This window comes from Cavia porcellus, unplaced genomic scaffold, assembly GCF_034190915.1.
Source record: "Cavia porcellus strain 051 isolate PalLab524CR breed Dunkin Hartley unplaced genomic scaffold, mCavPor4.1 scaffold_16, whole genome shotgun sequence".
Lineage (NCBI taxonomy): Eukaryota > Metazoa > Chordata > Mammalia > Rodentia > Caviidae > Cavia > Cavia porcellus.
Window position 1 is genome coordinate 8,980,771 of NW_026947499.1, and position 69,514 is coordinate 9,050,284.

Sequence of the window (69,514 nt, forward strand, 5' to 3'; positions counted from 1 at the left end):
CAGAAAAATAAACAACCAGCAAATGATTTCACTTCAATAAAAATTATTTACACTTAAAAAACGCAATGAGGTGGGATTCCTTCTTCTTCTTCTTTTTTTTTTTTTTTTTTCCTTTTTCCTTCTTATCAGTACCGGGGATCGAACTCACGACAAGGCAGGCGCTTATGCCGCTGAGCTAAATCCCCAGCCCCAAGGGATTCCTTCCTTTTAAAAAAATGTTTCTAGGGCTGGGGATTTAGCTCAGTGGCATAAGTGCCTGCCTTGCAAGCAGGCAGTCCTGAGTTCGATCCCCGGTACCGATAAAAAAAAAAAAAAGAAGAAGAAAAAGAAAAAAAAAAAAAAGAAAGAAAAAAAATGTTTCTAGAGCTATTTAAAAAACTTGCATTTACAAAATCGTTGATAAAAATATTCCTCCGGATTGCACAAGAAGGGGGATGGGGACCTGAGGAACGCGGTGTGTGGTCATCAGACTCGGCTGCTTTCTCTTCTGTGTCGCCCGAGGCTGCTCTCTCCTGCTCCGTTTCTCTGCTCTCAGGTAAACCTCCCCTGGCTTTTTGCTCAGCCACTTCACCCTGTTTCCTCCGCTCCCCTTTTCCTTTTTGCTTGCACTTTTTCGTCCAAAGATTTGTCCTTCCCTGCTGCCTTTTTGGGCTTCGTTCCCACTTCTGCAGGAGCAGGCTTAGCCGACAGCCCTGCTGACCTCTTGGGTTCCTCTTTTGCTGCCCCGTTAGCCGAGCTGACCCGCCCCTTAGGCCTCTTGGTGCACAGGGCCTGCGGAAGTGGAGGGTCGTGCACACGGGAGCCTTGTGGAGCTGTGCTGCTCAGCCGCTGCCGCTCCTCCAGCCCCTGCCGCTCCTCCAGCCCCCAGAGCTGCTCAAGGATGACAATTTTTGATTACCTAAAGGATTCACAATCCAGAATTCATGAAACAAAAGCAAACTTTTCTAACTTCTTCCAATTATCTTGGTGGGATCTCCAAAGATGATATAGGACCTCCAAATGATATAGGGAATTATGTATAACTTCCATCCTGCTAGATATCTGATACACCAAGTTTGTGTTCCTCAAAAACTGAAAAATGAATTCTGAAGAATAATGTAGGTTAACAGTGGGAAATTTCCAGCCCTCAGGAGGCCGAGGTAGGAGGGTTGCCATGAGTTCAAGGCCAGCCTGGGATACATAATGAGCTCAAGGCCAGCCTGAACTACACAGTAAGATATTATGTCACACAGACACACAGACACACACACACAAAAGAAAAGAGTAAGAAACTTTGTTGAGGGAAAGACAGCTCCTGAGAGAGACAGGAACCCTGAAAATGGATTGCCAATGAACGTACTTCTCAAAGGAATTTTTATAGAGCAAAATCATGATGTGGGTATAACATGAGAAAAAACTATGGTCAACCAATAAGATTAGAAGTATAGCCACTTGCACTGGGGATTTAGCTCAGTGGCATAGCACCTGTCTTGCAAGTGCAAGGTCCTGAGTTCAATTCCTGGTACCAAAAAAAAAAAAAAAAAAAAAAAAAAAGGATAGCGCCTTACGAAATGTTTTTCCACTTTGGTAATGTTGACCCAATGGGGAGCCAAGTCATAAGGCTCAATCGGACGTGACTTTCCCAGGACCCCGTCTGCTTGCCAAGACAGACATTGTTCTCAACAGAGACTCAACTCAGCATGGAGACTGTCTTCAACAAACACAGGATGTTGTAAAAGAGATTAAGATGGGGAAGGAGTCTTGGCATCCCCAGACATCTGCAGGTACCCGAAAATTTACACTGGATGCCAAAGGACTTTGCCCCTGAGGTGCAAGGCAGTCAGAGAACCTGGCAACTGATGTCTGTTAACATCTTCCTGCCTAATGCTCCTCATCTGCTGTCAACCTTTGTGAAAAGTGCCCGCTTCTCTTTGTCCCCTACAGACGGCCTTATCACCCTCTGTCTGCCTGCACTAGGTATCAAACCTACGCTTGGTTGCTTTCAAAAAGCCTGTTGAGTGGTCTCTGTCTCATGTCATTTGTTCCTTACGTAAGTCGCGGAGCAGGTATCCATGGAAAAGGGAGAACTTTTTTTGGAAGAGCTGAGTCAGGAGGTCCTAGTCCCCTCCCTGGGTGACTGAAGCCTGTGTAGAATACTAATTATACAGTATGGTTTAGCCCTCCAGTGGGTATGTAGGTGTAGTCATTCCATAGTCATCTTGAGGCTTGGCCGTCAACGAATGCACCTCCTGCTACAGTTGTAATGTGTTCTCGTCTTCTGCACCGGCTTCTTTGAGGGCCTGGCTGCCTAAGATAGTTTTACCTAACTCAGTTGTCTATAGTGTGATTAGATCAGCTATGTGCTATCCCGGAGCAGCCAGTCTCTCAGAGAACTTACATCTTTGGTGCAGTTGTTGGCAAGAAGGATGGGTGGCAGTGACTGTGTAAGACTAATGGAGATGGAGCCTGGGTGTGGTGGGAACAGCTGCTCTGCTGGATTTGAGGGGAATGCGAGAGGGTGGTTCCTTGGAATGGGAAAGGAGGAAAAGGTGGCAGTTGCTGGAGAGGTTTAAAAGTTAGTTTGAAGTGGTGCATGCCTGTAAGCATATCACTTGGGAGGCTGAGGCAGGAGGATCACTGCACATTTGAGGCCAGCCTGAGCTACAAAGTGAGTTCAAGGTAGCCTGAACTGCTTAGTGAAATCCTGTCTCAAGCTGGGCATGGTGGTATACTCCTGTAATCACAGCATTCAGGAGGCTGAAGCAGGAGGGTTATTGCAAATTCGAGGCCAGCCTGGGGTACAAAGTGAGCCCAAGAGCAGTCTGAACTGTATAGTGAGACCTTGACTCAAAAAGACAAAGCAAAAACAAACAAAGAAAAAAAAACTCCCAGTCATTCTGAGTAATTTCAGATTGGTTCTGATCACCCCCAATCCAGCCGCTCTGCCCCCCACCCCACCCCCCGCACCACCTACTGCGCAGCTGCAGAGCCCTGCCAGGCGGTCGGTGGATGTTCCTAAACCAGCCTGTGCTTCGCAGTGTGCACCCAGAAGACAGAGGGAGCCGGTTCTTCTAAGGCCTATTTTTAACAGTCTCTGAACTGAACTCAACTTAATCATCTTTGCTTCGATGACACTTGAAATATGTGAGTCACACGCGCCAGGCTGAGGGCTGGTGCGGTGCTTTAAATATCAGGCGCGGTAGAGACCAGTGTGGCAAGAGCCCCTCAGGCCGGGGACTGTGGGCTCGCTCAGAACTGTGACAAAGTGTGGGGCTCTAGAGACAGGTTCAAATCCTGTCTGCACTCTCTCCCCCGAGCTTCAGTTCCCTCACTGGAGGAAGAACTTGACTCGGGACTGGATATAATCTATACCACTTTGTGTGTGTATGCATGTCTTCTTGCAGAAACATGTATTTGATTTAAACACCTATACCTGAAATATTGTCACACTAACTTGCCTCATGGTTACAACATGACTGCCAGCAACACTGGGGCCCCAACATGTTCCCTTGTGCACCAGATTACCATTCTAAAGTCAAAAATATAGTTAAGTTCCAAAATGCATCTTGTGGTGGGGTGTGGTGATGCACACCTGTAATCCTAGGACTAGGGAGGCTGAGGCAAGAGGATCTCCATGAGTTCAAGGCCAGCCTGGGCTACACAGTGAACTGGAGGTCAGCCTAATTACAGAGTGAGATGCTGTCTCAAAACAACAACAAATAAACAAAAGAAAAAATACAAAATATATGTCGTGACAAGAATTTTAGGGACAAGAAAGAGGAGACCCTTAGCGTGGTTGAGTTACAATTCATTCGCTATTAGTCACACTTGACTTTGATCAGACTGGGGTCCCTGTCAGGTGCCTGCATGGGAAAGGGGGATGGTTTTAAAAAATGACAGATGCACACTTATAATCCCAGCAGCACTCAGGCGGCTGAAGCAGGAGGAGCACTGCAAGTTGGAGGCCAGCCTAGGCTACAAAGAGAGCACAAGGCCAGCCCGGAGTGCATGGGGAGACACCATCCCTAAATAAATAAATAAGCTGGGGATATAGCTTAGTGGCATAAGTGCCTCCCTGTCAAGCAAGAAGTCCCAAGTTTGATTCCTCGTACAGAAAATAAAATTAAATAAATGATAGGCCTATTCCTGGACACTGGTGAAGTTATTTTTCTCATAGATGGTTTCCCTCTTTTGCATCGTGGGCTGTTAGCTGAGTGTCAAGTCTGACGCTCAGCTGTGGTGAGTGGGTGGGGAGGAAGGAGCATGGTGAGTCACAAAGTTACAGTGTCACCTGGGTCCCCCCACCCCAAGCATGGCCAGCCTGGTAGAGGTCCCAGGGTGGCGCGGGAGCACATCGCCCCGTGCCCTCCAGAGGGCGCTGACAAGGTCTTCCTTGGAGACCGCTGCCCCTGTCTGTGCGGTCACAAAGCTGCGCGTTCCGGGGTCCGAGGCCACCACGCCCGAACCGGAGCTGAGTAGCAGCAGGCGTCCTGCAGGCGTAGTGGGACCTGTGCGTGGCCCTGGGACCCGCGCAGCCGCCCGTGGGTAAGTTCCCGGCCTGCTGCTCCACAGCGCCCCCTGCTGGGCAAAAGCAAAGGTGTGGCGGCTGCCCAGAGCCTGCGAAACCCATGCTCCTCCCCTAGATGAATCACTAAGTGACAGTGTGTAAAATAGCTCCAGAGAGCCCAATAGATTTCCATTTTCCTTCCATAACGTCGTCTAATGGAAATGAGTTGTGAGCCGGGGATATAGCTCAATGGCATAAGTTCCTGCCTGGCAACCGCTAGGTCCTGAGTTCGATCCCTGGTATGGAAAAAAAAAAACAGAAAAAAACTGCGTTGTGTAAGTTTGCCCTCCTACTTGGCTGGGGCCCCAAACACATGCTCAATTCCATCAGCGAGGCCCACATAGCTACCTGATCCAGGGTCCCTGCAGAGCCTTTCAGGGACTTACAGTGCAGAAGTCTAGGAGGAACCAGCTCTCCCCTGCCCCACCCCCGCCAGCTAATTAAGTCCGAGCCGCTAGATATAACCTCAGCACTCAGGCTGAATCTGCCAAGAGCTTATCTGTACCCAGGACTGGGGCACTGGAGTGGACAGATTGGGGTGCAGGAAGTGGAATGCACTTACCAGTGTCCCCTGACTCGGACTCCGACTTCTCACCATTTTCTCTTGCCCATATTGCACCCCAAAAGTGTCTATATTCACCCCAGGAATTGCAAACCCAAATTCCTGCTCTGCTAGTTACAGGAAATGTGGGAAGCCGGAGCAGTGGTTGAACAGTAGGGTACACTAGGGCCTGCAGCCAGGAAAGAGTGCATTCCTGTTTCAAAACAGTGTAAGAAGCTGGGTGTGGTGCACACATGTAATCCCAGCACTCAGGAGGCTGAGGCAGGATAGTTGCACGTTTGAAGTCAACTGGAGCTACACAGTGAGTCCAAAGCCAGCTTGGACTATATGGTGAAATCTCTTTTTTGTTTGTTTGTTTTTGGTACTGGCGATTGAACTCACAACCTAGTGCTTGTCAGGCAAGCGCTTGTGCCACTGAGCTAAACCTCCAGCCCCGGTGAAATCTTATGCAGGATCCTATGTAGATCCTTTGTAGGATCTCAGGGGTAAAAAAAATCAAAATAAGCCTAGGGATAGGTACTTCCAGCCATGACGAATTGGCAAACAATGTCAACAAGGACCTAGTATTTCCCCCATCTTTCCTCTTTGCATTCCTCAGCATGCAATATTTCTTCTCATGGTTATGGGATGCTTACCACAGCTCCATCTTGCACAATAATCCCCAAAAGTACTAAAAGGGGAATTTGGGTAGAGGTCTCCTCTTGTCTCATTGGTAGGAGCTAGGTCACGTGGCCATTCTTTGACCAATTATTGACAAAGAGAAATGGCATTACCCTGATTAGCGGGAACCAATCACAATTCATCTTTTGTGACTGGTATGGGAACAAAATTGGAATTGAAGGAAGGAAAGAAGGAAGGAAGGAAGGAAGGAAGGAAGGAAGGAAGGAAAGAAAGAAGGAAGGAAGGAAGAAGAAAGTTAACTCTGGCCAGGAGAGGCGGGTGAGCTGTTGTAACAAATCAGTCCCCACATGTCACTAGCATAATAGAACAGAAATTGTGTTTTCACTTATATAATAGTCTGATGAGGGTGTTCACGGCTGGCAGATGACTTCTTTCACAAGTTGAGGTGGGAACCTGTTTTACGGCTGACTCCTGCAAGTGTCAGCAGGGGAAGAAGGGCTGGAAACGTCACATCCATTTTTAAATCACAACCCAGGATCACACATTTGCGCTCTGCTCCCGCTGCACCGTGAGAATTTATCTGGCGGTCCTTCCTGGATGCTGAACTGCTGGGAACTGCAGGTCCTGGCTGGGCAGCTACCTCAAGCAACAGCTCTGCCCAGGAGGAGGCGGCCGCTGGGGAGGAAATGAGCAGATCTCTTTGAGGCCCGTCTCAGAACATCTTTGCCTTTATGGTTCAGTCGTTTCCAGATCTCTTTGCCGTCCACACTAGACCACACGTCGTTTTTTGAATTCTCTCTTACTTCTTAACCTTTGCCCAACTCTCTGCTGAGAATTTTTTCTCCAGTTTTCATCTGCGTGGTGAACTCCCATTCATCCTTCAAAACCCAAACTCATCTCTTTCGAGGCGACTTTTGCACTGTATTACGGTGGGCTGCCTTGGTAAGTCCTTGAAGGCTACTCACCACCGAATTCCCTACAATATTTAGCACACACTAGAGCTCAGTTTTGGTGCTAAATTTAAGTACTCCAGGCAGGAGAGTTCATTTGGATAAAAGAGACCGGAAACTCAGATTTAATGGAATATAGTGATTCATATAATCGAATACAATCCAGAGATATCTTCAGGCTTTGCTAGATACAGGAGTTTACACGTTTTCAAGATTCAGTCTTTCAACATATAAGCTTTATTTTTGGGTCCCTGCTGAGGCAAGACTGCTTTCATTACTCCTCATTTTCCTCAGCTGGTTTATGGGGAGCAGGAAGCCAAAGCTCTCTCTCCACAGTGTCCAAGCTTGAATTCTTCTTTTCAGGCGCTGGGATTAGCTAGGGTCGTGAGGCATCCCTGAAGGGACCTCAAACCAGGGGCTGGATTACGCAGATTGGGCAGGGGTTAGGCACCCTGATTGGCCCATCCAGGATTGCATGCTCCAGTCTTGAAACTAGTGGAGTATAGTCAACTTCAGGACAGAAACAAAATGAGCTTTGGGAGGCTGAGGCAGTAGGGTTGAAATTCGAGTGCTGATTGGAGAATTTAGTCTGATGGTATCTCAAGGCAAAAAATAAAAAGTTAGGAGTGGTGGTGCATGCTTTAATCCCAGCACTTGGAAGGCTGAGGCTGAGAAAAACATAAAAGGTCAGGGAATACAGTTTCATTTAAAAGTCTTGGATTTAGTCAGGTGTGGTGGCACACATCTGTAATCCCACCCATTAGGAGACTGAGTCAGGAGGATCACATGAGTATGAGACCAGCCTGGGCTATGTAATGAGTTGGAGTGCACTCTGAACTAAACAGGGAGACCCTGTCTAGAAAAAACAAAGACAAAATCTTGGGTTCAGTCCCCACTACCGGGGAGAAAAGAGTTTATGGGGAGGGAGGACGAGCTCCCCACAAGTAATTGGGGCATTACTACCAGGAGATCAGTGCTGGAGGCCCCCAAACCCTGGGAAACATTGGTTACACTAGGCCTTGATGTTAGGAGATAATCCACATCACACCAGCCGCTGTGTGCTGAGCACTTGCTATGTGCAAGGCACAGTGCCTGCTACACAGTGAATGACCAGAAGATGGCTTCTAGAATTTCCCCCAATTAGCAGCTGAGGCCAAATGACTTGTCCAAGGTTGACAAGTGGCTCTGGAGGAATCTGAACTGAGACCTGATGATGGACACAAGCCCCTACCTGGCAGGCTCCTCCCCCAGGGACTTCTCCAGGAACCCAGACCCTGAAGTGTGGACAAGGGTGGGGCACAGTGGGTCTCAACAGCCCCAAAGGTCTTCTGCATGAGACCCTCCTCCTGCGTACCTGTCAGTTGGAGGAGGTTCAAGTTAGGACCCGACAAATTGTCTCTTAGTGCCACAGGCTCCTGCTCTACAACTAGGACCAGTGTTCCACCTGAAGCTGCAGCTGAGGTTGGGCACAGTGTACTTTAACCCATCAGAGGACACTATGCCTGGATGCCATGCTGCCCCCTCTCCTTTGGGAACACGGGAGCAGGAGGGTTAGTGACACACTGGAACCATCTGCCTAGCTCCTAATAATAAATTGTGAGAGGAACAAGTTCCAGGCAAACACTGCTTTGAGGGGGGGCTCTCCCCTTAGCCGGGCCACCATCTGCCAGGTCCTTGTCATGTGCCAAGCTGTGGGTGGAGGAAGGGACTCGACAACGGCGGGAATGGGGGAGGTGCAGCCGGGCTCACGGTCCTCTTCCTTTTGCTGCTGAGGACAGGACATTGCAAAGAGAGAGAGGCGCCCTCGCTGGCTTTGATCTCCCTGGGTCCCTGAACAGAGGACAAGCTCCATTCCTTCAAGATGCCAACAGTAAGTAATGACACTGTGTAAGTAAAGGCACTGTGCTGTCCTCCTCCCCTGTATCAGCTCATCAGACTTCTATCACATATCCGCGTGTGCCCACTTTAGAGACAGAAGGTTGAAGGCTCAGAGACGTTCATTATCTTGTACAAGAGGGCAGAGCCAGGTCTTGAACCCAGGCTCCCAGAGAACACCCTCTCCCCCATATGGCCAGGTGCCCCTTCAGATGCAACAGTGAGGCAACACACCAGCGGCTGATGTCACCCGGGTTGGGCTTTCACCTCCAGTCCCACCCAGGCTGTCCTCCACCCTCCCCCACTATGCAGCTTTTCAATGATTCCTAGCTCTGATTCCTAGCTCTCTGTTGTCTCCCCCAGTCAAAGAAGAACCGGAGGAGAGACTCCGAGACGCCCCCGGAACCTTCGGAGAAGGTCAAGGAGCAGCAGGCCGAAGCCGAGCTCTGCAAACTTAGGCAGCAGTTCCGAAAGATGGTGGAGAGCCGGAAGTCCTTCAACTTCCTCAGCCAGCGGAAGCTCGCTAGCCAGGGGTGAGGGAGAGTGGGGGTTTGCACCCAGGGGCCAAGGAGGACAGCTAAGGTTCGCTTTTATGGTCTCTACCTTCTCCCCCGGTGGTTGCTGGGGCCGTATCCCGTTCTGAGTCCAGTCAGGGGACCCGTGGTCTTTTCAACAAAGACACTGGTAAAGAGAGAACCCCACTTGCTGTGGCCACGGTGAGAGGGAGGCGTGTTTACTAGGGTGTCTGGGGCCACTGGCAGCAGGACACTCACATCTCAAGGGTAATCAATCCCTCAAGGAAGAACCATTTCTGGTTCCTTTTTCTCTTTACACATGAACTTTACCATGTCTCTAAAGTTTCAGCCCTAGCTGTCCTCAAATCTTGAGTTTGCCAGTGACCAAGGGCCAGGCAGAGACTGTTTCAATGACTTCAGCCCCAGAGTCTCAGGAGAGGTAGAATCTGATTGGCTCAGTTTGGGTTCTAGTGTCTACTGCTGGTCCAATCAGCTGCATAATGGGCGGTGCGCGATGACTCAACATGGGCGTGGCTATCCCTGCCCCAATCTAGCAGGAAGCAGCAGGGTCCTCCAGTCAGGGCTGTAATTCTCAAAAGCGTTTCCTCCTCGTGTGTCCTTACGGCAACTGCAAGATAGACTGTTTGAAACTGGGTTGCCCTAGAAACGACAATGTGTACATTTCTCTGGGCAATAGAAAGGTGTTCGTTCCCTTGAGCTGCATAAACGAACAGTAAATAACATTATTTGATTCTCCCTAGAGAATGTAATTCTTTAGCTATATCCATGATTATAATGGCAGAAAGTGTCCATCATTAAAAAGAAAATCTTACTGCCAAATGATGCATGAAGCTCAGAGAATGGAGAAGAATTCTCTAGATTTTTCATGGATTCATTTACCAGGGCCAGGACTACCCCTATGGGACATTTGTGGGAATTTTTTAAAGGAATCTTTTCTCAAGACTCTTTACTGTCATCCAGGAAAATGGTCATTATGTAGGGATTGTATCTGAACAAGGAAAAATGTGTCCTAGGAAAGACTAAGAGAGAGGCTTTGTCGATGCCCCCTAGGGCTGTGCAGGTTACAATGGGCACTTCTGGCCTGGCTACCCTGATTCTCAGGAAATCCCTCCTTTCTGGTGTGTCAGTACTTTGATCTGGTTTCACTTTGATGGCAGTGAAGGGGAAGAGTGTGAAAGAGTAGAGTTTAGGTTCTTTAAAGGTTCAGAATCAGGCGAGATGCCTGGGGCACAATATTTAAGGAAGCGTTTCTCCAGCATTGACCTGCATTACATCACCCTGAGAGTGGGCACCTCCTTAAATTCTGGGGTGTCTTACCACCCTGACCCAGTCTCAGCTCTGCCTATGAGACACACAAACCCTCTTGCTTTAACCTCCCTCTCCTGCCAGCCCCAGGTCCACCTCTGGCTAGCTGCTGGGTTTTGTAAATAAAGTTTCATTGGCACATAGCTATGCCTATTTGCCCATGCATTGCCTGTGGTTCCTTTCACACTGCACGGAGAGGTAAGGGATTGCAGTCAGCACTGTGTAGCCCCCAAAACTCCAAAACTCCAAATGCCTATACATCAGCCTTTTTTTTTTTTAAATTTTGAAAGTATACAACAGAACAAGTCAGAATAAAGCCAACTAAGATGATACAGTGAAATTGGTACAGAACTTCACAGCAGGTTACCGGGATAACAGTAATAGGTATCACAGTAGATTTTGTTATCTTTATAATAATAGTTCTTTCAATCACGTATATCAAAATGAGATGAAATATAGAACACTATAGAACTTATCAAAACAGAATATTGAATAGAGCAGTACCATTAATCAGAAAAGAGCAAAACAGTAATAAAAATATTTGCCTTCAAAGAAATGGTAGGGGCTGGGGATTTAGCTCAGCGGCATAAGCGCCTGCCTTGTAAGCTCACAGTCGTGAGTTCGATCCCTGGTACGGATTAAAAAAAAAAAAAAAGATTCTTCCTCCAAAGAAATGGTAGAAGGAAGTCCCCCTTATTTGCTATGCTCAACCTCCCAGGAGATGTTCAGATTTCTGGTTCCCATTTGCTAATGGCGGGGGGGGGGGGGGAGGCGGAGAAGGAGGATCAGGGAAATGAGATATTTGACTCTAGGCCATGTAGCAGTAGGTTCACTATTGCTAAGCAGGGAGGCAGGATGGTCATTTGTTTTCACAGCGTCCTCAATTCCAACATGGCGTGGATCTCAGGAGACACTGCTGGTTCTCCCCCTGGAAGTACTGCAGTCTGCCACCCTGCCTCCACTTACCAGGCAGGGGAGGTGCTTGCTTGGCTTCTCAGGGTCCTCAGTTCCAACATGGCGTGGATCTCAGGAGACACTGCTAGTTCTCCCCCTGGAAGGGTTGCAGTCTGCCACCCTGCCTCTGCTTACCAGGGAGGGGAGGTGCTGGCTTGGCTTCCCAAAGTCTACATCAGCCTTTTATAGAGACAGGTTTGCCAGTCTCTGTGCTAGAACATTCTAGAACAGTGCTTCCCATTTATAGCGTGCATATAGAACACTTGAGAGTCTTGTTACAAAGCAGATTCTGCCCTCCTAGGCCCAGGGCTAGGGCCTGAGATTCTGCATTTCTCCAGGCTCTCAAAGGGACACCGAAGCAGTTGGTCAGCAAACCACAGCAGCGGGTGTAGGTACCCAAGCTTTGCCAGGAAGGTGTCTACTGTGCCACTTCCCACTGTTTGGATGCGAATGCTGGACAGTCTCCTAAGCATCCTTTTCCTCTTTGCAGAACCCCGGCCCCATTCAGCCCTCCTCAGCTCTTCTCTAGTAAGGGAAGCAGAGGAGGAGACTCACCCCCTAGCACAGAAGCTGGCAGGGTTCACGGTTATCTTGCATTTCCCATTTCTGTGTTGATGCAAACTTGAAAAGTTCTGCTTGATGGTTTGTCCCTCATTACCAGAGATAATTGGCTGCAAAGTCTGGGAAGACGGTCAGGTCAGCAGTGCCAGTGAGCTGCCGTGGCAGGGAACTCTCCACTTCCAGCTAATGGGTTTGGACAGAAACAGCTGCAAATTATCCCTGGGAAGCAAACGCCCCTCAGAGCAGACAGACCGGGGGAAACCACTGCAACCTGGGGCTCCATCTGGGCTCTAGCCCTGGATCTGGGACCTGCGGCCATCCTCCCTTCACTAGCTGGGTCAAAGTCTGTCCCCCAGGCTTTCTTCAGATCATTTTGGGGTGCAGGACTAATTCTGGGCTGCTTTCCTGACAGTAAGGAAATCCAGACTCTGAAAGCAGAGCAAGACGAGATCACCCTGCTTCTGCATCTCACAAAGTCCACCAAGAACCTGAATCTGAATCAGAAGAACTATTTGGAGCTGCGCTTCCTGTTGCAGGCCAAGGAGGACTACGAGGCACTGATCAAGTCCATGCGGGCACTGCTGGCCGAGTTGGATGAGAAGGTGCGGCCTCCTCCAAGGAGCTCTGCTAAGCGTGGGCCAAGGGGTCAGCACGTACCATGGTGCCTCACAAGGACCTGACACTGTCTGCTGGGGCTTCTCCAGGGAGACCCCCAAATGTTATTGGCCATGGGGCTCTCAGGACTCCCAGCATTGGGGACTCAGATGCTTGATTCCCATGATCCCCTAAAGCTCTAGTACATCTGGAGCCCTAATATAGGGTGGAGGGGGCTGGCAGCAGTGCTACCCGGATGAGAGACCCACCATGGCCCTCTGCTTCCCCAACCTCTCTGCTCAGTGAACTCCTATTCAGCTGTTAGGAGCCAGCCCAAATGCTACTCCTGGAGGTGCCCCACATACCTTGTCAGCCCCTGAGGCTCATTGCCCTTCCATGGTTTGTTCCCAGTGCTAGATTGCAAATTCTCTCAGGCAGGTACCTCAAGGATGTCTCGGTTACCATCAAAGTCCTGCTGTCTGGCACAGAGCAGGTGTTTAATAAACATACATGGATGAGAGAATGAATAAATGGTAAAGGAGGCCATAAAAGTGGAGATGGAAACTTTAAAAAAGAGAGGGACCTGGGTCTTCAGAAGTGTTAGGAAGTCTGGGTGTGATGTGCACACCTGTAATCCCAGCACTCGGGAGGCTGAGGCAGAAGCATCACTGCGAGTTTGAGGCCAGCCTGAGCTGAATGAGCTCAAGTCCAGCTGAACTTGCATAGTGAGGGGTGGGGATTTAGCTCAGTGGCACAAGCACCTGCCTTGCAAGCACGAAGTCATGGGTTCAATCCCCAGTACCGATTTAAAAAAAAAATGTTGAACTTGCATATTGAAACCCTGTCTCAAAAAGACAAAAAAAAAAAAAAAAAAAAAAAAAAGGCCTGAGGAAAAGGCAGCCTAGTTTGGAATCCTTCAAAGGTCATCATGTCCCCTTCCTGAAAAACAGTGCCACCCACCCCAGGGTGGCAGGGTCCAGAACCCTCTGTCCTTGTGCCCACCACACATTAGCAGGTGGGGACGTCACTGGGCCCTGCCTGGCCTCAGGAAATCTTGCTTGGAGACTCCAGCTGTGGCCTGGGACAGTGGCTGCTGTCAGCATGGAGGGGCTGGACTGTGAGCCATGCAGGACCCCTGGGGACGCACTCTTCAGGGAGCAGGGGCTCCCGGGTTCCCAGAATTGCCTGCAGGGCAGGTGACATCACAGTTTCCCATGCCGGGCTTATTTATGGATATTAATGATGAATGTGGCCTCTTTTTTGAGACAGATGTCACTTATGTAGCCCAGGCTGGCCTCAAACTCATGGAAATCCTGCCTCAGCTTCCCCAGTGCTGGGATTTCAGGACTGCAACACCACACTCAGTTGAAACTTTTTTTTCAGTACTAGGATTTGAACTCAGAGCCTCCACACTGAACTACACCCCCCATTCCTTCTCATTTTTTAAAATTTTTTTTTAATTTTGAGACCAGTTTACATTAAATCATTAAACTTCCCAGGCTGGCTGAAACTTTTTTTTTAAATTTTAAAGATAGTAAAATCCAACAAAATAGAACAAAGCCAGTCAAAACAATGCAGCAAAATTGGTGCAGAACTTCAGAGCAGGATGCTAGGAAATCAACAATAGCTACCATAGTAGATCTTGTTATCTTCACAATAGTTTTCCATTCCATCAGGTACAGAAAAATCAAACCAAAAACAAAACAATAAAACCAATCAAAACAGAATGTTGAATAAAGCAAAACAGTGAGAACAATATTGGACTTCAAGCCAGAAGGAAATCCCACGTGTTTGCTATATTGCATACTGTCATCCTCCCAAGAGATGCTCAGACCACTGGCCCCAGGCCTGCAAAATCAACCAGACAACTTCGTAGCTTTATGTACCTTATTGCTACCAACTCAGCCTGTCCTCTGAACCAGTCGGTTGCTTACGGGGGCAGGGAGGAGGCATGGTGTTCGATTCTCAGCCTGCATGCTGGTAGGCTCACAGGAGATGCTGTCTGATTTTTCTCTCCCTGGAACCCCCATACCTTGTGTGGTTTACCAGAAAGGCTGGCTAGTTGATTTCATGATAGGTCCTCCCAGGCCCAGCATGCTGGCTCAAACTTTTGATCCTTCTGCCTCAGCCTCCCAAAGTGCTGGCATTATATCCTGCTATGTTGCTTTGTTTTGTATGCAAGTTAGTGAGGATTCGTGTTGAGGATGCTGTGTTTGCTTAGAACAAAGCAGAACAGGAAATCTGATTTGACTGAGGGTCAGGGCTGATGGAGCCCTGCACAACTGCTTTGAGAGATTTTTTAGAGAGAGAGAGAGAGAGAGAGAGAGAGAGAGAGAGAGAGAGAGAGAGAGATCCAGCTGAAGTGACATGTTGGTCCCTTTCCACCACCCTAACAAATACCTGTGATAATCAACTTACAAAGAGGAAAGGTTTGTTTGGGCTCAGAAGCCAAGGGCCCTCCCTCTTCAGGGTTCCACAGCCTCAGGTGGCCCAGCTCTGGGTAATGAGTCTTTAACGCCTGGGCCTTGGGAACACCCCAGACCCAAGTCACAGCATTCTGCCTTCTGCCTTGTCTTTTAGCTGCCCCACAGGCTTCTGTGTGCCACCTGCCTGGCTGTGCCTTGCAGCTACCAGCATAGATTGCCCTTTCAGTGCCCCACAGTGACAGCTAGGACTGTGCTCCCTAGACTCTGTGACCATTTGGGGACACTAACATGGGGTTCCAGGTGCAGCTGCTCCCAGAAGTCACCAGCCCAAGCTTGGCACAGGGACCCTGTGTGGCCAGCAAGTTTCACTTTACCCCAGACACTGCAGCCTTGATCAGAACCCTCAAATCTGGGACAGGCCCTGGGGTTAAAACTGTTCTCAAAGGGAGCTGGCACTGCCACTTCTCCACTGGCAGGAGTGCAGCAGGCTGCTTTTGATGGCAAGGTCACCATGATCGTCCTCTTGCCCCTGCCCACTAGCATTTCAAAAATAAGTCAATAAATAAATACTGAGTCATAGTTTAGCCTCAGCCACTCAGAGGATGTGTCCCTGATGTGTGAGGACACGGGTCTTGCCAGCCTTGAAGGACACTTTTCTGTAAGTATGTCCAAGGTCTCCCAAGATTTCAGAGAAGCCAGCTGAGTCTTGAAGGAGCTAAATATTGGGCAGAGAATACAGCTGTTTGCTGGACATGGAGTAAAGCTCACAGTTGGTTGTTGCCACGGGGGGCTTATGGGACAGTGTCTGGGGATTGTTTGGATCTGGAGAACTGACCCTGAGTTACAAGAATAGAGAGAGACACCAAAGTCCTTCCATGTCCACCGCAGCAGGACAGGTGTTATGGATTTGAAGCCAGAGCTAGTTAGCCTCTTGGGGAGATTGGAAGATGTCTGTTAGGAATGCTGCAGGTTGCAAGTAACATAATTGCCTCCAGAAAACAAAAACTCTCACTTGTTTTCTGGAGGCAATTTGAATGATATCCTGCAACAGGCAGAATTAGACCTTCCTCCTCCTCCGCGGAGCTTGTCGCAATGAACTGCCAAGAGAGGCTGGCACCAAAAGATATTTACTTATCCATTTTTAAAGTAAACATTTTATCTTGGGATCATTACGAAGATAACAGATTTCTCACAGACCCTTTATCTTGTTCCTCTACTGTGAACATTTTATGTCACCTTGGGCTGTTCATCAGAACTCAGAGACTAACTTAGAGTACGATTAAATCAAAGTGTGGTCTTTATTGATTGGGAGTTTGCTAGTTTTTCCATTCATGTCCTTTTGCTGTCCCAAGGTCCCATCCAGGGCGCCATATTACCTGTAGGTTATTTTTCACTTAACGAGAAGTTCCTGAGGCACAGGTGGTCTCAGAGTCCATTACCCTGACATAAAGACTGTAACCTCTGACTTCCCTGAGCTGAGACCCTGCCTCCCCCCCATCCTGGGCCACATCCACTTCCTCGGAGGAAGCCCTTCAACAAGGCCAGGCCCCTGCTGAGCTCAGCCCTCTGCCATTTCCTTCACGAGAACCTCACCACCTCAGTGACCGCCTCGTGGCTCTCAATGTGACCCTTTTTCTCCAATGTGTCATTTCCCAAAGGCTCCTGAAAATAACCCAAGAACCACTCACAAACCAAACCAAACCAAACCAAACCAAAACAAACTCTCCTGCAACCCCAAACCACTACCCACTTCTGCCCTTCTAGAAAATTCTGGAAGGACTTGACTATGTTTTCTGTTTCTTCCTAAGGCAAGTGCTATCTCCATTTCTACTATCAGTGTTGGGAGCAATGTCCCCACCACCAACTCTCCTTTCTCTGGGCTACCAGGACCCCTGACCTCTCTAAATCTAATGGCCCGCCTCAGCTTCCAACCAGAGATGCTGCATCTGTAACACTGTAAACACTGAGCTCCTCAGCAGGAAGTGGCCTCCAAATGCAAAGACCATTAGTAGATCCCTTGAGGATGGTGGTTCCTAAATCTATCAGTCCAATGCCCATTTCTTTTCCTTTCTTTCTTGCTTCCCTCCCTCCAACAAACATCTTACAAGTTCTCAATGAATTTTGACTTAGGTATACACTGACCAATGAGATAAGGATAGAAATAATTCTAGAACCCAAGGGCTCCCCTGGGCCCCTTTCCCATCCAGCTATCTAGCATCCTGGGTTCATTTTGCCTACATAGGGAGCTGTGTGTAATATCCTCTGCCGAATGTACTCTTCCACCTGGCTTCTTTTGTTCCACATCATCGACAAACCACCACTTTTCACCAGTAAACAAATACTCTGCTACAATCCTGAGATGCAATTCACGGATGGCACAGTCCTTTACCCTTATTCTTTCAAATTGACATGATGCTTAAATGTGAAGGGGAAATTTAAGGAAAGCCATTTACACAACAATTCAATTGATTCTGACATGTCAGTGTTCTGGTGTACAGCAGGGTCATCAAACTGTGTCTACAGAGGCCTTGATGGCCGATGGTTAGGCTTTGAGAGCCACGTGGCCTGTGAGGAAACCATAACTCTGCCAGTGTAGCCTGAAGTCCCTGGCCAGACAGTGATAAATAAAATGAGCAGGGCTGTGTTCCGATGAAACTTTATTTATAAAATAAGCACTGGGCCAGAGTCAGCCACAGATGTAGTTTGCAGACCCCCCACTAAAGACTAATTCAGGCTTGTGTGCTCCTGACTCAGAACCAGGCCCGGGTAGTGCTGATTTCCAAAATGGTGACAACTCTCGGTGAAGTTCCAAAAAATCACAGAATGATTTGCTCTTGATTTATGCCATGACGCAATCACTGGATAATTTAGTGTCTATTAGAGCTGAAAAATAAATAGTGTTCACATATGAAAAATAGTTTGGTTACAGGTACGGAAAAGGGTAACTTTTTTTTATCTCTATGCTGGGAACCGGGAAGTTACAAGGGCTGGGGACAAGTCTGGTACTGTCCCAAACTCTATAGGGTGTGTGGCGTTGGTGATCCGCCCACTAAGTGTGGGTAGCGCCCTAGTCATTGCAAGTGCCAAACGGTGCTTGTGCTTGGGTACAGAAGGCCCCTCGAGGACAATGCCGTTTCTGGCTGCTACAGAGCCGGGCCTAAGGGAGGCAGAATTTGTGTCCGCAGGTGATGAAACTCAGGGCCACAGGTGGGAGCAGAACTCAACATTGTCTCATTTTACTCTAAACTAAGATTAAGTTCACGGAACAGGCACCGGAAAGTTAAATCACACTCCTCTTTACAACATGAGGAAAAACTATCGGAGGCTTCCCTCTAGTCCACTTCAGCGGTGAACTGCAGAATCTGTAACCCTGCGGATGTTAACTCACTCACGTCTCTTCTCTCTTTCAGATTCTTCAGATAGAAAAAAAAATCCAAACCCAAAAACAGATCTTCGTAAAAATACAAGAGGCCAGTAACCCCCGGAAACTGCAAAAACAGATTCACATTTTAGAAAAGCGTTTGAATCTGGTAAGGCGTCCCGGCAGCTCCGCCCCTTGGCTCAGGACACGCCCACTCCCGCGGTTGCCCCGGGAGACTCACAGGCTCCCCGAGGCTGCTGCGTGCGCGTCCCCTCCTCCACCTCCCCCAGCGCCCGCCAAGCCTGCGGTGTCTGCTCTGAATTGCCTGCCTGAAAAAGTGGTAGAGCGCAGGCTTAGCGGGCGTGAGGCCCCGGGTTCAGTCTTCAGCACAGCACCAAACTAAACAAAAACTCTCGCTTGTTTTCTGGAGGCAATTTGAATGATATCCCGCAACAGGCAGAATTAGACCTTCCTCCTCCTCCGCGGAGCTTGTCTCAATGAACTGCCAGGCACACAACCTGCAGAACTTGATCTTGGGGAAGGTGATCTTTTCACACTGGATTTTTAGTGACTTGTCCATTAAGCCGTTGAATTCAGAGCCTCACACATGCTGTACAGGCTCTCTATCCCAGAGCTCCATTCTCCACATCTTTTTAAAATTTTATTTTGAGACTGGGTCTCCCTCAGTCGCCCAAGCTGGCGTGGACCTTGCAATCCTTCTGCCTCAGCCTCCCATAGTTGGGATTACAGGCATGCACCGCCATGCATGGCTTCAACTAGAATCTCTCAGTTGCAAGCTGGCTTAAACAAAACTAGTAACAGGGGAAAGTTCTAGGACTGAATTTTTCCTAGGACTGAAAAATTCAGAGGCAGCAGGTGTGGCTATAACCAGGTGCTCCAGGCATGGTTTTTTTGGGTGACACCTCTGTCCATCCTCCTCTGGGTAAATTTCATTTTGGGGGTCTCCCATGTAAATTAATGGAGCAGAGAGGGAGCCTGTCTTTCCAGAGTGTTCAGTTCCATGTCCCAGCGAGGGTTCCCACTGGACCAGCTCGGGTCTGTGCCCATCTTGAATCAGTTGCTGAGTGGCCCTGGACCCATGTCCCCACCCCAAGTCAGGGAGGTGAAAGCACATCTCCGTCCACACTGTGGGGACAGAGAGCTGGCCAGGGAGGGCTTCTGCAAGCAGGAAGAGCGGAGAAGGCTGCCGGGGAGGGCCATCTCACAGTCAGCCTGGCCGGCGTCCCTGCGGCTCCCCCACCGGAGCTGGAGAAGGGCGCGAAGTGGCCTGGAGCGGCCGGGCACGGCGCACTGCAGAGCTCCTCCGCAGCAGCTGCCCTCACCCTGACGCCGGCTTTGGCCAGGAGGGGCGAGCTCACTGGGTCTGCCTGGAGCAGAGCAGTGTCTTTTAACAACCCAGGCGGTGATTTGCAGCTGTGCCCAGGGTGCGTGTGAGGATTCAGGGTCTCCGTCTGTCCTCTCCAGTGTTAGTGAATCAGAAGCCCCCAGGGAAGTGGTCCAGCATCTGCTGTGCACTTAAGCAACCACAGGGAGACCCAAGGCCCCAGCGTACAAATAGAGTGAGTCCCTGACATGGTGAAGCCTACAGTGGGGCTTCTGTTGATTGACTGAATGAATTACTAAATGCATTCCTGATTGAATCACGACTTGCCTGTAGAAATTGCTTTTTTATTATAGATCTATTCAGAATATCTTTTTCTTCCTTTCTTAATTTCTTTCTTTCTTTTTTTTGAGATGAGATCTGGTTAGGTATTGCAGGCTGGCCTTGAATTTACAATGAGACCCCTGGCTGGTCTCAAACTTGTGGAGCTCTTCCTGCCTCACCCTCCTGAACACTGGGATCACATAAATTTTTTTGTCCATTCCTCAATGGACACTTAGGATGCTCCCATGATCTATAATATTGCATACCTGGGCACGGTGACACGCACCTATAATCCTAGCATTTCAAGAGGCTGAGGCAGGAGTATTGCTGTGAGTTTAAAAGCAGGCAATTTAAACTACCTTGTCTCAAAAAATCAAAATAACAACAATAACAATAATGTTTCAGAGATTACAAGAGTATGGATATCTTCACAAGGTGCTGATTTCATTTCCTTTGGGTACATACCTAGAAGATAATATGTAGCATGCTATCTTTAGTTTAAATTTCTTTAGAAACCTCCATACCATTTTTGATAGTAATTGCATCTATCTACAATCCTACACCTACAGTGTGAACAATTCCTCCTTTTTTTTTTTGACATAGAGTCTTGCTATGTGGCTCATGCTGGCCTTGAACTGTCGGAGAGGCTCCTGCCTCAGCTTCCTGAGTGCTAAAATCACAGCCATGCACCAGCACACCCAGTTCTTCCTTTTTAAAAAATACTTTTAAAGGACTAAGGCAGGGGCTAGGAGTATAGCAGCTCAGTGTGCAAGAGGCCCTGGGTTTGAGCCCAGTGATGTGGAAAAAAAAAAAAAGACAAATTTCTTAAGACACACAGAGAAAGGGAATAAAAAAAATGAACACCTGCCTCTTACTTGATTTTTTTTAAATACACTTTAGATACACGTACTGTGACGTTCATCCCAGGGGACTTGTACCTGTACATGGTAGATCTTTGCTTTTTTTTGCCTCTGCTCCCTTCGGCCCCTCTTCCCTTCCTTATTACAAAAGTTTTTTTTCCATTTTATTCCCTTTTTTTCTTGTTTCTCCCCCCTCCAACTCGTTCCACTCCTCACTTGAACATTTTCTTCCCATTCCCCAGCGTCTGTTACTGGACACTTTGGTCCTTATTTATACTGTCAGTTTCTCCCCCAGAAATACCGTGCGGTAATTTGCACGTGTACCCAATTTATTTCACCTGAGAGTACGGTCTCAAATTGCACCCATTCAGCTAGAAATGTCTCAAGCACATCCTTCTTTATGGCAGAGTAGTTTAAAAAGCCACATCCTCTCTGGCCTTCATCTGTTGATGGGCATCTGGGTTGTTTCCAAGATTCAGCCATTACAAACTGTGCCGCTGTAAACACGGGTGTGCAGGCACCGCGGTGGGGAGCTTTTAATTCTTTCAGAAAGGTAGCATGAGGGGAAGAGCTGAGTTGAATGGAAACTGTAGTTTTAGTGTTTTGAGGAATCTCCGCCGTGGTTGCACTGGTCTGTACTCCTACCAATGTGGAGAAGGGGTCTTTTTTCCCTGCAGCCCCCCAAGCATTTATTGGTTGATTTCCTGATAACCAGCCACTCTTTCTGGAGTGAGATGGAATCTCAGCATGCTTTAACTGGCATCGAGTGACAAGTGATTTTTAAATATATTTATTTGCTGTTTCTACCTCATCTGGGAAGTATCTGTTCATTTCGGATGCCCATGTTTGGATTGGGTCTTTACATTTGGGGGATGTGATTGTTTTTGAGTTCTTCGTATATTCTAGATATTAGTCCTTTATCTGAGGAATAGCTGGGAAATCCTGTGGGTGTCTATTACTCCGTTGGTGATTTGTGTTGCTCTGCAAAAGCTTTTCAGTACGATGAGATCCTAGTTGTTGATTCTTTGTGATACTTCTGTGCAGTCGGGGTTTTGTTCCTGTCTTTTCCTATGCCAGTGTCTGCAAGAGTTCTACCTGTTCTATCTTCCAACAGGTTGTTTCTGTATTAATATTTAGATCTTTGTTCTATTTCAATTTTAGTTTAGTGCGCGGTGAAAGATATGCTGGTCTGTGTGGGAACCATGTGAAAAGTCAGTATTCCCAGTGCCATGTATTAAAGAGGCTGTCTTCCTTCCACTGAAAGTGTTGGGCTCTTTTGTCAAAGATAAAGTGCTGGGGCTGGGGATTTAGCTCAGTGGCATAAGCACCTGCCTTGCCAGCGGATGGTTGTGAGTTCGATCCCCGGCACCGATTAAAAAAAAAAAAAAGATAGTGCTGAGTGTGTTTGGAGTTATTTTTGCATCCTCTAATTGGTCCTCAGGGTTTTTTCTTTTGTTGTTGTTGTTGTTGTTTTTGGCTTTTTATTTTGTTTTGTTCTTTTGTTTTTTTCCAGTACTGTGCTGCTTTAATCCAATAGCTTTGTAGTATAATTTCAAATCAGGGATTCTGAGGTCCCTTGAATTTGTCTTTGTTGCACAGAATTGCTTTTGCTATTCTAGGTCTCTTCTGGTTCTAAATTAATTTTTGGGGTTTTCTCCAATTCTGTGAGATATACTATTAGAATTTTGATTGGGATTGCACTGAATCTGTAAAACAATTTTGGAAGGATGGCCATTTTCACATATTGGTTTTCTACCCAAGAACATGGGATATCTCTCTGTTTCTTTTCTTTTCAGTTTTAAAACATATTTAATGTAATTTTATTTATTTTTATTTTAAAGGGAGTAAAACAGAATGATAAAGCAAAATGAAACAGGGATTAGACAGTAGGAAATCCACAATCATTAGCATATTGCATGTTGTTATTCTGTAAATAGTTGCTCAGACTACCAGCTTTAGGCTTGCAAAGTCAATCAAACAATACACTTCCTTCAAATCAGCCGGTTGCTTACAGGATGGGCTGGGAGTTCTTTTTCTCTCCCTGGCCTGTGTGGGAGCTCATGGTGGGGAGCGGTGTGTGTCTGTGCACGGCTTTCCTGGTCCTCCTTGGCCTGCACGCTAGCTGGCTCACAGGCAGGACATAGCTTCACTCCTGGTTCTCCCCAGTCTGCACTCTGGCTGGCTCACAGGCAGGGGTGAGGCTCCATTCCTGGTCCACATGTGGGTGGCTCACAGGTGGAGGTGTAGCTTTCTTCTTGGTCCACCCTGATCAGCATGCTGGCTGGTTCACATAGAGGGGCATAGCTTTGTGGTCCATGCTCCCTCTTTCCATTTTCTGACATCCCTTTTTTTAAAGAAAAAAAAAAACAGATAAAGGGTAGAAATTATACTAAATTCAAAAAAAATAAACGGTAAGAAATCACTAGTTGATAATTAAGTATTGTCTTCTCAGAAATAGTTGTTCAAGTTACAAAAGTGAAGCATACAAAGTGGACATTCAAACAGCGAGACTACAAATAGTTCTGTTTAACTATCCAACAAAAACTTAGTAATATGGTTATCAATCCTATACACTTAAACATACATGCAGTTATATCTTTTAGAGCGCTTTCTTTTCCTCTCTTTTTTAATAAAAGCAATTACACATTTTGGGTTTTATTACTCCTACATTTCTTATTACTTTTTATACTAGAGACACAATGTGATATTTATAAATATGATTCTTGTTTATTTCACTAATGAGGATAGCCTCAAGTTGTCTCCATTTGCCTATGAAGGCCTCAAGATCATCCTTTTTATAGCCAAGTAATATTCCATTGTATAAAAATACCACACCTTTTCCTCCAGTCTGCAGTTGATGGGCATCTTGGTTATTTCCAAGATTTAGGTATCACAGATTATGCTGCCATGAACATGGGTGCACATATATCACTGTGATATGACCTTTTCAGTTTTTCTGGGAAAATACCCAGGAGGGGAATAGCTGGATTGAATGGGACTTCCAATCCTAGTCTTCTGAGAAATTTCCATACTAATTTCCATACTTGCTGCACCAGTCTACACTCCCACCAACAGTGGAGCAGGGTTCCTTTTTCCCTGCAGCCTCGCCAACATTTCTTATCAGTTGATTTCTTGATGGCACCATTCTTTCTGGAGTGAGATGAAATCTCAATGCTGTTTTAATTTGCATTTCTCAAATGACCAGTAATGGTGAACATTTCTTTATGTATTTATTTGCCAGTTGTATATCTTCATCTGAGAACTGTATGTTCATCTCAGATGCCCATTTTTGGAGAAGGTCTTTGAATTTGGGGGGCTTGATGTTTTTCAATTCTTCATATGTTCTGGATATAAGTCCTTTGTCTGAGGGGTTGCTGGCTATATTTCTTTCCCATTCTGTGGATTTACTTTTCACTCTGTTGGTGATTTCTTTTAAAGTGCAAAAACTTTTCAATAATATGAGCTCCCAGTTGTTGATTCTTTGAAGTGTTTCCTGTGCAGTTTGCATTTTGTTCATGAATTCTCTGCCTACTCCTATGTCTCCAAGACTTCTACCTACCTTGTCTTTCAGTAGCTTTAGTGTTTCTGTTTTAATATTTAGGTCTTTGATCCATTTAGACTTTAGTTTTGTGCATGGTGATAGGTATGGATCTAGTTTCAGTCTTTGGCATGTGTGATAGGATTATATCCAGAAGATGAGAAGTATAAAACAAAAGAGGCCTTTATTCTGATAATATGGAGAGAGAAAACCCAAACCCCTGACTGCTGGAGTCCAGCTTTCTCTCTGGTGGACACGTGGCATTGGGGGTGTATAAGTAGCCTCGGTTTGAGGTGGAACCTAAGGGGGCATCAGGGATGCACGGGTAGCCCATTGGCCCTAGGTTTGGCGCCATAGGTAAGTTCCCAGGGGCGGGGAAGATGGCGTCACAGGTAAATTCCTAGGAGTGGGGGAGATAGGAGCTCTTTGGTTCCACCTTTAGGGCTTCACCAGCTACAGTGTCCTGTTAGGGCCAAAACCCTTTCATATCCTGTCTTATGATTATTATGAAAAGGGGCAAAGATTTCTCCCTTTAACTGCTTTCTGCTGGCAGGGGGTGCTGTACTGGGGTCTAGGGGAGTCGACGGGATGACGATTGATGCCCAGGTAGAAGCTGGTGCCAGGTGTTTTAGCCAGGACAACTTCACTGGTGAATGCACGTATGTTAGACTGGAAAAACAAAGAGACAAGATGTTATGAGGAGGCATGGCGATGTCATATTTAAGGTGAGGTAGAAGGAAAGGTGCCTTTGATTTAGACATCATTCTATCAGGACGACGTTGAGGTAGGATCATTGTCATGGTGAGGTAGAAATCTGAAAAGTAAGTGTGGGGTTAGGAGAAGTGAAGTTATGAGAGGTGATTACTCCCCCATCTGAAAGCATAAAAGTTAAGAGGGTAAGTGTGTAAAACTTGTCTCTGGTCCAGGAATTGAACTGGAAAAAATAGGGGGAGCAGGGAAGGCGGTGGCTGTACCAGTATAGGGAAGGTAAGGGCTTAGGCTTTCAGGGATGTCACGTTTAAACAGACAGCTGAGGGTAGAAAGAACTGTGATAGTTATCGCAGAGAACATTATGAAGATGATCTTATGCATGATGTGGGAGTCTTTAGGAAAGACTGTCAAGAGTCCTGCTGTAAAAGTGATCATTAATAGAACATAAGAAATTAGGAACCAAAGTGGATAACAAAACATGACTTAGCCTGTTAACTATGGCTGTGAGGCCTTAGTGAAATGGAGACGGGTGGGCAACAGAAGATGAGCTGACCACTCAGAATGATCAGATTTGGGCTGGGAGGGCACCTCTTAGCCTGAGTGATGTGAAACCAGGATGGGAGTCCAGCAACTTTGACCGCTGTAGGGGTAGCCATAGGGGCCACTCCACCTTGGTTGTAGTCCTGTGGATTTAGAACATTTGAGATAAATCAGATCTCCTGGAGATATGGGAGGATCTGGTTTGTTTTCTCCAGAGGGTTGTGGAAGGCAGAGATCAGCATGTTGTCGCAACAGGTGTCGGAGGAAGGAGAGGACTGGGACATAGTCAGCAAGGGGAGGGAGATTTTGGGGAGTAGGAAGATTGTGGAGTAAGAACGGCCTGCTGTACATAAGTTCAAAAGGACTTAAGAAAGTAGGAGCCTGGGGAAGTGCCCTGAGCTTGGCTAAGGCTAAGGGCAAAAGTTGAGGCCAAGGTTGGTGTAATTCTAAAGTGAGTTTTGTAAGGTGTGTCTTTATGAGGCCACTTGCCTTTTCTACTTTTCTTGAGGATTGTGGATGGTATGGGATGTGTAGGTGCCAGGAGATGTGTAAGCTCGAGGATACCTGTTGAGTGATCTGAGAAATAAAGGCGGACCATTATCTGACTGAATACTCTGAGATAGACCAAACCTTGGAATGATTTCTTGTAATATGATTTTGGTAACTACATCAGCAATTTCCCTGGTTGTGGGAAAGGCTTCTATCCATCATGAAAAGGTACAAACAAAGGTGAGAAGATATTTGGGAATTTTTGGCGGGGCATGTGTGTAAAATCTATCTGCCAGTCCTGACCAGGAGTGTGTCCTCGAAACTGATGGGTAGGAAAGGAAGGGGGTGCCATGCGTCCCTGAGGAAAGGTCCTGGCACAGAGATCACAGGTGTGAGTAATCTTAAGAATGATAGGTTTTAGAGAAGAGTGTGTGACTATTGGGGCTAAGAGTTTGTATAGGGCCTGTGGTCCTATATGAAAACAGTGTGTAGGTTAGCAATGATGTCTAAGGCCTGTTGATGTGGGAGAACAAGTTTAGATCTTGAAAAATCCATCCCAGAATGTTATGTGTGTAACCTAGTTTATGAAGTAGCTGTAACTGCTCTGGTGAATGATTAGGCTGAGGTAGACTGTTTGGGACTAACGGGAGAAGATGAGAAGGGCAGGGCGCTTGTGCAGCTAACTTGGCTTGTGAATCTGCAAAGGCATTGCCTTGAGCAATAGGATCTGTAGAGTTTTGGTGTCCTCTACAATGAATAACTGCTGCCTGCTTTGGAAGTTGGGCTGCCTCTAGAAGTTTAAGGATAAGGGGAGCATTAATGATGGGGGTTTCCTGAGTGGTAATAAAACCCTGTTCTTGACAGATAGAGGCATGAGAGTGTAAAATGCTAAATGTATATTTTGAGTCAGTGTATATATTTATAATCTTGTCTTTTGCTAGTGTAAGAGCCCTTGTAAGGGTTATAAGTTCTGCCCTCTGCGACGAGGTGCCAGGTGGCAGTAGATTGCCTCTATAACTTTTGACTGGTTAACTATTGCTTATCCTTCCTTCTTTTGGTTGTCTGTCTTTGTTGAACTGCCATCTATGAACCATGTGTCAAAGGCTAAAGTGAGAGGTGTGCTACTGATGTGAGGGAAAGGAGTGGGAGTCATCTGTAAAAACTCAATACAGTCATGGTGAGAACGGCCCTCTGAGGTGGGAATTAAGGTTGCCACATTAAGAGGACCACTAGTTGCAATAGAGATGCAAGGGTCTTGAGAGAGAGCTAAGTGTACCCGTTGAAGGTGAGAAGGGGTCATTAGGGCAGGGAGCACCTTATGTGAGATAAGCTCACGTAGGTGATGAGGTGAGTGTACTGTAATAGATTGCCCTAATGTAAACTTTTTACCTTCCTGTGTCAGGAGGGCTGCAGCTGCAAGAGCTCAGAGACAAGGACCCCATCCTTTTACTGTGTGATCTAACTGTTTTGACAAGTAAGCTACTGCTTGAAAAGAAGGTCCCTTTTTGTGTCCTAGTACACTTATAGCGTTGTGGCCCTGACAAGTAGTGTATAGGATGAAAGGTTGGATGGGTTCAGGAAGGGTAAGAGCTGAAGCTTTTAGGAGAGCCTCTTTTAATTTTTGAAAGGAGGCATGTATGGGCCTAGTAGGGTCCAGGGGTTCTGGTAAGGGACACTTAGCGGCCTTGTAGAGGGGTTGAGGTAGGGCTGCAAAGTTAGGAATCCAGAGATGAAAGAAATTAGCTAACCCTAGGAAAGATGTAACCTCTGTTTAGTTGTGGGCACCTGGAGATCATGAAGAATTGCCTTACGATCTGAGGTGATGGAGCGAGTAGTGGGGGTGAGAGCGAGACCTAGGTATTTGACTTTTGGGGTGGCTATCTGGGCTTTAGCAGGAGAGACCCTGTATCCACGACTAGCAAGGAAATTAAGAAGACTGGCCAAATGGTGTATGGCTAACATATGGGATGGAGAACATAATAGGAGGTCATCTATATATTGAAGAAGAACACTAGGTTTGAGATCAAGTTCTGTGAGGTCAGTAGTGAGAGCCTGACTAAAGAAGTGGGGACTATCTCTGAACCCTTGGGGGAGCACTGTCCAAGTAAGTTGTTGAGACCTGAGAGTGTCTGGGTCAGTCCATGTAAATGCAAAGAGGTTTTGGCACTCAGGGTGTAGAAGGATAGTACAGAAGGCATCTTTAAGATCTATAACTGTAAAGTGAGTGGTGGAGGGAGAGATATGAGAGAGCATGGCATAGGGATTAGGCACGACTGGGTGAGTCAGGGTAACAGCACTGTTAATTACCCTAAGGTCCTGTACCAGGCGATAGGACCCATCAGGCTTGAGTACCGGGAGAATGGGAGTAATGTGGGGTGAATGGGTAAGTTTAAGAAAACCGTTGTCTAAAAGGCACTTAATTATGGGTTTAAGTCCTCTTAAATGTTGGAGACCTATGAGGTATTGGGGAACGCAGGGAAAAATTGAGGGATCTCTGAGACAGATTAAAACAGGCATGGCATGTGTAGCCAGAGTGGGATTGGATGTGTCCCAAACCATGGGGTCAACCAGAGAAGGAGGAAGAGGGGTTTTTGATGCATTGTGAGGCTGTTTGGAGGATTAAGGCTGTGGGGAGAGAGAAAGTGAAGGAAAAATTAAGCTTTGGAAGAAGGTCTCTACCTAAAAGGGGTGTGGGACATGTTGGGATTACTAGGAAGCTATGGGTAAAGAAAAGAGTCTGGAATCTACATGGGACAGGCCCAGTTTGCAAAGGTTGAATAGGCTGGCCGTCAACTCCCACAACAGAAATCAAGGACTTACTACAAGGTCCTGAAAATTCAGGAAGTACACTATATGTTGCCCCCGTATCCATAAGCAGAGATATTATCTTACCTGAGACCTCCAGTGAGACTCGGGGCTCCGACAAGGTTACCGGAGTGGGGACTGTGAGCCCTGAGCCCTGACAATCTTCCGCAGCAAGTCCAAGCAGGTCAGTCAGTGACGAATCTGGCATTGACAGAGTCTCTTGTGAGGGTGAGGGATTAGAGGATGGCTTACCCGCTCGCTGGCGGCTAGGACAGTCACTCTTCCAATGCCCTTTAAGGTTGCAGTATGGACAGGGCCCTATAGTAATGACAGGGTTAGGGCAATCTTTTGCCCAGTGTCCTTGTTTGCTGCATTTGAAGCACAGTCCGGGTGGGACTCAGGCAGCCACACCTTGTTGTGGATTTCTTGTCTTGGGAGCTCTGAGTGCCACTGCTAAAAGGTAAGACTGATATTCGCAAACTTTAATTTTTGAGCTTGTTTTTCCTCTTTTTGAATTCTATCTCTGTTGTTGAAGACATGGAAAACTAATTTAAGTAGATCCCCTTGTGGAGTTTGAGGGCCATGTTCAACCTTTTGTAAGTTTGCATGAATATCAGGAGCAGACTGGGAAATAAAATAAGAGTTAACAACAATCATCCCTTCATGAGAGTCTGGGTTCACATTAGTAAACTTAATTAAAGTTTTCCAAAGCTGATTTAGGAACATAGCTGGGTTTTCATTAGCCTCCTGGACCTGTTCTAAAAGTTTGTTATAGTTAGTATGTTTGTGAGCAATCTTATTAAGGCCCACAATCTGACAATCATCTTAGTAATTTTGTTGAACCTTGTGCATTTTGATAGTTCCAGTTAGGATCTTGGTCTGGCACAGCTACAGGCCCAGGGTTGTTTTCTGTGGTGTTTGCCCTATGTCTGCGATCAGCTTCTTCTTGAGCTGCTTGCCACAGCTGAGTTCGCTCTTGTGAGCTGAGAGTGGTATTTAGAATCACGTAAACATCCTTAAAATGTAAATAATAACAATTAGTAATAAATTCAAATTGCCTGATATAATTCTGTGGGTAAACAGAGAAGCTACCTAATTTATGGGTAATCTGAGATAAATCAGAAAAGGAGAAAGGCACATGTATATTAACAAGTTCCTCGGGGCCAGCTTGCTCCCAAAGTGGTAGCAGAGCTTGAGGAGAAAATTGTGGAGTAGATGGCCATTGGGCAGCTATCTGTCCAGTAGACGCGTGTGAGCAATCATCTGTAGAGTGGCTACAGAGCTGCTGCCGGTCACCCTGGGACGAGGAAACACAGGCAGATGGCATCTCACTGTGTGCCTTGCAGCAATGAAATTGCTGTTGGCAGCACAATGAACCATCATGTGGACCACAACAGGGCAGCTGTTGCTATTCACAAGAGGAGCTACAAGGGGGCACCCATTGACTGTGAGATCCATCTCAAGATGGCAGCGCCCTGTCACGTGGTGGAAGGTTGTAACATGGTGACTGACTGTTCCCAGCACAAGCTGGAACAATCACACGGCTTGCCAGAAGGGCACAATGATCGAGACCAAGTATGGTGAGCGGGCAGCAAGAATGCTGTGGCGGACAGAGAATTATCAGGAGAATAAGAAGTCAGAGACTTTGAGGAAGCGCTAACAGAGGGATTAGAGCTGCTGGGAGAATTAGGGATCGGGGGAGGGGAGGGTGGTCCCACGGCAGGAGGTAAGGGCAAGGAATGATCTTGGGGGTAGGCAGGCGGTGGCCGAGAAAAGACTGGGGGTACATCATCAAGCAAATCCTGAGGGCAGGAGGGAACAGTTTGTGTCGTGGCAGAGTTAGCTAAAACTATCTGGGTGGGAGTACAAGACTTAATGAGAGACGGGCATGTTCTCAGAACAAGGAAAGCCTGTATGTAAGGGAGTTCCATTAACTTGTCCCAGCCTGACAGAAATTATTCAGGTTTTTGAGAATGCAGGGGTCAAACGTCCCTTCTCTGGGCCAAGGGTCGCTGATAACTGGAAAGGTTGGCCAAACCTCCTGGCAGTAAAAAGTTAATCATTTAGCTTTTATGGTACTTTTAATCTTAAGAGTACGTAGATTGGAAATTAGGCATTGTAGAGGCATCTTTTGGGAGTTACAAAACACGTTTCCCATGACTAATTCAGGCAAGAAATAAGCTGTGGTCCAGAGGGTGAGCTGTCACTTGTTCCGTGGCACCACACCGTGGCTAAGGTTCCAAAAACTCATATATTCCAGTCGTCACTGAGAGATTTATTGAGTGGAGTCCACGTGGGGTCAGTAACAGTTCTGCCCATGAGAGCGTGAAGCTCTAGCAGATGTGAGGGTCTTCCAGTGTGGGTGGTCCAGAAAACTCTGCCTTGGGCTATCTGAACCCAAAGGATGTGAGAGATTTTTGAGTGTGGATGCAGGTTTCTCAGAAAGACCCTGCCCTTAAGGACATGAGAGTGTTACAAACCCACGTGAATGGGGAGAAAACTCACCTGGGGCGGAGCCCAGTGCCAAGAATTCTCCGGAGCATGCTCACCTGAGATTAATCGGGCCGGTGTTGAGTGCAGGCGGGCGGTCACAGGTCAAGGGGATCCCAGGAGAGGAAAAGCGGATGTAATCCAGTTTGTGAATCGGCTGGGGACTCGACTGGGAACTAAGTGTGTCCCAGGAGTCAATTGCTTGCCGATCGAGTCACGGCACCAAATGATAGGATTATATCCAGAAGATGAGAAGTATAAAACAAAAGAGGCCTTTATTCTAGAACACGGAGAGAGAGAACTGACACTCCCTGACCACTGGAGTCTGGCTTTCTCTCTGGTGGACATGTGGCATCGAGGGTATGTAAGTAGCCTTGGTTTGGGGTGGAACCTAAGTGGGCATCAGGGATGCACAGGTAGCCCATTGGTTCTAGGTTTGGACCATAGGTAAGTTCCCAGGGGCGGGGAAGATGGCATCACAGGTAAATTCCTAGGAGTGGGGGAGATAGGAGCTCTCTGGTTCCGCCTTTAAGGCTTCACCAGCTACAGTGTCCTGTCTGGGCCAAAACTCTTTCAATGTGGAGAGCCAATTTTTCTAACATCATTTATTAAAGAAGCTATCCTTCTTCCAATGAACATATTTAGCCCCTTTGTCAAATATCAGGTGGCTGAGTGTCTTTGTAGTTGTGCTTGCATCTTCCAATCTGTTCCATTGATCCTAAGGTCTATTTCTTTGTCAGTACCATGCTGATTTTATTATTGTGGCTTTTTAATATAGTTTCAAGTCAGGAATTGAGATGCCACCTGCCTTGCCTTTGTTGCCCAGAATTGTGTCTGCTATTCTGGGTTTCTTCTGTTTCCAAATGAATTTTAGGAATGTTTTCTCTAGATCTGTGAGGTATGTTAACAGTATTTTGATTGGGATTACATTAAATCTGTATAACAGTTTTGGGATTATGGCCATTTTCACAATGTTGGTGCTTCCTAGCCAAGAGCAAAGAATATCCTTCCATTTTATAATATCCTCTTCAATCTCCTTTTTTAGTGTAACATAATTATCAGCATATAGATCTTTTACAGTCTTAGGTTGATTCCTAAGTATTTCATTTTTAAGATACTATTGTGAAGGGTGATATTTCCATAATTTCTCTCTCAGTGAGTTTTTTGTTTGTGTACAGGAATGCTATTGATTTTTCAGTGCTGACTTTGTATCCAGCTATGATGCTGAATTTGTTTATTAACTCTAGTAGTCTTTTAATGGAGTTTTTTTATCTCTATAGAGTATTATGTCATCTGCAAATAGTGATAATTTAACTTCTTCCTTTCCTATGTTTATTCCTTTTATTTCTCTCTTGTCTGATTGCTCTGGGTAGTGTTTCCAGAGCTATATTGAATAGGAGTGGTGATAGTGGACATCCTTGTCCTGTTCTTGATTTTAAAGTAAAAGTTTTCAGTTTTTGTCCAATTAGTATAATGTTGGCTGTTGGTTTGTTATAGATGGCCTTTATAAGATTGAGGTAAACACTATGTATTCCAAGTTTCTGAAGGTTTTTTTTTTTTATCATGAACGTGTGTTGGACTTTATCAAAAGCTTTTTTCTGCATCTATTGAGATAACCATGTAGTTTTGTTTTTTGCTCTCTTGATGTGATGTATTACATTTATTGATTTGCATATGTTAAACCATCCTTGCATTCCTGGGATGAATCCCACGTGGTCATGATATATAATCTTCTTGATGATTTGCTGCATTCTATTTGCTAGTATTTTATTGAGAATCTTTGCATCAGTGTTCATTAGTGAAACTGGCCTATAGTTCTTTTTGGTTGGGTCTTTCTCTGGTTTTGGCATCAGAGTAATACTTGCCTCCAGGAATGATTTAGAGAGGATTGATCCCTTTTCAATTTTATTGAAAAGTTTAAGAAGTATTGGCATCAAATCTTTTCTAAATTTCTTGTAGAATTCAGCCATGAATCCATCAGGACCTGGGCTTTTCTTTGTAAGTTTTAAATTATGTTTTCAATTTCAATAGCTGATATTGGGTTATTCAAAATTGCTATATCTTCTTGATTGAGCTTTGGTAGTTCATATGTTTCTAGAAATCTGTCCATTTCCTCTGTGTTTTCTACTCTATGTGAGTAGAGATTTTCAAAGTAGGTATTTATGATCTTTTGAATTTCCATGGGATCTGTAGTAATTTTCCCCTTTTCAGTCCTTATTGTGTGAATTTGGGTTTTTTCCTTTCTTTTTCTTTATAAAGTTAGGTAGAGGTTTGTTAATGTTGTTTATCCTCTCAAAAAAACTAACTTTTTGATTCATTAATTCTTTGTATTTTTTTTTAATTTCAATTGCATTGATTTCTGCTCTACTCTTTACAATTTCCTCTCTTCTATGAGCTTTGGGTTTAACTTGCTCTTCTTTTTCTAGAAGCTTGAGATGAAGCATTAGGTTATTTGTGCTTGTTCTGTTTTCCTGATATGACAGTTTATTGCTATGTATTTCCCTCTTAAGATCACTTTCATTGCATCCCACAGATTGCAGTATGTCGTTTCCTCATTTTCATTGAATTGTAAGTATTGTTTTACTTCTTCTTTAATTTCATCTGTAGCCACTCGTTGTTCAAAAGACTGCTATTCAATTTCCATGTGCTTATACAGGTTTTGCAATTTCTCTTGCCATTAATTTCCAATTTCAGTGTGCTATGATCAGATATTACGCATGGGATAAGTTCAGTACCTTTGCACTTACTTAAGAATGCTTTATGGAATAATGTATGGTCTGTTTTGGAGAATGTCCCATGCACAGCTGAGCAGAATGTGTATTCCGATGTGGGTGGGTGGAACACTCTGTAAACATCTACCTAGTCCAATTGCTCGCAGGTATGATTCAGTTCTATTATTTCTTTGCTGACTTTTTGTCTAGTTGATCTATCTCTTTGTGACAGTGGGCTGTAAATGTCCCCTGTTATAATTGTGTTCTTGTGTATTTGGTTTTTCATGTCCATTAGTATCTGTCTTATATAGTTGGGTGCTCCTGTATTTAGTGCATACATATTTATAATTGTTAGTTCTTCCTCTTGAACTTTTCCACTAATGAGTATGTAGTGACCTTCTTTATTTCTTTTAACCATTTTAGGTTTGAAGTTCACATAGTCTGAAAATAGAATAGTTACCCCTGATTTTTTCCTGGGTTCCTGTTGCATGGAATACTGTTTTCCATCCTTTGACTTTTAATCTGTGAGTTTCCTTTTGGGTCAGATGTGTTTATTGTATATAGCACATTGTGGGATCCTGTTGCTTGTTCCATTCTGTCAACCTATTTCTTTTGATAGGTGAATTGAGGCCATTTACATTTATGGACATCACTGATATGTACTGGCTCAAGTTTGCCATGTTATGTTCCAATTGTTTGCTTTCTGCTTTTCCCCCCTGTTTAATTGCTTGTCCTGCCTGGTGGTTTCATTCTGTTGTTTTTTCTGGGGATTGTTGTCATTTTTATCTCTATCTAGTATGTCTTTCAATATTCTTTCTAGGGTTGGTTTGGTGGATGTGAATTTATTGTTCTTTGTCTGACATCCTTTTGATCTCCTTTTTCAGAGTACTATAGGTTTCAATGTAAAGGCCTTTTATTTACTTTGTTAGATTGACTCCTAGGTATTTAATATTTTTGGATGCTATTGTGAAAGATGTTGTTTCCCTAATTTCTCCCAGTGAGTTTGTTATGTGTGTACAGGAAGGCTATTGATTTTTGAGTGTCTACTTTGTATCCAGCTATGCTACTGAATTTTGTTATTAAATCTAGAAGTCTTTAGGTAGAGTTTTATATGTAGAGTATCATCCATAAATAATGATAATATAATTTCTTCCTTACCTATCCTTACTATTTTTATTTCTTTCTCTTATCTAATTACTTTGGTTAATATTTCCAAAACTATATCGAATACAAGTGGTGATGATGGACACTCTTCCCTTTATCTTGATTTTAGAGAGAAAGCTTTCAGTTTTTGTTCAGTAAGTGTGATTTTGGCTCTTGGTTTGTCATAGATGGCTTTTATCAGATTGAGATAAAGACCATCTATTCCAATTTTATGTAGACTCCATACCATGAATGGGTATTGGACTTTGTCAAATGCTGTTTATGCATCTGTTGAGATGATCGTATGGTTTTTGTCCTTAGCTCTGTTATTGTGCTGTATTACATTAACTGTTTTGTGTATGTTGAACCATCCTTGAACCTTGGGATAAGTCTCACTTTGTCATGGTATATAATCTTGATGATTTGCTGCAGTATGTTTGCCAGTGTGTTATTGAGGATTTTTGTATCTGTGTTCTTTAGGGAGATTGGCACATAGTTATCTTGTTTGATTGGCTTCCTATCTGGCTTTGGTATCAGGGAAATGCTTGCTTCCAGGAGTGAATTTTGGAGTATTGCTTCCTTTACAATTCTATTAAAGACTTCATGATTTGGGGTGGAGGGCAAGGGAGTTCCTGTTGCTTGGAGGATTGTTTTCCATCCTTTGCCTTTCAATCTATGAATTTCTCTTTGAATTAAATGTGTTTCTTGTGTACAGCATATTTTTGGGTCTTGCTTCTTGATCCATTCTGCTTGTCTGTTTCTTTTGATTGGTGAATTGAAACCATTTACATGGCTGGCTATAACTGGTATGTATCCACTTATCCTCATCATGTTATTTTCCTGGTTTTTTTCCATGTTATCCCCCCCCCACCTCTGTTTGATTACTTGCTTGAGTGGTGGGTTGATTCTGCCGGGGTTCATGGAGTTGTAGCCCTCATCATCTCTTTCTAGAATGTCCTACAGCATATTTTGGAGAGCTGCTTTGATGATCATGAACTTCCTCAGGTGTTCTGTGTCATGCAAGTACCTTATTTTTCCATCAATTTTGAAAGATTGTTGTGTGGGCTATATCCATTGAACTGGAGGTTTGTTTCTTTTAGGGCTTGAAATACTTCACTCCAAGCTCTGCCTAACTTGAGAGACTGTGTGGAAAAGTCTGTTTTGATTGTGGTGAGCTTTACTTTATAAGTGATTTGTTTCTTTTCTCTAACAGCTTTTAATATTCTGTTCCTGTGTTAAATTTCCAAAATCTTATTATATGGCTTGGTGTAGTTTTTTGGCTAACTGGAGTTCTTATGCCTCACTCATATCAAATGATTTTTCCATGCTTGGGGAGTTTTCCTCCATAATTCCTGTGAACAGGTTTTTTAAAGTTGTTTGTGTTGTCTCCTGTTTTCTGTTAATTCCAGCAAATCTTACATTATTCTTCTTTATATCACTTAGCAGCTGTTGGGTTGATTTTTTGTGGTCCCTTGGTACTTTTAAGAAATCTTTACTCAGGGCTGGGGATTTAGCTCAGTGGCATAAGCACCTGCCTTGCAAGCGTACAGTTGTGAGTTTGATCCCCGGTACCAAAAAAAAAAAAAAAAAATCTTTATTTTCATGATTACAAATTGCAGTGGTTGTCTGTACCTGATATTCTCTCCTCAGGTTCATTGATTCTACAGCATATACTTTCAATGGAATTTTTAATATCCCTCGAGATCTATTTAAATGTTTTGTGGATTCTATTTCTTTCCTATGTTAGGTGTTCATGGTTTCCACTATTTTCCTAAGTTCCTCTGTTTTTTAAATGTGTATCTGCTCTAAGAGTTACTAACCATTTCTTTCATTATGATCACCATCTCTGAGAGATTATTTATGGTTTGACTTTTTTTCATCTGCTTTGTTACTTACACTGTTATCATGTCAGAAAGTCCAGGCTTTGAAATTGTTCCAATTTGTTGCCTTAGGTGAGCTGGCAGTATGGGGTTGCATCTTTCTTAAGTGTCTTCTTATTTCCTATTTTCATTGTAGTTTAATTCCTAAGTCAATGTTTGTAAATTGCTTATGGCAGGTAGTTTTACTGCTAGTACATAGAACCCTTGAGAAATTACTGCTTTTCAGAGATGTTCTCCAGGTGTAACTGGCTTTTGGGTTTTGAGTCTGTGGTAAGAGCCCCTTCAATTTATTGGGGACGCCTATTTGGCCCAGCCCCTGGCTTTTTGGCACTGACCTATAGTATTGTTTAGACCCTTTGACAGTCTCCGTCTTGGCATAACAGGAAGAGCTACTGGTTAGAACAGTGACGTCATCCTGGCTAGAGGAGCACAATCAGCAGTAACAGCAGCCCTGAACACAGCCTAAAACCTGATAAGCCACGGTGATTATTAATTTCCCACCTTTCACCATATGAACTATGTGTGTGATTATATGAAAAAATCTAAAATGGACCAGGAAATTCTATATAGTACCTATGCCCTCAGTACCGTGATTTTACTCTCAGGGGAGAATATTTAATAGGAATTAGGAAGAAGTAGAGAAATAGAAGAAGAGGAAGAGATTAGAAGCAAGGCTGGAAGACAAAGATAGAGTCCATGAACTTCGGGAAACTGGTGAATAAGACAGAAGGGAAAGAGAGAAGGAAAAATAAAATTAAAAGAACAAGAAGAAAACTAGAAACACTGTTCACACTCATATAAAAACAAGATCAATCAAGGAAAAAAAAACAAGAAAAGAAAAAACTAAAAGGAGGTAAAAAGTCCACTGCAGGGTGTGTCTCTGCTGTTACTGGTGGACAGAGTGGGCAGGCACAGCCCGGGCCCACGTTGGTGAATCCCACCAAGCCAGCCATAGGTTTGTTGCTGAGTAGCGGGGAACCCCAGCAGCTGCATTTCAGTCCCACTAAGCTCAGGCTGGTTTCTGGCTGTGAAGCTAGAACCTGATTGGTTCAGCCTGCAACATTCTGCGCGCCTCCTGCCGGCCTGAACTGGGTTCCACCTCACCCTGACTCGGGCCAGCCTGCAGCTGCTCTGAGACCCGAGCTCAGCTGACCCCTCTCCAAGACGGCTCCTGCCAGTCGCTCTCTCCGGGGGGAGGTCTGAACCCAGGTAACTCACCAGCCGCTGCAGTCTGCTGCATCCATTCGGCTAGTGTGTTCCTCGGCGGCGGCCCCTGGCATCATCGGCAGGCACCCTGCATCTGAGGTTCAAGCCGCCCCTCCCGCACAGTACGCCAGGGATCAGGACCTTCTTCTGCACTGAGGTCTTTCTTTTTGAAGCCCTCTCGGTGGGCTTCAGTTCTCACTTCGGAGCCTGCTGGGCCCCAGGGACCCGCTTCTTTCCTTTTCTTCCTCGTGTTGCTGTATTCCAGCATCTCAACACCAAATCTCAGAGAGGCTGCTTCTCTGCTCCGCTAGCTCCCCTGAAGTCTGATTTAATAACTTAGCGTTTTCCTTTAATTGCTTCGTCTTTATTTTACCCTGGAGTATTTCAAAGTAAATTACAGACGTCATGTTATTTTACCCCTAAATTCTTCTGTTTCATCTCTTAAAATTAACAGTTTTCTGTCTTAATCACAAATAGCAGTATTGTATTTTGCAAGATGAGTATTTCCTTAAGATTACTCAATACTATATTAAAATTTCTCTGGTTGGTCCCATATCTTTAAAGTTGGATTCAATCAAGCCAGGTGTGGTGGCTCATGCCTGTAATCCCAGCACTTGGGAGGCTGAGGCAGGAGGATCGTTGCAAGTTCGAGATCAGCCTGGGCTACAAAGTGAGCTCAAGGTCAGCCTGAACTGCATAGAGAGACCCTATCTCAAAAAGACAAAAAAAAAAAAAAAAAGTTGGATTCAATCAAAGTTCATATAATTGTCATTGTGTCTTTCGTTTCTTTAATCCAGGATAGTTGTTTTTAGTTGGAGTGTGGTTTTTACCTCCTAAGAGACATTTTCAGTTAGTGCACTGGGCTGGTAGTTGGGGTGCCACTGGCATCTTGTGGGTGTTTAACCTCCTATGAAACATACCAGATCCTATCACAGCCCAAAACACCAGTAGTGCTGAGTCTGAGAAATTCTGCTCCAAACAGCTGCATCCAAATGACTTCATGCCACCAACTTCCTGAAGGGCCCAGGCCAATTGTCCTGTAGAAATTCTGTTTTGTTTTGAGGCAGTATTTCACTATATAGGTCAAGCTGGCCTTGAATTCACTACACAGCCCAGTCGGGCCTCAAATTCATGGCAGTGCTCTTGCCTCAGCCTCCTGAGTACTGGAATTACAGACATGTGCCACCACTCTAGGATAATCCCATAAAAAATCCTTCCTTCTGGATTTCACCAGTTATTTCCATTTCCCATGGTGCCTTTCACCTCGTTGCTGCCGTAAATGTAACTGCTGGAAACTAGAAGTTTAAAGTAAAAGTGGTTGAGAAATGTGAAAGCCACAATAGAGAATCATCGAAGAGCGGTTGGTGGCCAACTCAGTCCCTCACCCAGTGTTTCGGTCCTTGTTCTGTGACCTGGGATGGGAGGTGGGGAAAGACCTTCTAAACCCCCAAATGCCTTCAGGAAGCTTCTCTGCCGCCCCAAGAGTGAGCCCTGTGTCCACGCAACAGGTCACTGTGAACTTTGACAAGATGCTGACGACCAATGCCAAGCTCCGGAAGGAGATCGAGGACCTGCGGTTCGAGAAGGCCGCTTATGACAATGTGTACCAGCGGCTGCAGCGGCGGCTGCTCATGCAGAAGAAGACCATGAACGCAGCCATTGAGCAGTCCTCGCAGGCCTATAAGCAGAGGTGAGGGCAAGCTCCAGGGCCTGTGGCGCCTTGCTGAGCTCTGCTTTCTTGTGTGTGGGGACCTCAAATCACAATGGTGCCAACTCCACAGGCTGCCTACATGTCCTGCACAATGCCAGGCGTTCTGCGCCATGTTCCAACCCTCACATTTCTCCCGGAAGTAATGTCCTCATTTTCCAGACCAGGGCTGAGAGGCTTGGAGATGCTAGGAATGTGCGGAAGTGGCAGATGGGCTGAGCTGAAACTCACACCTCGGCTCAGCACCCTCCCCTCCAGGAGTCCTACTTCTAGCCTGGGGTCTTTCTCAATCTAGGTCTCTAGAAACAGAGTTTGGCTGGGAAGAGAACAGGTGTTAGAGTCAGACTCCGTTGGGTTGGCAGCCTGCCCCCATTACTGCTGTGTTGTTATAGGATCTCTTCCAGTGGTAGAGCTTAAATAATATCTGCATATAAAAGAGTGCTGGGACACAGTCATTGTCAGTGATGGTCGTGGTGGTGGCGGTGATGACGGTGATGGAGATGGTACTGATGGTGGTGATGGTGACGGTGTTGATGATAGTGTTGATGGTGATGGTGGTGAGCATGATGATGTTGATGACTCTGGTAAGGAGGATAATGGTGATGACAGAGAGGGTAAGAACAGGAAAATCACTCCCTGGTCGTGGCCTAGGGCTTACAGTTCCAGTAACTCAAGTGAGAAAGGATGTCTTGCTCTAGAAACTTTTCTTAAGAAACCTGGTGGTCTGTGGTGGAGTGGAAGTGCCAGGGCTGGGAGGGACGCCCCGCTCTGCCCCTCCCTAGGCTGGAGGCCATGGCTCGCATTGCGGCCTTGAAGGACCGCCAGCAGAAGGACATCTCCCAGTACAACCTGGAGATCCGCGAGCTGGAGCGGCTCTACGCGCATGAGACCAAGCTCAAATCCTTCCTGCTCGTCAAGCTCAACGACCGCACTGAATTTGAGGAGCAGGCCAAACGGGAGGAAGGTACATTTCCCAGGGCTGGCTCCCCCACCTCCATCTCCTTATAGCATAGTTGCCAATTTTCCCAAATGAAAACCCAAGATGCCTAGTTAAGTTTAAATTCCAAGTAAACAAAGACTACACTTGGAGGATAAGTATGTCCCGTGAGTACTGGCAAATACTTACACTGAAGCATGTTTGTACTTTGGGGGATGTGAAGTGTGCCCACAGTTCACACACACCTGGTCACCCCGCATTTTGCCCAGATTCTCACACCAAGACTTTCATTGTTCAGGGGAGACTTGTGCATCTCGGGTTCCCTAGAGCACCCCTGGGATTGCGGGTTTGGGGGAGGATGGTGGGGGAAGTGCAGGGGTAAAGACTAGAGGAAGCCAGCTGCAAGCTTCCGAGTAGAGTGGCTCAGGGCCCAGGACACACGTGCTGGTGACAGCACGTGAGAAGAGCTGACTGCACGGGGAGCACACCAGAGAAGCTGCACCCGGCCGTGGAGTCGGAGGCTGCAGTGGGCGCGCTTTTATCCTGCCTGTGGCGGGGTCATCAGAGGAGCCCAGCAAAGTGGTGTCAGCATCTGGTGGTCACAGGCACTGGTGGTAGTGGGGACTCAATCTTTTTAAAAAATTATTACCTTATTGGTACATTTTAGAGACACATAATGATCACATTCATCATCGGGAATTTGTTCCTATACAAACTCTTCCCCTCCTTATTTACAAAGCTTTGTTTCCATTTATTTCTTCTATTCTTTTTCTTGTCCTTTCCCCCTCCCCTCCCTTGTTTCCCTTCTCATGTGAACGTTTTCTTCCCATTTCTTGATATTTGCTATACATTTTGGTCCTTCTGTACACTTTTGGCTTCTCTCACCAGAGAAATAATGCAGATTTTAAACTTGTGCATCTCCATACTTCACCTAAGAGTATGGAGACTGGATCTTAATTTATGTTAAGAAAATTACTTTATTCCAAAGACAGCCTTGAGCCACAAAATGGAAGGAGTCACATGGCCAGAAGTAGCCAGAAAGATCTAGAAAAGATCTTCTAATTGCCATGTGAAGGCCAATCAGAGAGACAAGGCTGGGTTCAAGAGACACGGTTGATGCAGGATTCAAAGCTGGAGACAGCAAGGGTCAGGAGAGAATTTTCTAGAATCTAATTGTATTTACCAAACTCTGAGCCTTCCTAAGAACCTGCCCTGGGGCCTTTTGTGACCACTTTCTTTTCTTTTTTTTTTTTTTTTTTTTTTTTTTTTTGTCATTTTCCTTTTTATCGGTACCGGGGATCGAACTCACTCACGACTGCCTGCTTGCAAGGCAGGCACTTATGCCGCTGAGCTATGTGACCACTTTCTTGATCTTCATCCTGCTCAAGTGTCACCTCACTAGACAGGTCTCCCGTTTCCATCTAAAGCTGGATGATGAGTGAATTTCTTTTTCTGTTTACTAGGATAGCTCCTTTTCCTTCTTTTTGCCTCACTGGCTTCATGGGGCAGGATTTTGCATGAACAGAGCCTGGCCCAGTGTGTGGTCTGTAGTGAATACTTAGATTAACAAGAGTCTCTCACCTCTCCTGGAAAGATCTAACCCCTCCCTGAGTGGCGAAGTCAAGCTCCTGCCCTCTGCCCATCACCCTGTCACCGAGCGGAGTGGCCTCCCCTTTCCTAGCTCTCAAGGCAAAGAAGCACGGGAAGAAGAGCAAGGGCACGAGCTTCGAGAGCTACGAGGTGGCCCACATGCGGCTGCTGAAGCTGGTGGAGGACGGGAACCTGAACCACCTCATCGAGGACTTCCTGGCCAAGGAGGAGAAGAACTTTGCCCGCTTTACCTACGTCACGGAGCTCAACAACGACATGGAGATGATGCAGAAGAAGACGCAGAAGATCCAGGTCAGGTTGGCAGTTCCTGGGCCCTGGGCCGCCGTCCCCACCGCAGACTCTCGGGTACAGCCCATGAGGGGCTCGCAGATGATGGGCCACAAGGTCCAGCCGGTTTCCCCCAGGTCTCCCCTGCATTTTGGCTTCTCTGGAGTCAGATTCATCTTTTGGTTGACTTCTACAGGTAAGGTGTTCAGGGTCCCCTGCCTCAAGCGGTGACGTTTATACCCATGGCTTGTTCTATAATCCAAGGTTCAGTCAACCACAACCCATGGCTGATTTCTCCGTCAGTTTATCCCATGTAAAAGCCCATGACTTTTACACTTTTAAACGATTCTAAGAGGGAGGAAAGAAATGAAAACTACGTGAGAGAGACATAGTATTTCTGGCCCTTTGCCTAAAAAGTTTGCTAACCCCCATTCATCGACAGCTTCAGAGGGTTGAGGAGAGATGGTTGCTTCCCATCTCAGACAGACTTGATGTATGTGAGCATAGTAAAGGTTCTGACAAGTCCCACAGGAAAGAAACCTGTTTACCTTTTTTGAACCCACAATTTCCCAAACTTCATTGACTCCCTGCGCTACTTACTACCCTAAACAAACACCATCTGGACTGGATCTGCACAGCATGGAGTCTAAGGTCCTCTGCTACTCCGCAGGTCCTGCCCTGTTTGGCTCGGCCCTGCTTTGCTGGACCAGGTCCCATCACAAGTCCTAAAGCACCCTGGCGGCTCCTGCTCCCTCTCCCCTCCCCTTCCGGTTGACATCCTGCTCATTTGCCCTAGTCCTGCACAAATGTCATCTCCTTAGGGAATGCATTACTCCTTTCTTCAGCCCTGTGCTCTTGTATGTGGCCGGAGGAGCTGCTCTCTTTCACATAAGCCAACTGTCCCCAAATGTGGGGCGTGTGGTGGCCGCGAGCAGCAGGTAAATGAGAACATTTACCTTTCCTAGCGATGGATTAATTGTAACGAGTATCAGGAAAATATACAATAAGCAAAGCAAGCCAGTGATTCAGTGGATAGTATCACTCAGAGATAATACCAGCAAACAACAGGGCTAGTAAACAAACCAATAGGCCGATGTACAGAAAACTGTTAACAGATTAACAGACCATAGTAATCCAAGTGGGAACGGCAAGAAGAAAGGTAGTTCTGAGTTTTCATACAAAGATAGCACAAAGGGGTAAATCAAGGAGAGTTTCTTAAAGGGTCTTTGTTTACAAAGGTTTAAATAAATTATGCAGGGCAACTACAGGCCCTGCCTGCCTCCAGAAAGGATGGAGGAACTCTTCCCGGAAATACGAGACGGGAGGGGATGGTCACTAGTTGTGGCTTCCCATTGGCTGGATCCCACCGGAAGCCAGCGCCAAAGGCACCTCCTATTGGTTGGTCTAACCGGAAGCAGGTAGATAAGGAAGTCTTAGGCACTGCCAGTGCTGCTCCTGTAGGGCATAGATCAGAGAGGGGAAGGGTAGTAGGTGGCTCAGCTCCAAGTGGAGTGGGCAGGTTGGCAGCTGCGCTCTGAATGACCCTTGGGCTTCTCTTGACCTCTTGCAGAGGAATCATACCCAGGAAAGGCCCAGGACCCAATGGGTCCTCAACAGACTTAACCTTGACCTCCCCATTCACCTTGAGGGTGCCGTCTCCCCATTAGCCATAGTCTGTCTCCCAGGATTAGGACAAAGCCTGCCCTCTCTCAGCCTCGCCGTCCCCATCTGCAGCATGACACATTTGGACGAGAGGAGTTTCCAAACTTCTATCAAGAAGCTACAGAACATTTTTGTTTCAGCCAGTATTATAAGCAAAATGGTACATAAGGCAGATGAACTGGGCTGCCCGGTAGGACGGGGGATTGGAAGGGGGCCCCCGGAACCTTTACCCTACCTTGAAGGCTGGGGTCTGAGCTTGTGCACTGGCTGAATCCAGTCACTCTTAATCTCCTGCTTGATCTCCTTCACCCTCTGATTTATTAATTTACTAACTGCCACCATTTATACATCAGTGTACTCTACATGAGTATCTGAATTTACGGTTTCTCTTGGAAAAATCGGATCTGACAACTTCGGCACACGTTCTCGCAGGGAGCTGAGTTCCTATAAAAATCCAGGCTCTCAAAAAAAAATTAAAAAAAAAATCCAGGCTCTCTCTTGCCATCCACAGCGACTAGCTGGTTCTGGTTCTCCTGATTCCATGGTCTGGACCCCGCAGGCTCAGTGGACTTTTGAGTTTGCGGCCTCCGCTGTAGATGTGCCGCTACTGCCCTCTGGTGGGCATCTGTGGTACTGCGCGATAGGACTTTGCGGGCCACGCAGCTGAGGAAAAAGTGTCCCCCTTGGGTTGGAAGCACACAGGACTGTGGATACCCGTTCTCCAGGAAGGAGAACCTTACGGGTCCCCGTGGGATGACGAGGACCGACCCTGCCGTGGAATGAGCAGACGCCGGCGGATGCTCAGACCTGACCGGAAGTGTGTTCCTGAGCAGAGGCGACCTCAAGCTTCCAGGGGGATCTTGTCCCTCAGCTGCACATCTGGTCCTGTGTTTTAGGGCGAGGGTGCCTGTGTAAGATGGGCCATTCCAGACCTTTCTGGGCCTCAGTTTTCCCATCTGTAGAATGATCTGTGGGCCAGAACAGCTGCTTCCCAGATCATTTTTTAGTCACAGAACTGTGCAGTTTGGTGCATAGAGTTGCAAGAGCTGGCTGGATGCATCTGGAAAACATAGATGTCCAACATGGAGGCTTAATCTCACAACCCCCGCACTAAATCTCTGTTTACATACAGGATGCTCTAGACGGTTCATCTGTTTAGCAACTCACCCTCCTGGTTTACTATAGATAACTCCCAGGTTCAGGGACCCCACGATCCCTGCAGTAGAATCACAAGATGCTTCCTTCTAAAACGCAGACCCTCAGGCCCCGGCTCCTACCCACAGTTCTCGAAAGCTCCGCGATGGACCAGGGATCCACATTTAGCTGTGTTTCTGTTTGAGATTTTTTGTCTTATTGTGTGAAGTGACCAGCAGTGAGATACCGAAGCACCTAGCAGTAAACACTAAGATTGGCCCTGAGAAGACGGCCTGGACGGTCCACCTTTGTCCTCTCATTCAGTCATGTTCAGGGACAAAGTCCTGCGGCAGGATTGCTCAAAAGGTTCGGACACCCTGTGAAGCCCGGTGGTCCTCAAAACCGAGCACCTGGCAGCAAGTTAGAAATGCAGGGGCTCAGCTGGGCGAGGCGGTACACCCTGCGATCCCAGTGCTGGGGGGGCTGAGCCAGAACTGCTGTGAGTTTTGAGGCCAGGCTGGGCTACATAGTTTAAGCCCAGCCTGCACTGGACTAGGCAGCTAGACCCTCTCTCAAAAAGCAAGCAAAAAATCACAGTTCTTATCTAGGTGTCTTTGGGAACGAGTTAGACATTCTATTACAGGAACACATGAATACTCAAGTGTATAGCAGCAAAACTCATAATAGCAAAATCTTGGAAGCAGCCTGTATGTTCATGGCTGGATAAATGCATAAATAAAATGTGGCATTTACACACAATGAAATAGTACTCTGCCATAAAGAAGGATAAACTTGGTTTGTAGGAAAATGGATGCACCTTGAGACCCTAATGTTAAGTGAAATAAATCAGACAAGCTTAAAGACTTCATGATTTCCCTTCTGAGACCCAAATGATCAATAATGTAAAGAGCAAAATAAGGGACAGATCATAGGAAACAGAGAGAAAGAGACGTTTTGCAACTGGGAGGGGGTGAGACGGAGGGAGGAAGGTGGAGGCAGGGAAGGGGAGGTAAAAACAATGATGACGTGTTATGTCCCTGCGCCAGCTCCCCAGGAGGACGTAATCACTGTACTGCAAACCTGTGCTGAATCCGTTCCCGCTCCCATCCCCCAGCCAACTGGCCGCGGGCAGTTCTCATACATGAGGGCGCACACCAGCGCCCCCGTATGGCCACGCCCGCCGAGTCCGCCCGGCACCCGGCCTCACTCCCGCCCCTCCCTGCAGGACGAGATCCTCCTCCTGCGGTCCCAGCAGAAATCCGAGCGCGAGGACAGCCACTTGGCGCTGAGGCAGCTGGAGGTGAGGGGCGCGGCGTCCCGCTGTCCGTCCGTCTATCCGTCCGTCTGTCCCTCAGGCCTGTCGGGGCTCTAGGAGCAGGAAGGCCTGGCCCAGGCCGTCAGTACCCAGCTCTTGTGTTGGCCTGGTCTCCATCAGTAAAGACAAGGACAATCTTTTTTTCCTTTCAGTGCTGGGAAAGGCGTCTGGGGCCTCCTCCCGGCTAGCAGAGTATGGTGTGCTGGGCTCTCGGTACACTGCCCGGGCTGGCCTGAAACTTGTGATCTTGGGTCTCGGCCTCCTGAGACCTGCGCACGCGCCACTACACAGCTCTTCATTTGTTTGTGGAGGCAGCGTCTTGCTAACTCACTAAATTGCCAAGTTTGGGCTCCAATTTGCGATCTGCCTGCCTCAGCCTCCTGAAGTACTGGGATTACAGGTCTACACCACCACGCCTGGCCTGTAGATGTAACTTAACAAAAGTACTGTAAGGATATTGCTTGGGTCACTTTATTAGCAGCTGAATAAAATTAAGTAAATCTGTAAATGGACAGACCACACCCTGGTTTCTTCTAGCTTTTTGTTTTGCCATCCATAATGTGTGGCTTACTCCAAGGGTGCCATGTGGTTGCGGCATAGCTGTCACAGATCCTGCCATCACCTATACATTCCAGGCAGGAAGAAAGTGGGAGAGGCAAAAAAAAAAAAAAAAAAAATGCTTAAAATTTCTTTCCCCAAACCTAACACTTCTTTATAAACATCTTATTGGCCATCCCCGGCTCGAAGAAGGTTGGAAATAGGATTTTTTGCTGGTCACATTGGCACACAGAGACCCTGAACAAAAACAGGAAATTGGGGCGTCTGGCCACCGAATCCTGTTCCAACCCAGCTCAGTCCAGGGGCTGTGGCCCTCGGTCACTTGTGTTCCCCACAGGAAGGGTATCCTGAGCCTGGGGGACCCGATGGCAGCACCACAGCCGCGCGCCACCAGCGGGCAGCAGCGCATGCTCTGCCAGAGGAGCCCTCTGCAGAGCGAGGCTAGTGGGGCCTGCAGACTCTGGGCCCCAGGACACTGTCTCCAACCCTGACCCCGTCACACACCGCCTTGGGGAGCCAGGGTGGCCTCCCAGGAACAGTTACTCCCTCACTTGCTGATTTTGAAATAGTGACATAACTGCCCCAGGCCTCAGTTTCCTCATCTGTAAAATCGGGGTTTTAGCCCCAGCTGCTGCTTAGGGCTGCGAAGGTTAAATCGCTCCCAGCTGAGGCAGTCCAGCCATATTTAGCTCTGTGGACCAAAATGCTTTTCCTTCCTTTTCTGTTCTATTTCATTTCTTTCTTTTTTTTTTTTTTTAAGACAGGGTCTCGTTATCTAGTTCAGGCTGGCCTTGAACTCACTAAGTAGCCGACGCTGGCCTTGACCTCATGGAGATCCTCCTGCCTCAGCCTCCCAGTGTTGTGATTACAGGCGTGCACCACCTTATACAGCCCTTATTTCGTTTTTTGAAGACGGCTCCGAACCCGCAGAGGGCTGCACACCTGCCGCCTGGAGTGGCAGGGCTTAGGGCCCGAAGCTGCGGGGATCCCGCGATAGGCTGACGGTGGCGCTGCGTCTGTCCCCAGGAGAAACTGAGGAAGACCTCGGAGGAGGTGAGCGAGTATGAGCAGAGATCCGGAGAGGTCAGCAAGACCCTGCAGCTGCTCAAGAGCGCCGTGCAGAGCCTCTTCCAGAAGATCGCCTGCGACCCCAGCAGGATCCTGGTGCAGCTGGGGGAGACCGGCGAGGTGACGGACGCCAACCTGCCGCAGTACTTCGGTGAGCCCCGCCCCCGCGACCTGCGCGCGCAGCCGGGACAGCCGGGCCGGTAGGGGGCGCCCTGCTCAGCCGGAGAGGCCGGGCGGCCTGGGGCCTCTCGCCCTGCGCGGCCTCGCAGCTTCTCTGTGGCCCCCGGCTTCCTCCTGTCCGGCGCTCCGCGGGCTCCACGCCTCCAGCCGCGCTGCCTGCACCTCGTCGCCGTGCGCCTCGCGGCCGGTGTCCTCGGCCTCAGCCCCGCTGAGGTGCGCGCGCAGCGGGCCCCTGCGGGCGGCTGCCGGGTGTCTCTGGGCTCCTGCATCCGAGTCAGGGCGCCTGGCATCCAGAGCGCCCTCCGCCTCGCCGGCTGACGGTGCGCTTTTGCAGCCTCCATCGAGAAGCGGACCAACGACCTGCTGCTGCTGGAGGCCCACCGCCGCATGCAGGAGGCGGAGAGCCCGGAGGCCGAGCCCCCGCAGCCCTTCGTCAACCCGTTCTGGGGCGGCTCCGTGCTGCTCAGGCCGCCCGAGCCCGTCAGGGTGGCGCCCCCTGTGTTTGGGGCCGACCCCTTCAGCGAGCGGCTGGAGGACGGTGAGGCCCGCCCCACCCCCGGGGGGCGCCTGACGCTGGGGCGCTGTCGGTCATGCACGGTTCCCCGAAAGCCCCCTCCCTGTGACCCGGGAAGGTGACCCGGGCGGGTGCCTGTCTGCTCATGCTCTTCTCTGGGGGGATGCAGTCAGTTATCTGGGCACCCCCGGAAGAAGTACCATCTGCCCATCGCCCCTCCACATCCCCATCCCTGAGAGCAGCACTCCCCCCCCCCGGCCCCCCATCACCGGGCGACTCCGCTCGCTCATGAGCCCGTCTCCGGCGCAGTGGATCAGCCCCTGGAGCACAGCAGCCTGCACCAGCTGGTGCTGGACGCCTACCTCTCCAAGGAGGCCCGGAGCAAGGAATTGCACCCCGACATGCTGTCAGAGAAGGGCGAAGAGCCGAGGCCCAAGAAGAAGCAGACGCTCTGAGCCCCGCGGCCACGTTTGTACCAGAACTGGAAAGAATAGATGTTTTGTTCTGTAACCTCCGGACCTTTGCACGACCAGTGCTGCGAGACCTGGGTGGTAGGGGTGGTGCGGGACGAAGAATGGGGTTCGTAGCCACCACAAGCGGGAGGGTTGGGTGCCTCAGCACTGTCCGTGAGGAGCCCTAGAAGGTGACCTGCCCCGGCCGAGACAAAGCACGGACAAGCAAAGTGGAGGCCCGCGCTGCCTAACACTGATTTGTGGTTGTTGTTGGTTACTAAGGATTGAACCCATTTGACTGTGTTATATCCCAGCCCTTTTTACATTTTAAGTTTTTATTTATGTATTTAGTTTTGGTTTTTTGGTGGTGGGAGAATTGAGATAGAGTCTCACTAATGCAGTTCAGGCTGGCGTCCAACTCACAGCTGTCTTCCTGCCTCAGCCTCCCTAGTGCTGTGACTACAGGTGTGCACCCCCATGCCTGGTGTTATTTTTGGCTTTTTTTTGAAACAGAGTCTCAGTCTGTAACTCAGGCTGGTTTTGAACTCACTATGTAGCCCAGGCTGGCCTCGGACTCAGGGCAATCCTCCTGCCTCAGCCTCTTGAGAGCGCTGGCATTACAGGTGTGCACTACACCTGGCCCTTTTTATTTTTTTGTGATAGGGTCTCACTAAGTTGCCCAGGCTTGGCTCGATCTTGAGATCCTCCTGTTTCATCCTCCCAGAGTGCTGGATTCCAGGCATGTGTCACCATACCTGGTCAGTGTATTTCTCTTGAGACCCCAGGGCCACACGGGGCACAGCAGGGCTCATAGCTGCTCAGGCCACGGGGTCTCAGGCCATGGTGGCTGTGTCTCTGTCTCCCGTGCACAGCTGTCTCTGCGTCTGCATCTGTGTGTGTGTGTGTGTGGTGTCGCTTGGGGGCCAGCAGGTCACCTCCGGAGCTGCGCACAAACCCTTCCTAGGCAGAACTGTGATTCCTGAGCCTCAGGATGCCCTGCTTCCTGTTCCCTCCAGTGTGACCTCCTCCCCCTGCCCTTGTGGCCAATCATGTGACCAGGCTGCTGTCCCAGGTTGATGCAGGTTCCTCCAGCCCAAGGCACAGTATGCAGCTGGGGAGCGGATGGGCTAGTGTCCACCAGGTCACAGAGGGGCAGGAGAGCACGGGGAGCAGCTGGGGGCCACCTGGCCACCACTGAGCACAGATCGCAGGCCCCAGGTGGGTGCTGCAGACTCCTGGATGCGGCTGTGCCTGAAGCCCCGGCACTTTGTCATGGGCACCCATCTCTCAAAGGTGGGGGGCCGGGAGTTTGCCACCACTGCAGGCCTGACCGCTTTGGCTGTGGCTTTGGTCATCAAGATCAGTTTAGCTCAGCGGCATAAGCACCTGCCTTGCAAGCAGGCGGTTGTGAGTTTGATCCCCAATACCGATAAAAGTGAAAAAAGACCAAAAAAAAGATAAAAAAAAAGAAGATCAGTTCAGGTCTGGACCGCAGGCCCATTGGCACCCCGAGGAGGGGTGTTCGTGTGGCTTCACAAAGGGCACCTGGGGCAGCAGAGGACACCAGGCCAGGTCTGCACATCCCTTTTATTTGCCCGCGGCCTCCAGCTGTGTTTCCAGCCCAGCTACAAGCCCGGTGGGCTGCGCGGAGGCGGAGGCTGCTCAGTCCTTCTCCTCGCCGTGGGTGATGATGTGCACCAGGTTCTTGTAGTCCAGGTTGCCGGTCACATCGGGAGGGAAGGCTGTAAACATCTGGTCGATCTGCAAACAGCCAGCAGGGGGCGCCGGCGTGACAGGAGGCCGGGGTGGGACACCCAGTGCCCTGACCCTGGGGCCTCCTGCATTTAGGGATGTGTGTGTGTGTGTGTGTGTGTGTCTGTCTGTCTGTGCTCCTGGGGACTGAACCCAGAAGCTTTGCATGAGCTACATCCTTGGTCCATTTTTAATTTGGAGCAAGGGTCTCACTGAGCCACTAAGTTGCCCAAGCTGGGCTCAGACTTGTGATCCTCCTGCCTCAGCCTCCAGTGCTGGGGTGACAGGTGTGAGCCATCCCGCCTGGCTTACAATTTTTCTGTTTTTTAGGACAGGGTCTCGAGATGTAGTTCAGGCTGGTCTCGAACTCTTGGCGATTCTTCTGCCTCAGCCTCCTGAATGCTGGGATTACAGGGCATGCACCATACAATTTTTAATAAAATGTGGAATCCGAAAACAGGCCCCAGGGTGCTGTTTTAAACAGACTCATTAAGGTTCATTAATGCCATTGCCAGGACCATGGCTACAGCACCTTGAGCAAACTGCCAAGGGGCCCTTCTCCCAGAGCATTACCGTTGCCTGTTGGAAAAACGACTGAAACACACACCCTTTGACACCCCCTATGAGATCAGTAGCTGGGACAGTTGTGCAGTGCACAACTTACACAACAGTATGGGGCAGCCCCTCAGGGCATTCACCATGGATGTTTTAACTATTGCCTCCGTGCCTTGTGGAGGGAATGACTGTGCCAAGGGCAAAGCAGTGGCCTGTCTCTCAGTGTGGACTACGCCCCTGTGGGTTTCAGAGGGCACCGAGGACTCCCTTACCTCCTCCTTGGAGAATCGCTCAGCCTGTGTGGTCAGCATCTCTCGGACGCTGCGGAGAGGAAAGCAGGGCCATGTCAGGGGTCTGGGAGGAAGCAGGGATCCCCTGCCCCCCAAAACCCACTCACTAGTCAGCCTTTAGTACGCCTTTGCCTTCAGGGTCGAACACCTTGAATGCGTTGAGGATGGTCTCCTCGGGATCCGCGCCTGAAACGGAGCAGTGGGGGCCTGGGCCTAAGAAAGCCCTTGGCCCAGGACAGCAGATGGGGGCTGACCCACGCTCAGCCGAGCCTGGGGTAGAGTTTCCTGAGACAAGACCTTGCCAGGTAGCCCCAGGGTAGCCCTGAGCTCACAGAGATCCTCCTGCCTCAGCCTCTTCGGGAATGGCGGGAGCATGGGCGCGAGGCCAGGTGTGGGGAGACCTCTGTGACTTTGGAGCCTGCTGGGTGTGGCCCCAGGCAAGCGGAGCTGCACCTGCGTCCTCAGCCCCTGGGGACCCCCCAGCTTGCCCCGCCCCAGCTCGGCCCCACCCCCACCCCGGGAGACTGCGCATGAGCGCCCACGAACCCTTCAGCTTCTCCCCGAACATGGTGAGGAACACGGTGAAGTTGATGGGACCCGGAGCCTCCTTGAGCATTTCGTCGATTTCCTCATTTTTCACGTTCACACGGCCTGGGCGGACACACAGGGCTCAGAGCCGGGAGGAAGCGGCTGTGGGGACCCTGGCATTCATCATCCACCCTGAGGAATGTGGCCCAGGACCGGCCCGGGGCGGGGGAAGGGGGCAGAGGAGCGGGGGAGGCCTTTGAAGCCACCGACAGCCCGCGTGGGCAGGGGCGCGCTGTCTTTAGCATCTTCAGAGCCTGAAACCCGTTGGACGGATTTTTATTAATTACTTTGGGTTTTTTTTTTTTTTTTTTTGTCTTTGGAGACAGGGTCTCCTTATGAATTCAGGCTGGCCTTGAGCTCGCACCAATGCTCCTGCATCGGCCTCCCAAGTGCTGGGATTACAGGAGTGTATCAGCATTCAGCCTCATGCTTGGCTCTGATGGAAAATGCTGGTATTGTCCATTAGCCCTTCCCCGAGGGAGGTGGGAGAGCCAGGTCAGAATCACTTGTGGAAACGATTACACCCACTGTAGTAGAGATTCAGCACACAGCTGTCACCCCTGGCACAAGCCCACAGAACATCTCTGGGGTCCACATGCATGAAAAAGCAGCCCCTAAGTCTTAAGACAGCTTATGTTTTCAATATAAAAAGCGACAGAGGCTGTGAGCAGGAATGGTGCTCTCTAGAACTGTGCAGTGCCCAACCTGCACAGCTGTTCATGGCAGGCCTGGGATCTGAGGATGGGAATTGGTGGTGCTGGGCGGTGACAGATTGGACATGTGCAATTTGAAAACTCTCCATGCACTCCTGCTCATGCTGCTGAAATGTTAAATAAAGCTGAACCCAAAATAGAATGATCTTGATGATTAAAAACCTAAACCAAACAGGCCTAGAAAGACACTGAAGTGTTCACTGTGCAGTGTGGCTGGTGTGCGTGTTGTGAGTTTTCTATCGTGAGCTGCCACCGAATTCAAATGCCACACAGAAGAAGCTATTTCAAAGGCAAAAGGTCCGGTGTGAGGAGACGGAGTTGTTCTTCCCCCCAGACAACCTTGGGGTGCTTGTCTCAAATGCTGGTGGGGGTTGGGCTCTGCCTTCCGCCCCGTGTGGGCGACATACCCAGAGCGGCAAATGTGTCCCTCAGGTCGTTCTTGTCGATGAAGCCGTCCCGGTTCTGGTCCATGATGGTGAAGGCCTGCGAAGGGAGGGTTGGTGTCAGCCTGGGAGCCACCGCAGCGCCCCGGAGGGCCAGGGCCAGGGAGGTGGGGCTTGAGGGGCACCAAGGAGCACCAGGAGGCCAGGTCAAGAGCTGGGTGCTGAGTGCACGGCTGTAATCCTGGCGCTCTGGGAGGCTGAGGCAGGAGGATTGCAAATTCAAGCCCAGCTTAAACTCGGGGTGGGGGAGCCTGGGTTGAACCCCCAGTTATTTTTTAAAAATAAAAACCACATTTTATAGTTCATGATGTGTTGTTTGTCCCTCCCAAATGACAAAAAAGGAAAAGTTTCCACAATTTATAACCAATGACCCAGCACTGATGGAAGCCTGGGAAAGGCAGCCAGCCTGTCTCCCCCAGGAGCAGGGGACCAGGCCTTCCCAGCGCAGCGAGCTGGGCTGCCCTCCCCACCGCCAAGTCCTTTGCCCCTGGGTTCTGCTTTTGGGGATTCATCAAGGAGAGAGCCAGCCACATCAGCAAAGACTTGTTCTTTAGAATCCTAAGTCATTCGAAACAAAAACATCACCCAACAGGAAAAGATGTTGACGGTGAATTGCTCAAGAAAAAAACCTCTGCAGGGCTCCTGGGTGGGCATGGGAGGCTTGTCACTGTGTCTGATAAACAGATTTGGAACCAGGGAGGCTTGGGCGGCACAGATGAGCACAGGAACCCATTGTCTACGGTGGGTGGAATGGGGGATTCCTACTGTTTACTGTCATCTTTATAGTCTTCTAAAATTTTTTCCTACATTTTTTAACAAGGAATATAGTTTAGTTTTATAACTAGAAAAAGTTATTTAAAATAATTTCTTTAAAAGGTTCACATATAAACTGGGAGTGGGGGTACACATTTGTAATCCTGGCACTCAGGAGGCTGAGGCAGGAGGATTGCTGTGAGTTTGAGGCCAGCCTGGGCTACACAGTGAGCCCTCCCCACTCCGAAAAAAAGTACAGGCACCCATGAACTCTACATGCAGCCACAGGTCCTGGCTGGGGACAGGGAGGATAAGGTCTATCCGTAGGAACTGGGCAGGGGAGCCCCAGTGGTAGAGCCCCTGTGCGCCACACAGAGCCCTGGGTTCCAGCTCTGGCACTGCCACCTACCTCCTTGAACTCCTGGATCTGGGTCTGCTCGAACATGGAGAACACGTTGGAGTTGGCCCCCTCCGCCCTCTTCTTGGCTTTCTTCGGTGACTGGGGAGGGGGACAGTGGCGGTCAGAGGCGGCCCCTTCCAGGCTGAGATGGCCCATGTGTGACCTGGAGCCACGGCGCCCACATTCACCTCTCCCTTGGGGAGGGGAGGAGGGCCCCGAGGGACGGTCTGTGCTCTGGGGACACAGGTGACACCCATCGGCAGCTCTGTTCAGATGTGGGGTACACACAGCTCAGTGAGGCCCAGAGGGGGACCGATGGGGTGAGCCAGGCTCCAGGGGCCACGGTGGATGCCGAAACCACAGGACACTTCTGGGGTCGCCACCGTCCGCTCCCTCGCCCACAGGCTCGGTAAATGTCCCCTGCACATCCCCCTCAGCCGCGTGGAGAAGAGCGAGCTGCCCCCTTCCTCCTCACAGCTCCCCACAAACGCTCTACACTGCAGCACGGCCTGACTGCCTAACCGCCCCTGGAGGGAATGCGGCCTCAGAGTCCTGGCTTCAGGGGCTGCAGCTGTGACTCAGAGAGGTTGGGGGGCCGGGAGACGGCTCAGCGGCCGAGTGCCTGCCTGGTGAGCGCAAGGCCCTGAGTTTGGTTCCCGGTACTAAGAACAAGAGGTTAGGTCATTTGCCCAAGGTCACACTGCCACAAAAAGGCACAGTGTGAGTTGAACTCAGCAGTCGACTCCAGTGTCTGTGCCCCCCCAGTGCTGGGGCTCCGGGAGGGGAGACCTGCCCAGCAATACCAGAGAAAAGGTTTTAAATCTGCAAGTTCAAAAGGTGGGAAAAAACCAAAAGATTCTTTTCCCGAGCTGCCTGAACAAGACAGAAGAATTACAACTTGATCCTTGAAAGCGCTGAATCCCATTTTGCAAGCCCTGAGAGTTATCGATTCCTCCAGAGGTCAGCAGACACACCATAAAAAGCCAGCGCTTTGATTTTGTTTTTGTGAGTCTGGGAGCTGCTGTTATTTGTGGCTGATTGGGGCATCCATGGGGCTGCTCCCCCTGGAGTCCCCGAAGCTGCCCTCTCCCGCTCTGCCCTGATCCTGTCCGGCCCCAGCAGCATCCTTGGAGACTCACCATGGTGGCAGGGACACAGCACGGCCTCCGGAGAATTCCACACACCGCCCAGCTCTCCTGTGCCCGCAAACAATAAATACTTCCTCCCGGGGTTTAAAAATAACCCCATGACCACTTTTGGCAGTAATAGGTGAGGCGGACACCACCTAAGGCCCCCCCACCCCATGCCGTTCTTCTGAAGTAAGGGCCACTCGCTGGCTGCTGCCGCCGCCCAGTGACACGTGAGACCCAAAAATGCATTCAAGGTTAAAGAGGCAGCGGCTGGGTCATGGTCACGGGGGAGAGATGCTGTGTGCTCTCTGCCGCTTTGGGCGGGCGACACTTGTGCTTGTCAATTTGGGGAGAGAAAAGGGAAGCAGAGACCATGAGGCTTCTGTGACATCATCAGGCACTGGCAGCCCCAGGACCTTTGCACCTATTGTCTGTTCGACATGGCATTCCTGTCAGTCATCCACGTGGCTCCTTCTGTCCATCTTTGCTCAAATGTCACTCCTGTCTCCTTCCCTGCTTTGTTTTCCTCCACAGTTTCTATCCATCCTCAGCATCTGGTGCAACTCTATTTTATTGGGCACTGGTGCACTCTTACCTCCCCAGACAGGTCCTCTTGCATTCTCCTCTCCAGCTCCTGCCTCCTGCCTGATTCCCAGCAGCTGCTCAGCAACAAATACTGTTGACTGACTAAAGAAATGACAGCTCTCACTTACCAAAGTGCTTGCCGTGTGCCACACGCCATGTAGACATGCTTCCCGCTCATAGTAAAACATCCAATCCTCTATGGGCCTGGGGCCTGTGGAAACTGAGGCTCAGAGCGGCACAGGGAGCTTCCTGGGGCCATGCAGCACTGGAGTGGGAGTGGATGTTGCGGATCTGGCTGAAGCCGGGTCTTAGCACGCCGTGGGCACACCGTGGCTTCCTCTGTGGGCTCAAAGCATCCTGGGCAGCAGGGCGGAAGAGCTCAGGGCCTGGGCCTCAGTCATGGGTTTATTCAGCGGCCGCAGACATCAGGCCTGAGCAGCAGGTCCCCGCCTCGAAGGCTGCTCCATCCTGGGGTGTGGCACAGAGCTGAAGCTGAACTAGCATTCATCCTGCTGGGGTGGGGAGACAGCCCCCAGTGACAAAAATCCTTCCCCCTCCAGCGGAGCTTCCGCTCATGGGGCAGATGGGCCGCATAAACCAGTGCATGGCGCAGGTCACTCCGAGCTGTGACAGACACCGCACAGGAGTGACATCCGCAGGCAAGCAGAGCTGCTTCAGCCGGAGTCATGGGGTTCCCCTGAGCAGGGACTGGGGAGGGGACAGCGGAAACCTCCTCCAAGGATGAACAGGACCACCGGCCGAACTTTCCATAATGGGGGGAGGGGGAAAGCTGGGCGTGGCGGCACACTCCTGTAACCCCAGCACTCAGGAGGCTGAGGCAGGAGGATTGTTGCAAATTCAAGACCAACCTGGGCTACAGAGTGAGCCCAAGGCCAGCCTGAACTGCATAGTGACACTTTATCTCAAAAAGACAAAAAAAAAAAAAAATTTTTTTTTTTTTTTTGTTTTCTTGTTAGGTTCAGCCTGGGTGAAAGGAGCCGAGCTCCAGGCCAGCCCTGAGGTCAGGGCAGGTGCCACGCAGGCTCTTCTCAGAAATAATCTCAATTTTGGGAGCCAAACTCAACAATCATTTGTTGCTGTGACCAAAAAAATAAACAATGTGTGGGTATCTCCTTTCTCAAACTATACTCAGGCTGGAATTACTCAAGAGCCTCTTCTAATGGAATTTCTGAACAGCAACAGTGGGTTTGTCTGTGCGCGTACACGCATGCGTGTGCGGAGACTAGCACGCCAACGCATGCGCATATGGACAACAAGCAATAGCATACCTGGCGTCAAAAGCACTTTTACGCATGCGCCTAAAGACAAGCGCGCACTTGTGCTAGACGCCTCGCGTTACACATGCACTTCCATGTACACACGTGAGTGTGTGCACAGACAGGCCAAGAGGCTCTGGTTGAATAGGGATTCTGTGCCAGCCCCGTAAGGGTGATCTCTCCCATGACTAGTTGGTGTGCCAGGGATTTTCCTTAAAGTAGGCCGTGAGCAGCCGGAAGCTATCACGCCTCGTGGAGGGTGCATCGCAGTCGCCGCGGATATGAGGAGCGCCATGGGGTGAGGAGCCGTAGGTGTCTTCGTGTGACCCTGAAGCACCAGCCTGAGGAAGCGCAATACTTTGTGAATTGGGGGAAAAGAGATGTTCTGCTTGGGAGTGGGGTTTCTTGGGGCCAAATCACTCAGGGCCTCGGTTCGTCATCTGGAACATGGACGGTGTTACAGGCCCACGAGGAGGGACGAGTGGGTTGCATCCGCGCTGCAGCCTGAATGGGCGCGGGGCCACCTGGCTCATGGGTTTGGGGTCCACGTGTTGTATGTCAGGCCTCGGGGTCTGCAGAGGGGACTGGATACCCAGTTGCTCCTCGCTCCGGTTGGGTTACCCTCCCCAATCCAGAGACAAGTTCCTGGGAGTGGCGAACCCGGGAGAATTAGGGGTTTGCTTCAGCTTAGTCTTCAGAGGTGCATTTCAGCCTTCACTTCCCGAGTGCAAGGAGTGGAGGTAGGAAAAACACGAGCACCTCCAGGCCGGTGGCCGCGGGCCTCACCTGTGAATCCCCCTTTGCCAACCCTGAGGTTCCTACAGCAAAGAAGTTTCAGCCACCCAGATCTCAGTACCACTGCGTCCAAGAGAAAAATAACTGCACACTGGGGGCTCTCAGAAGGCAAAGTGAAGAAGACTGGGCCAAACAGTCAGACAGCAACTTCTAGAACAATCAGAAAAATAAACCAAGTGCATTCATTTCCCGTGGCTGCTACAAAAATATTATGGTAAAGTTGGCAGCTTAAACCAGCACATGTTTATTCTCTGACAGTACTGGTGGAGGTCAGAAATAGCAAATGTCCAGCAAGGCAGTGTTCCTCCTGGAGGCTCTCATGGAGAGTCTGCTCCTGCCTTTTCCAGCTCCCAGAGGCTGCCCACATTCCTTGGCCCGGGTCTGAATCATTCCAGCTCTGAATCCAAACGGCTCTGACTTGTGTGCTTCCTCCCATCTTATGAGGACCCTGTGACTGCTTTGGCCCTGCTACCAAATCCAGGATCATCTCCTATCTCAAGGCCGTTACTACTCATCAGTCCATCTGCAGGGGCTTTTTGCTGAGGAAGGCCACATGTTTGTGGGCTCCAGGGCTTAGGGCCTGAGCTTAGGTGCTGAACCTTTTTGGTGCCTTCTACACCTGGAGAAATAGGTGTAGGAGAATACCCTGGAGGAAATGGAGTATCAGCTTAGTAACATTAACAACAATAAAGCTTAAGTGTGTTAGATTGCTTGGAAATATGCACCAGAAAAATCCCAAAACACTGATTTCTTTCCCCGCCAAAAACAAAGCAAAACAAAACAAAACCCTCCAAAAATGTAAGAACTAAATTTCTCATCTCTGTGAATTACCCAGTCTGTGGTGTGTCATAGCAACACAAAATGAACTAAATCCAGGGGGATATATACATGTGAAGCTTAAATTTGAGGAAAGTGAGAATTTATGTTCAACTGTACAATCTTTAATCATGGAAATTTACTAATATATTAACTTGCTTATTTTTAAAAGCACCATCATTGGTTTCCTCCATAAAATAAAATAAAAAATCTTTGGGGGCACTGGGGATAGAGCTCACAGGCACAGCACCTGGCTGGCTAGCATAAGGTTGTGAGTTTGATTCCTAGTACCAAAACAAAACAAACAAACAAAAAACCGGGAAATACAAGTGAAATGAGCAAGCAACTCCCAAGTTTTCCGTCCTGATTTCCACAATGAGAACTGAGTCGATGAATTACAAGAAGACTGGTCCCTAGTACAATCCAAATGGTGGGAAGATGCTATCTTAGGGCAAAGGAAGAGATGCAAATAATAAACATTCTAGAAGCAAGCCTAAAGCTAGCAAATCGTAAATTAAGTATTCTTAGGATGAGAAATGAACACAATGTATAGACTGAAAAAACTCTCAAGCTTCAAGAAGGAAAAGATTAAAAAATATTCACCATCTGGATGTAGCAGTGCATCCCTGGAATCCTTGGGAGGCTGAGGCAGAAAGATCACCAGGAGTTCAAAACCATTCTGGGCTAGGATGAGTTCAAGGCCAACCAGAACTGTATAGGGAGAACCCTTTCACAAAACAAGTCCGGGTTAGTGGTACACACCTGTAATCCCAGCACTTGGGAGGCTGAGGCAGGAGTATCAGTGTGTATTTGAGGCCAGCCTGGGCTATAAAGTGAGTTTGAGGCCAGCCTGAACTGCATAGCAAAACTTTGTCTCAAAAAACAAACAAACATCCGCCGCCTCCCCTCCCGCCCAAAACTACACACAAGCTTGCACACACACTGAGGTGATATCCTGGCAAAATTCGTGTACTCCAGGAATCAAGAAAAATCTGGTATGTTTCAGTGGAGAAAGAACATACCTTTGGTGAAAGAAACTGGACTTACCCCATAATTTTTGGCAGCACTGAAGACGAGAACACAGAGATCAAGAGGGCTTAGAATCAGAGAGCCTGAGTCTGTGAGGTATGGGTCACCTGAGTCGATGAGGGACAGGAGGAATACTAGCTTTGTTGCTCCTCATCTGGGCCTAATGTGGTAGCCCAGAGCTTTGTTACTGGACAAGCCAAGGTCTGAATCCACGCCAGCTATGGCTCGTTAGGATTCAGAGAGGTACTTTGCCTCTCTGAATCTCAGTTTTCTCATCTGTAAAATGGGGAGTAATGTATTCACCTCATGATGTGGTCATGAAGATTGCATTAAAGTGTTTAGTAAGCACTAATGACTGTGATTTTGGGGAGCGTTTGTTCATTCTTGGAACTTGCAGTGGGGATCAGGTGATTTCTAACCTTTTCCCAGATGTGGGAAATGTGGTCTCATCAGGTGGCAAAGAATCTATGCCCAGGGACAGTTGTCTTTCCAGTTGCCATTTGGAGAGCCATGGAATGTTATGGGGCCTCAGAAATTTATTTATTTACTTACTTTTCTTTTTGGAGACAGGGCTTTGCTATGCAGCTCAGGCTGGCCTTGACCTCACTTTTAGCCCAGGCTGGTCTTGAACTCACAGCAATCTTTCTGCCTCAGCCTCCCAGAGTACAGGGATTACAGGCATGCACCATCATACCCAGCCTGATTCTTTGCTTTTTAAACTGAGAGACACCTGTAGTGTAGTGTACATCGTCTCCATGTCCAGCATGGAGACTTTTCACATCGGTGCTCACCCATGAGCCAGGTCAAGATGTGGAACCTTCCAGCTCCCTGACTTTCTGGTGCTCCCCACCTGCCTCCCAGCAGTGCCTCGAAAGTCCTGACTTTCCAGCCTCTGGCACCATGGCTTGTTTTTTCCCCCTTCAAATCCATTTTATTTCTAGGATGAAAGAAAGAAAGAAAGAAAGAAAGAGAGAGAGAAAGAAAGAAAGAAAGAAAGAAAGAAAGAAAGAAAGAAAGAAAGAAAGACTACAACAAAATTTCAAAGCACATCGATCGGAGGCAACAATGGTACATACATTGCACGCTGTCATCCCCAAATCATTCACCAGGAGCACAAGACAGCTGCATTCTATTGTCTGAACAAAACCAGCACAAACCTTCCTCTTCACTGAACTCAGAGAAATCGGTAGTACAACTATCTTAACTTTTTCTATACATACACATATACGCATAAGTTGTTTCAGCTTCTTACACTAGTGAGAATACAATGTTTACTCGTATGTATCTTATTTATTTCACTTACGAGTATGGTCTCATTTACCTATAAAACTGTCCACTGTATCATTCTTTATGGCTGAGTAGTACTCCATTGCATAAACTACTGCGTCTTTTTAAGTCCATTCCTCAGTTGATGGGCATTGGGATTGTTTCCAAGATCTGGCTATTACAAATTGTGCTGCTTATAAACATGGGTGCACATATATAGCTATGGTGCAATGTTTTTAATTCTTTTGGGAAGATTCCCAGAAGGGGATAGCTAGTCCTAGTTTTTGGAGAAATCACCACACTGATTTCCACAGTGATTGCACCAGTGTGCACTCCCACCAACAGTGGAGAAGGTCTCCTTCCCCCCCTTAGCCCCACCAGCACTTGCTATTGCTTGATTTCACCCTGGCTTGGTTTTGCTGTTCTAAAATTTCCTTCCAAATTAGACTTTTATTTTAGAAGTGACATAGAGCTCGCAGACTTCACCACACACAGCCCTAGCATCTGTTTTCCTGATGTTAACATCTTCTGGGGCCACATCAGCACTGTCACCACTGACCACAGTCTAGACGACATTCAGATGTCGAGCGTCATCTGCTCTCAGCCCTCGTCTGTTCTGGGATCTTATCCAGGCCGTGGCACTGGAGGCAGCCTCGCAGACATCTTGCGTCTTACACACCTTGTACACACCCATAATCTTTGTCACATTAATGGTGTGTGTCATCCCACACATACTGGTTTTCACATTAATGGCATCGTAACATACACCCCTGGGATTTTGCACTGCACGATTGGCCCTGAAGTCCTTTGGTCCCCCCACGTGGCTCCCCTTTGCAGCTAAGCAGGGCGTCAACAGTGACCCACAAACTGTGGAGGAGACTAGGTGTCTCTTTCAAGTGCTCAAATAGTCATTAGAAGGAAGTCAGAGCATTATGGGATGTTCTCGTGCTGGCTGGACCTCAACGCACAGCGTCGGAGTCGGCATCCGTCCAGCCTCTGGGGCTTCCGGCCCTGCTGGGGGTGCGTTTTATTTCTTCTCCTTTGTGGATTTTTTTTTTCCACTTTTGTTCCTGGAATCCAAGTCTAAGCCATTAGCCCACATTGTCAGGAAGGAAAGAAAATCTTTTTCCATGTGATGGTTTTGCAGGACCTAGCAGCCCCTGAGGAGGCTCACTGGTGTCAGTGGACTGAACAGTTCATCAAGTCACGCATGACCATTGAGGACAGCGCCTGGCCATGCAAGTGTCCTGTAACTACTCGAAGGTTTCCTCCAGAAATGAAGCCACTGCCAGTCAGCCTGCCTCAGCGTGAGGCCCCTCTCCAGAGGGTGTGGACTCAGCTGCCCCCCACAGAACAAAGGAATGCCAGGCCCTGCCGCCCCCAAGCCAGTGTCTGATGGGCTGTGTCACCCAGTGATAGCCTATCTCCTCTGTCAGGGCCCCCAGGCGTCAGAGGGCGCCTGTCAGAGTGGGGAGGTGGCTTCTCCAGCTGGTCAGAGAGATGTGTCCATGTAATGTTAGGCACCCACGGGATCCCAGTTGTGACTCAGGCAAGCAACACCAGCCTCTGTGACTTAGTCTTGCTGTTTGTGAAGTGGGCAGATAGGTTTCGTTTCTTTAAAGAGGTTTTTTTTTGGTGCTTATTTTTGAGACAGGGTCTCACTATACAGCTCAGGCTGGCCTTAAGCTCATTTTGTAGTCCAGGTTGGTCTTGAACTTGCAGCGATGCTCCTGACTCAGCCTCCCGAGTGCTGGGAATTACAGGTGTGCACTGCAGTAAACGCTCGGTTTACTTCAAAGAGTTATTATGAGCCAGGTGCCATGGCACACATCTGTAGTCCCAGCTACTCAGGAAACTGAGGCAGGAGGATCAGGAGTTCAAGGCCAGTCTGTGCAACTTAGTGAGACCCTGTCACTAAATGAATAAAATAGGCTGGGGATGTAGCTCACTGGTAGAGCTTAGCCTGTTTGAGGCCCTGGATTCAATGTCAGCACAGCAAAAACACACTCTCCTTCCTAGCCCTTCACGCCCCTCAAATGAGGAATCCAGCGGCTCTCTACTGCCTTGGGGGAGGTCTGTCCTCCCTGGCCTGACAGTTAAGACCCAACCACTGGGCACTGACTTGCTATGACCAGAAGCCGCGTTCCAGGTCAGCTGCTCTGCTGTCCTGCCTGTGGGGGCCTGGACAAGTGACTTCATCACCCTGGGGCTCAGACTCTTCAGTGATAAGCAGGAACAGTGGCACAAGTCTTAGACTGTCAGGAACCAACAGTTCATGTGTTGTGTGCTGACCCTGGGCCAGGCGCTGTCCACAGCATTGGCCTTGTGGTCACTCATGCAGCGGTGTAGATGGCTTTGTATGTGGTGAGCATGGAGTCCACCGACCCTGAGAGAGGGAATGTGTGCGTGTGTGTGTGTGTGTGTGTGTGATGTGATCGGTTACCTTTCCAGCCTCATTTGCTCTGGCCCCAGAGGAGGCTGTGTACTGAGTCCCAGGTTGACTTGAGCTTGGTCCCTGTGGGTGCCTAACAAGCACACTGGGGAAATCAGACCCGCCCGGCACGGCCACCACCTAGCCACTGCACACAGCCTTGCCAAACTGATGCCCCCCCAAGAGATCGAGCCATTATCATTCTATTTCTATGGCTGCCTGTGCTCAGTGCTGTGAGGCAGGCACTAATATGAGCCCATTTTCCAGATGCAAAAAGTGAAGCCCAGAGAAGAGCCATCAATTGTCTTCTTTTGGGCCTGGGGACCTAGGCCAGTCCTCACCCTGCCCCCTGCCTGGGAGCGTGGAGCTACAGCCCCATGCAGTCAGACGGCCCTCAGTGGCTTTTTCTTCCCAGGTATTTTTAGCCCATGGCCACCTGGCTGGCTTTTGTGAGGGGCACAGGCACCCGAACAATTCCATTTTCACTGGAGCCCTTCAGATGCCTGTGGCTCAGCTGTCGTGCAGCGTGCCTGGCATTCCAGGGCATTGTCCTCTCCACGTGGCCTGATGCCAGCAACAGCTGCAACTGACCATGCCCCCCACCCCCAGGCAGCCAGAGCCCCTCGCAGGGAACATGGCATGGTGACAGCCCCCCCACGGGCCTGGAGCTATATAAAGGCCACGAGGCTGGCTCCTTATTCATCTGACCTGGGCTCTGGGGTGAAGGACCTTTCAACGCATCTTCAGCCAGCACTGGCTCTGCGTGTGGGCGGGAGCTCCCCAGCCACCGCCAGGCCTTTGTGGTGTGACCCGGCCACAGGGCCTTGGCCTTGGCGCTGGCAGCATTTGGGCCAGCTCCTCTGTTCCTGTGGCTGTAGCCGGAGGGTGGGGTGTCCTGTGCATTGCAGGATGTTGTTGAGTGGTGCCCTCAGCCCCCCTGCCCAACCCCTGACACCAAAAATGTCCCAGACATTGGCAGCTGTCCCCAGGGGAGTGGTCCCAGTCTGAGGCCCACCAACCTAGAGAGTGATGTCTGGGTGGGACAGCTGGTTCCCGAGGCAGGGCGGGCATCTTCTGGCCAGGGCCTTGGGGAGGGAGGGGAGTTGGAACCAGGATGGGGCTGGCCGCTCCCCTCAGTAAACCTCCCCCCTCCCCTGCAGAGTAAGTCGGGTCAGAGTCCGGCTTTACTGAGGGTTTGAGGCTGGCTGCTTCGGTGCAGGGGTGCTGAATGAAATGGGTCCTCTCAAACTCTGCTCCACACTCGAGCCACGGCTGCCTAGGGTGAGCAGTCAGGGCTTCCTACCCACTCGTAGTAAAAGGTGACTGGTGGTGGTTCAGTCCTAAACTGTGCCACTGGGTAGCGCCAGTGTCACTGCCAGGCCCTACATGGTCATCCTGATCACAAGGCCTCCAAGAACTCACTGGGATCACCTGTCATCTCCCTGCGCAGGGCTATGGTGGGCACCCAGCAACCTTCCAGGCCCTGTAACTGCTCACCTTGGTGACACCCAGAAGCTTGGCTCTTCACAGCCCAGGCCAGAGGGACCTTTGCTAAAGTCACTGTGTGCATTTTCAGATGACAGCCACTCTTGGGATGGGACCCCTCTCCTCCCTGGAACTCTCCACAGGTCTCTGGCCAATAACCATCTGTCAGGTGACCAGGTCCTCTGGCCACCATGCAGGCCCTCTCCCCTCTGTCAAGACCAGGACTTCCCACCCAGCCCCTGACGGTGTGCGGCTGCCTGTCTGTCTGGAGGGGCTCCAGCTCCCGGCAGCTGTCCCTGGATGCCATGAAGGTGCCTCTGGACATTGCCAGGTGTGTCCCGGGGAGAATGGCTGCTCCATCTCCCTTTGGTTCCTCCAAGGCCGGCTCCCCTGTCACCTCGCATCTCTGCCCCAGCCCCATCACTTCTTCCAGCGCGAAGCAGTCACTTGGTGCGTGGTGGTGGAGTGACACAGTGACAGGCTCCGTAGTGTTTCATTGTTTGTTAGGGTTTCCTTCCCCAGAATGTTCCTGGACAGGAACCAGGATTTGTTCATCTCTGCAGCATCTTTGGTCCTGCACACAGGTCACCAGTGTAGACTTGTTCCATGGAAGTGGACTCAGCAGAGCCCGAAGATGGTCAGGAGCAGGCACAGGACGTCATTCTTCAGCAAGCACTTTCTCCCCCCTCCCGGGCAGCCGTGCCCATCCTTTTTGCCCACCCTGCCGGATGAGGCTCTGCAGGCCAGCACTGTCCCCCTGCGGGAACTATGCTGGAGGAATGTGGCCTTTGATCTCCATCTCCTGCCCCAACCAGGGGGCCCAGGTTGCCCATGTCCCCTCAGCTCCCCTGCTGACTCCACTTAGGCTCAGGAAGATGGAGTGTTGGGTTCAAGTCCCGCTGTGTGCCCGGGTGCAGGTGCAGCGGGGCTCCCGTGTGCTGTGATCAGCTAGCGCTGTCTGCCGTGGGTTCCGTGGGTTCCGGCTGAAGGAATGGAGCTGGGTTTGCCATGTTTGTTTTGCCTCCTTTGCAGGTGTCCTCGGAGAACCGAGACAGCAAGAAGCTCCTAGCCCTGGGTGATGAGAAAAATGGGAGAGAATCTCAGGGTTGCTGCCAGTGGAGCATGGAGCAGTTGTGTTTTTCCAGGAAAAGCCAAGCAGAAAAGGCTAAGTTGGCTTTTTTCTCCTGGGTGACTTTGGACAGGGGAACAGGAGCCTGAGGGATTAAGGGCCAGGGTGTGCTAATACCTCTGTATCCTAGTTGGGGGCCAGAGGATTTCACAGAGGACAAAAATAGACAGGAGATGAGAAAGACAAAGGGGGCTGGATTATGGAACCCGCCGTGGCATGAAGGTGCGCACCAGCCAGGCCGCTGAGGTGAGTCATAGTTTCCCAAAGAGAGCAGCACCCCGCCCTGCAGGCCATGGTGCTGCTTGGCAGTGGCCAGGGATGATCCCCGAGAACAGAAAGCAGGCCGGGGTCAGCTCTGAATGGAGGCCCGGGACCCTGGGTCAGCGAGGGACGCTTTGGGGGCAGAAGGCTGCTGGCAGCGTCTCAGACCTACGGCAGGGGCTGTTTCTCTTCTACGAGGAGTCTGAGAACCGGACAGGCCCAGGGTTGCAGGGCAGCTGGGGACGCCACTGGCTGTCCTGTTGTGTCCAGGATGGCGCCAGTCACGCTCCCCACCCTCACAGCAGACAGAGCAGTGGTGGGGAGAGGGCTTCTCTGCACAGGTCTGCTCTGTGTCAGGGTGACAGTGGCTTCCTGGGGGGGACGTCCCTCCCAGCTCACGGCTTGGCCACAGGGAGGTGCCACTGTCCACACCAGGCCTGGCCTCCCTGCTTTCCCATGAAAGCCTGTTTGGCCAAATCCAGAACACACTCAGTTCTGTTAGAGAGAACAAAGGTGGCAGATACATTGGGGTAGGCAGTAAACAATGTCTGTTCAAACCCCCAAATAACTCAGGCGCTATTTCTCAGACATAGGCAGTCAAAGCGTTCTGTGACAGACCGCGTCCCCTGCACCCGCTGAGCCTGGTTCCCTGGCTTCCTCGCCCCGCACTCCGCAAAGCCTGCACCACCTGCTGAGTAACCGCTGCTGTCCAGGTGCTGTTTCCGGGGCGGGGTTTTTATTGTCTCTTTCCGGCCTGCCATAACTGCGGGGCAGAGGAAGGAGAAAGCACGCCAGGGGGCAGAGCCAGGTTTGCAAGTGGGGCCCTGGTTCTGGACCCTAATGCGTGACCTCAGCTAACGTGGACAAGCGACTGCCCGCTGGGGAGTTGTTTCTCAGGAAAGTTCCAGCTCTTCGCTGACCATCACCTCCACCCCCTAACCTCGTCGCTAGCCACTGGGAGAGGTCAGACTAAACAAGTTCCTGAAACTGCTGTCTGCCTGGCCGCTTTCTCCTGGCACCCCCGCTCCTGTCTTGCATGACTTGGCCTCCTCTTCCAGGAGGTGGAGGCGCGCTTTCCTGGCTGGTGTCCTGCAGCTCTTGCGACTCCCCAGCAGGCGGCGCTGCGACTCTAGGGCTGAGCTCCGCGTCTCCCTGGAAGGCAAAGGCAGCGGAAATCTGGGGAGGGACAGGGACAGCTTTCGTCCCACCTGTCCCCGCCAGGCCTGCCAGACCCATCGCATCCGTGCTGCTGCTTCTGCAAGCCACATGGGTGAGGGTGGAACAGAGTCGTGCAGGAAAACCATTTGCCGGTTTATGCTTCATTCATGTTATTTGTTGCTCAAATGCGAAGTTGCCACTATTCACCGAGCCCCATTGGTGGCCCTGTGAGTCACCAGGGAACAAAACACAAAAATCCCTCCTCTCCTAGAGCCGGAGGCCGGGTAGGAGGTCAGGTAATGAACTTAAGGAGCCAGGGACACAGAGGGTTAGAGGTCAGGTAAGTTGTATGTACTAAAAGGAAAATGAAGCAGGGTAAAAGGTTAGAGAGAGGGGGGACAGTCCTTCCCCCACCCCGGTGCCGGGGGCTGAGTGCAAGGGTGCTGCACCCCTGAGCCACAGCCTCGGCCCTCTACAAATGCATTTGGAGACAACAGCTCACTAAGTGGCCCAGTCTCACTTGGGATTTGAGATCCTACCGCCTCAGCCTCCTGAGTAGCTAGGATTATATATAGGGCTGCCGAGAAAAGCAATTTTAAGTACAGTGGTGAGGAAAGGTTTCTGCAGTAAATCATGACATTTGAGCAAAGACTTGAAAAAGTGCACGGTCTTTGGGAAAAAGCATTCCGAGAAGAGGGAACTGCAGGGCAAAGGCCTTGAGGTGGAACAGTGTTGATGTGTTAAGTGTTAGTTGTTAAAAGTGCTTGATGTGGCCGGGGTGTAGCTCAGTGGTAGAGCGTAGGCATGCTGAGGCCCTGCATTCCTCCCCAGCCCTGCAAACTAGCCGGAAACTCATTTATTGCGGTGGGGGAGATGTGACATTAAAAAAGAAAAATGTCGCTCGCAATCCTCTACCCACAGT

The 69,514-nt window shown here is 48.9% G+C and overlaps 2 protein-coding genes and 2 long non-coding RNA genes across 6 annotated transcripts in view; 2 read left to right on the forward strand and 2 right to left on the reverse strand.

The window, feature by feature from the left end:
- Positions 1-253: 253 nt before the first annotated feature.
- Ccdc63 (coiled-coil domain containing 63) lies at positions 254-51,945 on the forward strand. 2 transcript variants are annotated; one of them, XM_013144818.2, is made up of 12 exons: positions 254-535; positions 8,458-8,549; positions 8,918-9,087; positions 12,323-12,512; positions 18,341-18,460; positions 39,839-40,020; positions 40,821-41,002; positions 42,657-42,877; positions 46,875-46,949; positions 48,549-48,741; positions 49,105-49,308; positions 49,594-51,945. In XM_013144818.2, exons 2-12 carry the CDS (start codon positions 8,541-8,543, stop codon positions 49,737-49,739), a joined length of 1,692 nt encoding a protein of 563 aa, XP_013000272.1. In that variant the 5' UTR covers positions 254-535; positions 8,458-8,540; the 3' UTR covers positions 49,740-51,945. The 2 variants fall into 2 exon arrangements, with proteins under 2 accessions (XP_013000272.1, XP_063081681.1); XM_063225611.1 differs by lacking the exon at positions 254-535 and adding an exon at positions 4,342-4,524.
- Myl2 (myosin light chain 2) lies at positions 51,306-56,527 on the reverse strand. The gene is made up of 7 exons (XM_003462982.5): positions 56,370-56,527; positions 55,240-55,329; positions 54,042-54,117; positions 52,880-52,984; positions 52,441-52,519; positions 52,316-52,364; positions 51,306-51,497 (listed from the first exon to the last, which is right to left on the reverse strand). The coding sequence occupies exons 1-7, from the start codon at positions 56,370-56,372 to the stop codon at positions 51,399-51,401; spliced, it is 501 nt and encodes a 166-aa protein (XP_003463030.3). The 5' UTR covers positions 56,373-56,527; the 3' UTR covers positions 51,306-51,398.
- Positions 56,528-61,223: 4,696 nt separating this feature from the next.
- Positions 61,224-69,514, reverse strand: part of LOC134470621 (uncharacterized) — a 13,350-nt gene continuing 5,059 nt past the window's right edge. The window contains exon 2 of the long non-coding RNA XR_010039621.1: positions 61,224-67,115. This is a non-coding gene — a long non-coding RNA (uncharacterized LOC134470621). The remainder of the gene's footprint in view (positions 67,116-69,514) is intronic.
- The window catches only part of LOC106026015 (uncharacterized), an 8,317-nt gene continuing 5,096 nt past the window's right edge, over positions 66,294-69,514 (forward strand). For both annotated transcript variants that reach the window (XR_001199635.3, XR_010039622.1), the window contains exons 1-3: positions 66,294-66,375; positions 67,077-67,419; positions 68,022-68,147. This is a non-coding gene — a long non-coding RNA (uncharacterized LOC106026015). The remainder of the gene's footprint in view (positions 66,376-67,076; positions 67,420-68,021; positions 68,148-69,514) is intronic.

Excerpts from the sequence above, each read along its gene's own strand:
- Ccdc63 (XM_013144818.2), top strand. Across the intron at positions 48,742-49,104 it reads CAACCTGCCGCAGTACTTCG|CCTCCATCGAGAAGCGGACC; the intron begins GTGAGCCCCGCC and ends GCGCTTTTGCAG. Across the intron at positions 49,309-49,593 it reads CAGCGAGCGGCTGGAGGACG|TGGATCAGCCCCTGGAGCAC; the intron begins GTGAGGCCCGCC and ends TCTCCGGCGCAG.
- Myl2 (XM_003462982.5), bottom strand. Across the intron at positions 52,520-52,879 it reads GTTCGGGGAGAAGCTGAAGG|GCGCGGATCCCGAGGAGACC; the intron begins GTTCGTGGGCGC and ends GCTCCGTTTCAG. Across the intron at positions 51,498-52,315 it reads AGCGATTCTCCAAGGAGGAG|ATCGACCAGATGTTTACAGC; the intron begins GTAAGGGAGTCC and ends GGCTGTTTGCAG.